The sequence below is a fragment of the Sorghum bicolor genome, chromosome 6 (genome assembly GCF_000003195.3).
Source record: "Sorghum bicolor cultivar BTx623 chromosome 6, Sorghum_bicolor_NCBIv3, whole genome shotgun sequence".
NCBI classification, from domain to species: Eukaryota; Viridiplantae; Streptophyta; class Magnoliopsida; order Poales; family Poaceae; genus Sorghum; species Sorghum bicolor.
In genome coordinates, this window is record NC_012875.2 from 36,783,223 (window position 1) to 36,855,311 (window position 72,089).

General features: G+C 41.2%; 2 protein-coding genes and 1 long non-coding RNA gene across 12 annotated transcripts; 2 read left to right on the plus strand and 1 right to left on the minus strand.

The window, feature by feature from the left end:
• LOC110436396 (dnaJ homolog subfamily C member 2-like) lies at positions 7,182 to 12,667 on the plus strand. 4 transcript variants are annotated; one of them, XM_021463454.1, is made up of 3 exons: positions 7,182 to 7,504; positions 9,032 to 9,102; positions 10,078 to 12,667. In XM_021463454.1, the coding sequence occupies exon 3, from the start codon at positions 10,139 to 10,141 to the stop codon at positions 12,098 to 12,100; it is 1,962 nt and encodes a 653-aa protein (XP_021319129.1). In that variant the 5' UTR covers positions 7,182 to 7,504; positions 9,032 to 9,102; positions 10,078 to 10,138; the 3' UTR covers positions 12,101 to 12,667. The 4 variants fall into 4 exon arrangements, with proteins under 4 accessions (XP_021319129.1, XP_021319128.1, XP_021319130.1 ...); XM_021463453.1 differs by lacking the exon at positions 9,032 to 9,102 and having other exon boundaries at positions 7,182 to 7,568; XM_021463455.1 differs by lacking the exon at positions 9,032 to 9,102 and having other exon boundaries at positions 7,182 to 7,509.
• Positions 13,106 to 18,334, plus strand: LOC110436148. 5 transcript variants are annotated; one of them, XR_002453857.1, is made up of 4 exons: positions 13,106 to 13,695; positions 14,238 to 14,431; positions 15,025 to 15,311; positions 16,193 to 18,334. It is a non-coding gene; the product is annotated as an uncharacterized LOC110436148 (long non-coding RNA). The 5 variants fall into 5 exon arrangements; XR_002453855.1 differs by lacking the exon at positions 14,238 to 14,431 and having other exon boundaries at positions 13,108 to 13,695; positions 16,193 to 17,200; positions 18,112 to 18,334; XR_002453858.1 differs by lacking the exon at positions 14,238 to 14,431 and having other exon boundaries at positions 13,115 to 13,695; positions 16,193 to 16,361; positions 16,892 to 18,334.
• LOC8070950 (TBC1 domain family member 13) lies at positions 19,779 to 24,561 on the minus strand. 3 transcript variants are annotated; one of them, XM_002447649.2, is made up of 9 exons: positions 24,127 to 24,561; positions 23,922 to 24,014; positions 22,296 to 22,400; positions 21,876 to 22,028; positions 21,252 to 21,350; positions 21,038 to 21,166; positions 20,558 to 20,737; positions 20,346 to 20,462; positions 19,779 to 20,256 (listed from the first exon to the last, which is right to left on the minus strand). In XM_002447649.2, the coding sequence occupies exons 1-9, from the start codon at positions 24,415 to 24,417 to the stop codon at positions 20,092 to 20,094; spliced, it is 1,332 nt and encodes a 443-aa protein (XP_002447694.1). In that variant the 5' UTR covers positions 24,418 to 24,561; the 3' UTR covers positions 19,779 to 20,091. The 3 variants fall into 3 exon arrangements, with proteins under 3 accessions (XP_002447694.1, XP_021319499.1, XP_021319500.1); XM_021463824.1 differs by having other exon boundaries at positions 21,876 to 22,107; positions 24,127 to 24,506; XM_021463825.1 differs by having other exon boundaries at positions 21,876 to 22,107; positions 22,296 to 22,407; positions 24,127 to 24,267.

Below are 72,089 nucleotides of genomic sequence, written 5' to 3' on the forward strand. Positions count from 1 at the left end.
CCTCACACCTCCGCCAAGTCGTGTGGCCTCGCAATTTCAAGCTTGAGAAACTCAAAAAATACGACGGCAAGGAAAACCCAGAAAACTAGATCACCCTATACGAGATCGCCGTCCGGTCAGCAGCGGGAGATGAGCACGTCATGGCCAACTACTTCCCGGTCGTCCTCGACCAGGCTGGTCACCAGTGGTTCCTGGGCCTGCCTGAGGACTCCTTCGACTCCTGGGAAGAATTACGCCAAGCTTTCATCGACAATTTTATCGCTACCTGCGAACAGCCCGGGAACAAATACGACCTCGAAAGGATACGGGACAGAAAAAACGAGCCACTACGCGATTACATCCGACGATTCTCGGATATGCGCCTCAAGATCCCGAAAATTTCACACGACGAGGCCATATCTGCTTTCATAAAAGGGCTGCGCTTTCACGAAGCACTGAGGAACAAGCTACTGCGCAAAAGGCCAACAACGATGGTCGAGCTTCTTGCCACGGCCAAAAACTACGCCGACGCTGACGACGCAGAAAAATTCATCCGGGATGACGCGAGAGGACCCGACCAGCCTCCTCGGCGAGATCATAGTCGTGGTCATTTCGACAACAGGAACCATCGTCGCCTCGACAACCGCGATCATAGGGAAGGTTGGGACAGGCGGCGCGACAACCGCGACGATTTCAGAGGAAAGCGCCCCCGCGACCACGACCACGAAGTGAATACAGTCAAGCGCCCCAACGGGCGGCGGGACTACCAAGAAGACTACAACAAGATGTTGAAGGGACCATGCCAACTGCATCCAAAGTCCAACCACACCATGGAAGAATGCCGCGTCCTCAAAAGCATCTACACACGGCGGGCTGCTCAAGACGACCCCTCCAAGAAAAACGGGAAACAAGATGGGCGCGATCACGAAGAGGAGGACGAGGACCAGGATAGGGACCCACGACACCAGTATGTCAGTCCCACTGACGTGGTCCACTCCATCTTTGGGGCTAAGGTTTCCATCGAGTCTAAACGAGAAAGAAAGCTCCTAAAGAGAGCCTGCCTCAACATAGACAGCACGGATGGTTTGATCACCGATCCGAAATTTCCTCCCTGGTCGCATAGGGAAATCTCCTTCAGCAGGAAGGACCAGTGGGCCGCTATCCCGGAGCCAGGTCGTTTCCCTCTAATCTTGGACCCTTGCATCAACAGCATCAGATTCGAGCGCGTGCTCGTGGACGGAGGAAGTTCCATTGACATCCTCTTTCGCAACAGCATGCCCGCCCTCAAGATATCTCCGGCACAGCTAAAACCCTACGACGCTCAATTCTAGGGAGTCCTGCCAGGTCAGAGTTCAGTGCCCCTCAGACAGATAACACTGCCTGTCCAGTTCGGAACATCCGACCACTTTTGAACAGAGTTCGTCAACTTCGTGGTCGCTGACTTTGACGGGACCTACCACGCGATATTGGGCCGACCATCGCTGACAAAATTCATGGCGGTCCCACACTACTCGTACTTGGTCCTTAAAATGCCCACGGAGAAGGGCGTTCTAACTGTCAGGGGCAATGTCTACACCGCATACACTTGCGAGGAGGAAAGCTTCAAGATCACCGAAGCAATTGATCTTTCAATTCGCATGGCAGAAACGGCAAACCAAGCCGCACAGCTCCCTCCCGACCAGCTCCGACTGCCTGAGCAGGCGGCCGCTAGGAAGAATTCAAAGTCCAAGGAGTACAAAGAGGTACAACTGGTTGACGGAAGCCCCGAGAAGACGGCCCTCATCGGGGCCAATCTGGACCCCAAATAGGAAGACGCGCTCGTCAGGTTTCTAAGGGACAACGTGAGCGTTTTCGCATGGAAACCCGCAGACATGCCCGGCGTCCCACGAAACCTGATCGAGCACTCCTTAAACGTCTCGAAGTCCGCAAGACCCATCAAGCAAAAGCTGCGACGGTTCGCTCGTGACAAAAAGGAGGCTATTAGGACAGAAATAACACGGCTTCTAGCAGCCGGATTTATAAAAGAAGTGTATCATCCCGATTGGCTCACCAATCCGGTTCTTGTACGCAAAAAGAATAATGAATGGAGAATGTGCGTTGATTACACTGATCTCAATAAACACTGTCCTAAAGATCCTTTCGGTCTCCCTCGCATCGACGAGGTGGTCGACTCAACGGCCGGATGCGAACTCCTCTCTTTTCTAGACTGCTACTCTGGTTATCACCAGATCTCGCTAAAGGAAGACGATCAGATCAAAACATCTTTCATTACTCCTTTTGGCGCATACTGCTACACGACCATGTCCTTTGGACTCAAGAACGCCGGAGCCACCTATCAACGGGCCATCCAGCAATGCCTCCACGACGAGATTCGCGATGACCTCGTCGAGGCTTATGTAGATGACGTCGTCGTCAAAACAAGGGATGCAAGCACCCTAATCGACAACTTAGACCGAACCTTTAAGGCACTAAACAAGTATAAGTGGAAGCTTAACCCCAAAAAGTGCATCTTCGGGGTCCCTTCTGGTCTACTACTCGGCAATGTCGTCAGCCGCGATGGCATACGACCGAATCCTTCAAAAGTAAAAGCAGTACTCGACATGCGACCACCTAAGAATGTCAAGGATATTCAGAAGCTCACCGGATGTATGGCCGCTCTCAGCCGCTTCATCTCAAGACTAGGAGAAAAAGGCCTCCCTTTCTTCAAACTCTTGAAGGCGTCGGAAAAATTCTCCTGGACAGAGGAAGCTGACGCTGCGTTCACCCAGCTCAAGACTTTCCTCACCTCTCCGCCTGTTCTCACAGTGCCTCAGCCCAATGAAGATCTACTCCTTTACATTGCAGCAACCGACAGGGTGGTCTCCACGGCAATAGTGGTCGAGCGAGACGAGCCAGGACACGTCTACAAGGTCCAAAGACCCGTTTATTTCATAAGCGAAGTCTTAAACGAGTCCAAGGCCAGATACCCACAAATACAGTAGCTCATATATGTCATTCTAATAACATCGAGGAAGCTAAAGCACTACTTCGACGGCCATCGGGTCTTGGTAACCACCAGTTTTCCCCTTGGGGATATTCTGCGCAATAAAGACGCCAACGGCAGAATCGTAAAATGGGCAATGGAATTATGCCCATTCTCCCTGGATTTTCAGAGCCGTACCATAGTCAAGTCTCAGGCCCTGGTCGATTTCATCGTAGAGTGGACGGATCTCAACGAGCCTCCCGTTTCCGACCTCTCTGACCACTGGTCAATGTTCTTCAACGGGTCCTTGAACATCAACGGCGCCGGCGCTGGGATACTTTTCGTGTCGCCTAACAAGGACAAACTGCATTACATCCTTAGGATACTTTTTTCGGCATCAAACAACGTCGCCGAGTACGAAGCATGCCTGCATGGCATACGACTAGCCGTTGAGTTGGGGGTCAAACACCTCTATGTCTATGGCGACTCCGCTTTAGTTATCAACCAGCTGAACAAGGAATGGGATGCAACCCACGAGAAGATGGATCTCTACTGCAAAGAAATTCGCAAATGGGAAACCAACTTCTACAGCATAGAGTACATCCACGTGGTCCGGGATAAGAACCAGGCAGCGGATGCATTGTCAAAGTTAGGGTCATCTCGGGCCCAGATTCCGCGAGGTGTTTTCGTCCAAGACATCCATGAGCCAAGTGTGGGCATAGACCTGGTCGAAAAGCAACCTATTGAGGCAATGCTCATAGACGACGCTACTCCGACAACCAGTAGCCATGATTGGCGCACCCCGTTCATCAGATATATATCGGACGGGTCAGGCTTTCAGGATAAAACAGAGAACGAGCGCCTCATTCGACGATCAAAGAATTACATACTGGTGGACGGCAAACTTATGCGAAAAAATGCAAGTTCTGAAGTGCTGCTCAAATGCATATCCCAAGATGATGGCATCAAGCTCCTAGACGACATACATGCCGGATCTTGCGGCAACCATGCTGCCTCCAGAATGCTGGTCGGGAAGGCTTTCCGAGCAGGTTTTTACTGGCCAACCGCGGTCACCGACGTAGAAAAACTGGTCCGGCATTGTGAGGGATGTTAGTTCTTCACCAAAAGGACCCACGTACCTGCTCATGAGATTCAAACTATCCTGTCATCCTGGCCTTTCGCCTGCTGGGGGCTCGACATGATCGGGCCATTTAAACCGGCCCCGGGCAACTTCAAGTTCGTCTTCGTATTAATCGACAAGTTCTCAAAGTGGATCGAATACATGCCACTGGTCAAAGCAACCTCCGAGAAGGCTGTGGAGTTCCCCAATCAAATCATACACAGATTCGGGATCCCAAACAGTATAATCACCGACCTGGGTACTCAGTTCACTGGCACTACATTTTGGGACTTCTGCGATGACAGAGGCATAGTCATAAAATATGTGTCAGTAGCTCACCCACGAGCAAATGTCCAAGTCGAGCGTGCAAACGGAATGATCATTGACGCCCTAAAGAAAAGGTTGTACACCGAGAACGACAGAGCACCTGGTCGATGGATGAAAGAGTTGCCGGCTGTGGTCTGGGGTCTCCGAACACAGGCTAGTCGGAACACGGGGGTGTCACCCTACTTCATGGTTTACGGCACCGAGGCAGTGCTGCCGTCTGATATAACCTTCGGGTCTCCAAGAATTGAAAACTTCGACCAGTCAACAGCCGACAACGCCAGGGAGCTCGAAATCAACTGCATGGAGGAAAAGCGTCTAAATTCATGTCTTCGAACAGCAAAGTATCTTGCAGCAATCAGACGGTACCACAACCGGAACATCAAGGACCGTTCTTTCATGGTCGGCGATCTGGTACTCAGGTGGAAAACAAGCCAGGAAGGAATGCACAAGCTATCCACGCCCTGGGAAGGACCCTTTGTGGTCGCCGAAGTCACACGTCCCACATCCTACAGATTGGCGTATCCAGACGGAACACGAGTGCCTAATTCTTGGCACATAGACAAACTGCGCCGTTTTTATCCATAAGTTCCACTAACTTTTGCTTGTAAGTTTCTTATAATTGGCAATAATAAAAGTTTTCCTTTTTCGCTATACTTTGTTTACACGCAGAGCTTTCGACGAGAACAACAATGTCCTCTGCGATGGAGATTCTTAACGACTATCAATCAAACGCAGTGATACATCACTCAGATAACTTTACGGCGCTCAAAATAATGGTCATGACAAAATCAAACTTTATTACAAACTTTACATACAAAGTTTACAATAAACACCCTGACGGGCGGTCACTAGTCTACTCCTACAGACTATCCTACTGGCCTACTGCTCGGGCTGATCACCCGTCTGGCCTTGCTGCCCGGACGAAGGGGTCGGGGCCATCGGCGCCTGGCTGGTCGAGACCGCAGGCGTTGACCACCCATCTCCGACAATAGACGCACCCGATAACTCCCTGGCCGACCTGTCTGAACCCGGCTGGTCGGGGGGAGTGGCCGTCCCGCATAGGTTGATGTCGCCGATCACCGTCGACGACAAGTCTAGCAGACCAGCCCGAAGGTCGTCCGCCTCCTGTGGGCCGACTTCCTTGGGGTACCCCCTCTCCAGCCTGGACAAGTCGACCAGGGAATAGTGGGCGCGCACCATGCTGAGGACGTGCGCGCCGGCGAACTCCCCGGCGTCCTTCACCAACTGCTGGAGCCAATCCCACGCCCGTTGCGCCTTCTCGACTGGCGTCAGCTTCGGCGCGCGGGGCTGGTCTTCTGGAAGCTCGGGGCTGATCAAGTCCAGGACCGGGGCTACTCCTTTCCAAAGCCTAATGCAGTTAGTCTTCCAGGAGTCCCGATCCTTGACCAGCTCGTCTAAGTGCTTCTTGGTATTCACCTTGAGCACTACAAATCAAGCAAGAGGTCAGTCTAAGCACAATGAAAGGAACGTTGAGCAGCCAAATAAAGGGGGGCGGCGCGGTTATTACCAGACAACTCCCGGTTCCTCTGGCCTAGCTCCTCCCCTGCTCGGCGCCCGGCCTCCAGCGCCCCGGCAAGCTCTCGGCCGAGCTGCTCTTTCTCTTGTCGGAGGCGAGCAACCTCTTCCTCCAAGTCTACAAGAACACTTTCCTGGTCAGCAGATCTAATCACACTTGTCCGTGTCTTGATTTGTAAGTGAAGGATGAGGAGGCTTTCCAAGGTCAGGAGTGATGCAAAGGCCAGATACAAATCTCAAACAGCGACAACACCTGAGTTTGAGAACCTGAAGTAGCTCGGCGTGACAACATAAAGAAGGCCATCTAGTTAAGTTTTCAGTAGTACAAGACCATAATCTACAAGTATACTTTGGTGTCTCAATAATGTCATCAGTAGCAACGATCTTTTTTATTTTATAAGTGTTTGCACACCGAATAGTAGGCTGATTGTGTGACTTTGCATGGCACAATCTTGTAATGTTGGTGCTAGACCGTTCTTTGTGTGTCCGTGCATGTTCCTGGTATATTGTCCTAGTTTTAAGCCTGTACTGCCGAACAGTAAAATGCTTGTGTGTCTGTGCAATTTGTTTATCAGGTATTTAGGTTGTGAAATTTATGTTGGGTTTTCTTTGCATGGTAATTTGAATTGTTTGAAGCTTGATCGTATTCTGTTGTGTTAGTTAAATGCTTGGATATGTACGTGTACATGCCATGCTGTTAGCAGTCTTGGATGGATCCCTGGCCAAACCGAACAGTAAATTGGAGCCTCCTGGATTGGTTCCGTTGAGGAGTAAAACCCAGGCCTAGAATGAGTGCCACCAAGTGGATCAACTGATTCGTGGCCTGGATTGAATTATCTCGGATCCCAAGCTGCCGAACAAGGCCTTAGTTGTTTGGACGACGAGCCCGATCGGTGCGTCTCGGCCCATGGGCTTCAGATGCTGTGTCCTGCGGGTTTAGACTATCTCCAACAATTGTTACCCAAAATACAATACCCATTTGTCCTTTGGGTAGCGCTATAGGTAAAAGGTTTCATATCTATTTTTAGTCTTCTCCAACAACAAGACCTAAAAGACAACACTCTCTGCAAATAGGTCTCAAGGAGAGAGGATACCCAAATTTGGGTTATGCCTCTCTTGATACCCAAAATAGGTCTTCTGTATGGGTACTCTGTTGGAGGCTATAGGTATTGTGTTGGAGACCCATTTTGAGTTTGGGTTTCCAAATGGGTCTCCCATTGGAGACAGCCCTTAGCTGGAGTAGTTGCTGTCCCCACCTCACCTCAGTTACTCCCCAGCCCGCCGCCTGTCCTTCGCCCTCGCCCTCGCCCTCGCCCTAGCGCCACCGCTGCGCCGCCCTCTAGCGCCCGCCGTGCCGTTCCTGCTGGAGTCCCGCTGCGCCGCTCCCTAGCGCTGTGCGCCATCGTCCACTCATCGCATACGCAGCGCGTTGCCTGTCCATGCCCTCGCCCTAGCGCCGGTGCTGCACCACCGCCTATCGCCTACCGCTCCCAAACGAGCACACTGCTCTCGGACAAGAGCACAGGTGCCGTGGTCTTCCTCGTCGCCTGCAACTTTCTGGAACCTCTGAAGCTGTCCCAGTGAGTTAAGCGGAGCCACTCTCTGGAACCTTTGAAACTCTATGCAACTCTCTCAAATTGCAAGGTCAAGCCACCGAATCCCCAAACAAATAAAAGCATGGCCCGTGAAACTCCAGTTCTTTTGAGACCACCGAATCCACCACTGTCAAATTTAAAAAGAGTTGAGCCTCTGTCGGTTTTATGTTCATCTGAAAAGAGTTGAATTTTGTGGCTACTGAATCCACCATTGTAAAATTTATGTTGTTCTAAAAAAAATGTTGAACTTCTGTCAATTTTATGTTGATCTGAAAATAGTTGGAGCAAAACTGAATTCACCCATATCAGTTTTGTGCTTTTTTTCTTCTGATATATGTATTTGAATTAAAGTTTGCCATTTTTGTGTAGTAGTTTTTAAGCTTGAGCTCTGAGTTTTATTTCCTGAACACTGAAATAGGTCCATTTGTCAGCCACTGAACTTAATAGTTCAAGATAATTGTGAGGTCCATTTTGCTACACAATCCCTTGGTTTGATCACAGACACACATGAAAAACTCAAAATCCTGCAGGTGACACAAGATAATAAACCCTGGTTTAAAAGGCCAGCAACACTGTTTATATCCATGTCGCCACTGCTGGATGTTCAGCCAGACAAGTTTGCACAGTCATTTATGCATGTTGTAGGTGGGACCGCCTTTCCTGAGCAGACTATCAATGAAATTTCCTTGGAGAATGCAGGAGTCTGGCAATGAAATTTACTAGAATTAGTTGTTCCCTTAACCTGTCACAGTTGGGCCCTCCATCATTCCAAAGCCCAGAAGTGCCAACAGTAGGAGCACCCAGCCGAACAGAGAGAGACGTGAGGGGAAGAAGAAGTGTGCGGCACCTGGAAAAAGGAAGCCATCCTTCCCTTCCCTTCCCTTCCCCACCACCTCTTGCCGGCTGCTAGGGTTTTATGGTTGGAGCCACAACCCCAAGAACCATCACCTCCACCCCTGAAGCCCTCTCATTGTGTGGCTGATCCTTCGCATCGCCGCCATCCCTGTCCTCTCTTCCCATTCCATGCGACCTCCCTGACCCGCATGCTGCCTCCTTTCAATGAGCCGACGCGCGGAACGGAGGGAGATCTGTCGGCCCTGGTCCTCTCAGTAAGGAAGCCCGATTAGACCTTTATTTGTTCTAATCCATGTTTGAGGCTTTGATATTTATTGTGGGGAGAAGGGGGTTAAGTCACCATCTGATTAGTGAGATTGTGTAATTTATGACGCACTCCACCATGGGCATCTGTGATACCTGATGAATTTGAATTAAAGGGGGCGTATGCAGCGGGTGGCCACCCACCCCATGTGCCTTGTTGGGCTTGTCTTGTGGTTCTTAGGATTAGCATGCCATGCTCTTCTAATCCGTTCTAGACTGTGTGCAGAGTACTCATGTCGTGTTGCATGCTGGTTCGATTGCACTTTGTTGAAGTATTTTGTGTTACATAATCTTGCAAATTGAACAAAAGGACTGGATTTGTTCATACCTCCTTTCTTGGTTACATATTCCCAGGGCTTCACTTGGTCTATCCGGGGATTGTTAAACAATTAACAGTTCTGTAGCCTTATAAGAATTGAAAAAAGGTACTGTATTTGTTCACATGTCGTATGTTACACACTCCAAATTGAGCAAAGTGATTGTTTGTTCCAATCCCCTTCCTTTGTTACATATTCTCAGTGTTTCAGTTGGTATTTTCTTTTTTCGATTACACACAGTACAACGTAGACACTCACAACGCACACACACTCACCCCTATGAATGCATGCACGCAAACCCTACCCCTATGAGCATCTTCAAAGACTAGGCTGGCAAATCCTCGAGATTGACGAAGTCACCATAAGTTCCTGGCTGTCGACAGGAACATCGCCTACCACTTAAAGCACAAACACCATTAAATCCTGGAATATTCGCTCCCATGGGAATCGACCTAGGACCTGAGGTGCTAATGAGGCTCTTGTAACCACTAGGCTACAAGCCCTTTAGCTAGTGTTTCAGTTGGTCTGTCTGCTCATTATAACAATTAAGAGTTGTATGGCCTTAAGATTTGAAAAAAGATGCTGCATTCTGTCCAAATGTTCTATGCTATGTATTACAATGAGGCACAATAGGGTTTGTGCACTTATTGTTGAACATTTACAGGTTCTGTAGCCTTGCAAACTGGAAGGGGGCTGCATTTTATGAAGTGTCCTAGGTTTCATATTCCAGTGGCAGCAAGTGGGCTTAAAAGCTATGATGGTTTACCTTAATTATTAATCCTTAATATGCAAAATACTAGTATGTAGCATTTATGCTGTTTTAGCTACCAAGTTGCCTTTGCATCGCATGCAACTTGTATTACCACTTAATCAACTTACATAGCAGATGGCATGCTAAAGATTAAACTTTACATATTGTCAACCGAGTGATGGAACTTAGCTTCTTATTTGTATGTTTGTTCATCATTTGGTTGCACTGATTACTAGTTAATTGCTGTATATTTTCTACTTCGAAAGATGTTGTTTTTCAACTTGGAACCAATTTGCTAAGTATCAGGCTAATTGACTCATTCATTTCTGCAGGTTGTATCAGTTTATCTTGACTCAGGAGCTTTATTAATTGATAATTTGAAATCATTGACATATGGAGTCCCAGAAGTGTTTTCTGATAACTTACTCCCAGGAGATTGTAGATGGAGTGCCTCTGTATGTTTCATCAAACTGCCTGCCTGTAAAAGCTTTGAAATATGAACCTGCTGGTCATTCATTCCATGCTGCGGCAATGAAGCTTCTTGGTCTTGCGGAGCATGAAGACATAGAAACTGATGATCGCAGCGTTTCATCGGATGACAAAAGCCAAGATTTTAACGCTGGTTCTCATACCTTTAGCAGCAAAGGGAAGAAGAAGTCATCTGGCAGTCAACAGCAGGATCACTATGCGTTGCTTGGGTTGGGACACTTGAGGTTCTTGGCCACTGAAGATCAGATTCGGAAAAGTTACCGTGACATGGCTCTCAAACATCATCCAGATAAGCAGGCTGCCCTGATTCTCGCAGAGACAACAGAGGAGGCAAAACAAGCAAAAAAGGATGAGATAGAGAGCCATTTCAAGGCCATTCAGGAGGCCTATGAAATCCTCATAGACCCTACAAAGAGGAGGATTTATGACTCTACAGATGAGTTTGATGATGATGTCCCGACAGACTGTGCCCCACAAGACTTCTTCAAGGTATTTGGCCCAGCCTTCATGAGAAATGGACGCTGGTCTGTTACCCAGCCGATTCCTTCTCTTGGACATGACACTACTCCTGTAGAGGAGGTTGATAAGTTCTACAATTTCTGGTACAACTTCAAGAGTTGGAGGGAATTTCCAGATGATGATGAGTATGATTTGGAGCAAGCTGAATCTCGTGAACATAAGAGATGGATGGAGAGGCAGAATGCAAAGCTACAAGAGAAGGCCAAAAAGGCGGAATATGCGCGAGTACGCACACTTGTAGACAATGCTTATAAGAAAGACCCAAGGATCCAAAGGAGGAAAGAGGAGGAGAAAGCTGAGAAACAGAGAAGAAAGGAGGCGAAATATTTGGCAAAGAAATTACAAGAAGAGGAAGCAGCAAGAGCTGGTGAAGTGGAAAGGATAAGGAAAGAAGAAGAGTCTAAGAAAGCTGCAGAAGCTGCCCTACATCAGAAGAAGCTAAAGGAGAAAGAGAAGAAGCTGCTCCGCAAAGAGAAAACTCGTTTGCGCATTCTTGCAGCACCTGTGGTTGCAGATAGCCACTTTGGTCTATCAGAGGCAAATGTTGAATCAACATGTGCTTCACTTGATATGGAACAGCTGAAGAAGCTGTGTGATGGAATGGATGGTAAGGATGCAGCTGAAAAGGCCAGGTTGCTAAGCAATGCACTTCGCAATGAAAGTTCCTCAAAGGAAGCAAAGAAAATTGAAGCAAATGGTGTGGAGCGTTCTGCTCCAAAATCCAACTCTACAGGAGGTAGAGTGACAGAAGGCAGTAGCAGCATATTGAACAGCTATGAAAAAAAAGAGAGACCATGGGGAAAGGAAGAGATTGAGATGCTTAGGAAAGCAATCCAAAAGTATCCTAAGGGAACTTCGAGGAGATGGGAGGTTGTTTCTGAATTTATTGGGACTAGCAGATCGGTTGAGGAAATTCTCAAGGCCACGAAGACTGTTCTTCTGCAAAAGCCAGACTCATCGAAAGCTTTCGACTCTTTCCTTGAGAAGCGCAAACCGACCCAATCTATTGCTTCGCCTCTTTCGACCCGAGATGAAATTAGTTCCTCAACTGAGGGAGCTGAGACTGCATTGTCAAAGGCTGCGGCACAACCTGCAAGTACCCAGACAGCCAATGGGAAAGCTGTTGCTGATCCTGTTCCGGATGGAGCACCATCCGTGTCAGATCCAGATGCCTGGACAGAGGCACAGGTCCTAGCTCTACTCCAAGCTTTGAAGGCTTTTCCCAAGGATGCAAGCCAAAGATGGGAGCGTGTGGCTGCTGCTGTCCCAGGTAAAACTGTCGTCCAGTGCAAGAAAAAGGTTGCAGCAAGGAGAGAGAATTTTCGGAGCAAGAAAAGTGGCGAGTAGACTGAGCCACTGAGGCATTGCCTCACTGGAAGTACATTTTGCAAGAGAGTCTCTGGATGGCAATATTTGTAGAATGGATTCAGCATCTTAGCTCAGTATTGCTTGGCGAACCTCTCATGCCACCAGTGATGAGGATAATTTTGTTATGGAGCTGTGAGAACTCATTTATTGTGCTAGGCCACCAGGGTTGTTTTACTTTGGTCAGCCTTAGGAGGATGCCATTGAAGCTCACCTACTGTTGATGTTGATGGACTGATGATTGGCCTTTTGAAGCAGTGGTTCGTGTGGGATTTTGTTCCGGCTGGCTCCTGGGTTGTCTGCATTGCTGGAAGCCATTGATACCTTGCATTAGTGTACTGGTTCGGTAAAAATGTGGAGAACCATATATGTTTTTATTCATTAATATAGTAACTATAAGATAGGCATATCTGTTACATCGCAAGACCTGTTATCGAATCGAGCATTATTTTTCCTGGCCCCACGTTGTGGTGGCTAGCTATGTTTAGCATTTTCAATGCTACTACTTTATCCATAGAAAGAGTTGCCGTCGGGCTCATGCTGGTCAAATTTTCTTTCTTAAGTTTAATTTGGTTTGTAAAATAAATTAATAATATTTATCTCTAAATAAGTTTATTACAAAAATATATTCAACTATCTATCTATTGGTACTAATTATGTTTCATAAATATTAATATTTTTTTAATATATTTGATCACAGTTTGAGATATTCGTGAGAATGACACTTCTTATAGGAGAGTACTTAACACAGATGCTAATGCACAATTGCTAATGCTCAGGAGCCGTTTTTAGTCTCCAGCGTGTGCATATGGATGAGAGTACTTAACACAGATGCTAATGCACAATTGCTAATGTTAAAGATGCAACCAAATTTTATATGTCGAGCTCTGCCAAGTAAGCGCTACGTCGTTAGCCACGTATTTGCTGGTCTCTTATCTCGGCGCAATGATCTTATTTCAAGCTATATATCTCTCCTACTAAAAATATGTCACCAGGATCCGTCTACCACTCCATGGTGCAGCCGTGGTGAAGCCTGCCCCTCTCTCGTTGCCCAATCCCGATCTCCGCATCATCGATCTGGTGGTGCTTATCCTCCCCAATCAGGAGTCTCTTGCCTCCCCAACCCCAATGAGCAGCTCGTGCCTGTCCTCATCCCCACGCACCCCGTTCCCTCCTCTGCTCCTAGTCCAGCACACCAACAGAACCGCATCACCTGGCGAGGGTGCTACGTGCGTCGCCGCCGCCGGTTGAACGGGATGGCCGACCATCTCCCGTTGCAACGCCCTGCGCCGCCGCTGCCCGCGCACTCCCTGTGCCGCCGCCGACGCCCACGTGCGCCCCTTCCCCAGCCAGTGAGCCACCTTTGTGTGCGCCACCACTGCCTGTGCACGCCCTGTGCCGCCGACGATGCCCACGTGCGGCCCTGATCCAGCCAGCGAGCCACCGCACCTCCCGTCGAGCCGCCGGGCGACGGCGCATCTGCCTCCTCCGCTCCGCCTCTACTGCCCTGCCTCCAATGGTAGAACTTGAACAGGAGAAGAAGGAGAGGCAGTCGGGTTCCTCTCCAAGGTCCTCCTGTAAGTGCTCTCTTGCTCCTAATCTTGTAATGTGTTCTCTGTAGATTGACATTTTGAGGTTGGAGCCTTATCAGAGGCATGAGGTCCACGCCAAATCTCTTTTTATCTGAATACCTCTTGTGTGAGCTTGCCTAAAGAACAAGTGTTCATTGTAGTTAAAGGAAAACGGCTTCATAAGCTGGCAAGTCCAGCAGCCACTCATGACCGGTTTAATCAGCAGGGCCATGTAATTTTACAATAGTGTTGTATCAAAGAATCAATGCTAAACATTTCTTAATCCTTGTAATTTGAAGATCAGCTAATCAGCAGGGCCATCTGAATACCTCTTATTTAATTTGAAGATCATGTAATTTGATCTCATGAAATGATGTCTTGAAACTGGTGGTCTAACAGATTCTGATGTGTTTCAGAATACATTAGTCTATAGGCATTAGCTAAAAGGGCAAAGTTGCTTTGTTCCTGCTTGCTTTAGTTTTTTAGTTGATCAAAGTTGATACTTGTCCTCTTTAAACAGACCATTTGATTTTTTTTTGCTCACCCAGGTTTCCAATCTGATTCAGATATCTTTAGCCAAACTTAGCGTATAGGCCTCAAAGCATAGTACTATTTTGGGTTTAGCACCCTCTGTTTTGCTGGTGTGGAAGGAAAGCGGGGATTGTTGCCCTCTTGGTGTTGATGCAGTGATGCTATGTTCAGTAGAGGAAGCACAATGAAGCTATTGTGGATTTCGTTCAGAGTAAGCTAAGAAGTTATAAATATCACATCTGAGCATTGTATTTTCACCATGAGGGTCTCTCAATGGAAGACTCTCTTTTGCAACAAGAATAGCATAACATGGAGAGGATATTTGGATCTGTTGCTAGAATCTCATGAAAAATTATTGCAAATTAATTACTGAATCTGAATATCAGGTAAGTAGTGCAGTAGTGCACCACTAGAAATAATATATTTGATAAGTAGTGCAGTAGTAGCAACCTCGACAAAATTAAACTTGCCTTCAAAAATGTTTTTGTGGATACTTGCTGGAATGCCCCTCAAAGATTAACTGAAGAAGTTTATCAATTCAGTAATCAATGTCATAAAGGCATAAACTTGCAAAGTTTTTGAGGCCAAGAATTGGTTCCGATATTTTGTCCATGAAATGAAACCGGTTTGAAAAAGGTTTAAAAAAGGAAATGAAAATCAATCTTCCAGACCTCCAGGACTGCAGGATCCATCCTTTATTTCTTTTCCTTTGTATATCTACCCATCTAGTGTTTTCTTTCTTTCCTTATTTTTTTCTTTCTTGTTTCCTTCTGCTCCTATTTGATCACGGTGGATCGCTTGCAGCGGCAGCGGCATGCAGCATGTACGCATCATTGTAAAGGAGGCAAATGCGTCAGTACCTCGCACTATGAGCATCAACTTGTTCATGCGGGAGCACTGGGTACGAGAAGAGCCTTCACTTCAACTGTATCTGCCTTCCCAATGGGGATTGGGGCTTCCTTGACATGTCAATCCCATTGTGCTCGGTAATCACCATCTGGGACTCAGAGAATGAAGGAGCAGATCGGGGAAAAGCCAGACGACATTGCATTACAACGGCTTGAAGGCAGTATCGTTTCAATCCTGTGCAGGTATTATTCGTATCAAATCACGATGATGCATTCTTTATGTTATTCTATTTTTAGCATTCTTGTACTATGTTAATTGCAATGTCTGTGGATGATAAGTTTGCGGTAAATTTTTTTTGGGAGCTCATGGTATGGTGTGTATCAGTGAGTTCAGTTTTATATATTCGTGCATTAAGAGGAATGTAGCAAGCATCCTCTGATAAATGAACTATTTCTGCACTCAGCAATTTTAGAATATTTAGTTGTGACAAATTTCATGGAATCATCTGAAATCTTCTGGTATTCTTATCGGTCCACATTTTGATTGGTTTGGGGACCATAAAAGCACTACGAAGTTCAATGGATGGGAAGGTTTTTGCAAGAAGTTGTTGTCCTCCTTGACGACACTGTCCCGTTTTCTTGGAGCCATAGTCCCATAATGTTAACTGTAGTGATGAGCCATAGTTGAGTAAAGCTGAATATATGAGATTTATAGATAATTCGGAAAATTATTAGCGATATATCGCATCTCTTTTCTATGCTCTCAATCAAATAGAAATGATCGAAGTTTTAAGTTTTTCTATTTAGTGACAGGTAATTACACACGTTTGGTTGTGGCTATGTCCATGAAAATCTTCACAAAAAAATGATTCCATCAGTGCATATGAAGAGGGAGAGATGGTTGGCGTGATGGAGATTTGAGAGGGAGTGGAGGTTCATGGTCTGTGGTATTGGTCATGAATCTCAATGGGAAAGAAGACAAGCACATAGAGTAGGGATTGGGGTTGACATAAGCTTCATTTTTTAGTATTCTTGATTCACTACAACTTACATCTATTTATTTTTTTTGTAATTATGGGAGTCAGTAATAACTACCATCCTAAAGCCTGCTCCTGCCTCTCCAGACAGGTCCCTAGCTCTTTCTCCATGGTCCTTCCTTTCTCGGCACTTCAACCCCGCTTCCTCGCCCCTGCCCTACGCCAGTCACCAGCGTGGGTAAGCTTCAAGTGACAACTGAAGCAACGCTGCCGCCATCCTATATGCCAGGTCTTCAAGTGCCCACAAGGCCACAAGGTATGCCATGTCTTCTCTTTCCTTCCTATTGTGTGAAACTGAACCTTCTCTTCAAAGTCTCCTGCTCCCCTTTGGTGATCATATCAAGTTGGAATGATAAGTTTCCTTGATGCGAAACTGAAATAGAGCAGCAGGCCACAACACCTGATTTAGGACAACGTCGTGTTGTCTGCTATCAAGTACGTTGGTTCCACAATGTATTTTTTATCCTATTCCTCATCAATCAAAAATATTTCTATGGCCAAACGTATGCTTCTGAGTAGAGGCTGATTTAATGAATGGTGTCGAGCAATTGATTGAGCTAATGGACTTGGATTGCTCATGTAGTGATCGCTAGTGTAAATGGGTCATCCTGGCATATTATCCTTTGTGTTAGCCTTCTTGCTGACTACTTATTTATTTTTTTACAATAAACAAAAGCGGATACAATGATGGTCAGAGAAAAAGGTTTTCTTTACACTAAGAGAGATTTCATCGTGTGGAGCAAAATGTTTTAACCCAGCAAAGATACGAATGGTTCTTTTTAACAGGTACTAGAGGTGCATAGCTGCTCCGACGATCATGATGTTCTTGGCTACGAGTAATAAGAAGGATGAAAGCCAATATGTGATGTATTTCAGGCAAACTTTTGGACTTAACTTGCAGTACATGGCCATAGTGAATGTACCTATTTAAATAGAAATTCGTTTATGAAAAATACATTGTAGATGACATAGATACGTAACTAACTGATTTAACTATTCATATATATTGTTGATAGTAAATCTTGCCATGGACAATCAAGTGGATATCTTATTCTACCTTCGTGGAATAGTCCTAATACCACATATATTTATACGGTGAGCTTAGCATACTTTGTTTTAAAGTTTTGTAACAAAATTTTCAAGGCACACAGTTTTAACCATGTGACAGGCACTAATATTTATATATATACTTGAACATGTGTATAAGATGGTATGAAGATACGATAGAACTTATTTGTAGATTTATTGGCACACGAAAGAATTAGATATTAGAGATTTTTTTCCTGCTAATATAAAATATTATTTTAGTTATATCATGGAAAGATTTATATAGTAGAGTTTGTGAACAGATGATGTTACACTCTGTCTGTGTTAATTTCATGAACTTTACTTTTTAGATTAAATATCACTTTAACGTTGGTATTTAATTTCACAGTGTTGTTATATTATCATGTGATTCATATGTTTTTATAGTAGAACTTTAGTTGTCCCGTAGCAACGCACGTGCATGAACCTAGTATTCTCTTAGTTTTAAATTATAAGATATTTTGACTTTTGTAGATATGTTGCTTTTGCTATGTATTTAGACATAGCTATATCTAAGTGCATAATGAAAGCTATAAATTTAAAAAGGTCAAAACATCTTATAATTTAGAACGAAGAGAGTAGTTCACAATCAAATTTTTTAAGTAAAAATTACATATTACAATCAGACAACACAAAATCTAGCAAATTTTATATATCCAAGAGATCGTAATTCTTGCTTTCTTCTCAATTCATTTTAAATTTGAAAATCTACGAAAAAACATGAATATTTATGTTAACATTTTGATTGGGATATTTTATTTAGAATTACACAGTACAACACAGACATTTATAACACAAGTATACTTATCCAAATAAATATATGTAAACCCTATCTTTATGAGCACCTTCGAAATATTTTATTAGTCGGAATAGAGCCAGTCTAGTAGTAATCTAATACCCTAGTTCTCCACTCCGTGTAGGCGCAAACAATCTGCTGGCTGTGCAGGTATCAAAGAAACAAGGAAGGACTTGGCTATGCGCCAAAAAGAGGCAAGAAAGCCTTTGCTCCTCACAAGATCTTTGTGAGAAACAATAATAGGCATTGCAACAAGTGCAAGGACATTTGGTATATTCAAGTCCTTCACTGTTCAAGTGTCATTGCAATACTTGTCATTATTACAATAAATCCTTGCATTCCCTCTATTGATTGCTCCGCACAAGAACTTGCCGTTGAGCTCTCGCCGTAACTTTTTGGGCCTCATGGGAGCTTTATCAACAGTAACCTGCCGAGCCAGAAACTAACCATTATATTCTTTAGTGGCATCTCCGATGTACCATCCGAGAGTTCTAGGGTGTGTTAGCGCTCGACTTCTTCACAAAAACACCCTCTCTATACTACTCTCCTGGGAACGTTAGAGCTCAACTATGCACAAAACATCCTCTCGGGTTTACTCTCCGGTGCACCTCTCTAGTGCTATTTAGGTGAGCTATTTTTAATTTGCGACCTCCTGGCATTGCAGTGTTCCAAAAGCTCTAGTACCACTGTACCACCTCCCCAGTGCATAGCGGGAGATAAGGTATGCACTCTTGAAAAGTGGTTAGGAGGAACACTGTTCCATAGTTTCGGTGACCAGCACGCTGTTGATAATCGGAGATCTCCGGTGAATGCAAAAACAATCCATTTAGGCCTTGTTTAGTTCCAAAAATTTTTAGGAAATCGACACCGTAGCACTTTCGTTTGTATTTAACAAATATTGTCTAATCATAGACTAACTAGGCTTAAAAGATTCGTCTCGTTAATTCCGACTAAACTGTGCAATTAGTTTTTATTTTTGTCTATATTTAATACTTCATGCATACATCTAAAGATTCGATGTGACGGGGAATGTGAAAAATTTTGCAAAATTTTCTAGGAACTAAACAAGGCCTTAGCTCCTTTTTTTCAAACCTTTTCAAATTACTATCTCCAAAAGATCTCCCATAAAATGCCATTAACTCCGAGTTTACATTTTACAATCATTTTTAAAGATTTTCACTTGAACCCATATACTCAATCCAAATGCATATGCAAAATTAGATCTCACCAAGTGGTGGCACTAGATAACCGCATCTACAACTTAATTTGCCCCTCTTAATGGTATGATTATTTATCCTATCAAATTCGGTCATTGGCACTTCACTAATCACCTTATAGCTGGTCAATGACCGACCTATGCATAGTGAGTGGCTTTAGAATGATGTTTGCTCGTTACGGCGGAAGCAACAATTGGGGAACACATTGTGGTGACTAGTGAGTGGCTTTAGAATGATGTTTGCTCGTTTGGGACCAAGTTTGGTGAGCGTAGAATGGTATTTGCTCGTTTGGGACCAAGTTTGGTTAGCTCATTCTCTCTACACACAGGAGTTATTTCACTTATGGGCACCAAATTATTCTCACGCAGAAAATAAGCAATGTGTATAGCTATGTGACTGAAGAGATAAGACAGGGTGTAGCTTGCGTTGGACAAACTGTGGCTTGACGTTCGTGAAGGGTGTTTTTTTTATCTTTTTTTTTCTGAGGGCTGCTGTATGCTTCTGTGCCCTGTGGTCACGGACTTCTAGTAAAGAAAAATTCAAAATCGTGCGCTACATGTACTTCATTAAGCGATTGGAGAAAACAAATCACGTCCCGTACGTAAGCGCGGCAAGGTACCGGCGGTTCACGTCGAGGAAGTCACAAACACAAGTCACCGGCTTTAGTCAAGTTGAGAGGTGCTACATGCGTGTATGACACTCGTTCATGACATTCACAAACAGCGAATTCGCACGAGCATCCAGCATAGAGCCGGAAACTACATGAGAACCAACTGGTACTTTAGAGATTCATTTAAAGAGTTCCTAATGCACCTTTCTTTCTCTGGATAATACAGTCTAGCACAAAACCCGTATGCGACAACAAAATATGCAAGGAATCCAATTGATCAGAAGGGAAGCGGCCCTCGCAGCTTGTTAGCAATGTGTAGAAGGTGGTCGATGTTTGTGGGTGGGTAGTTCTGGAGGAGCTTCAGGTTCGCAGTGAAATCGCCAGCCAAGAGCCGCCTTCGGACAAGAATTAGCATCGCGCAGCAGATCCGCAACAATGTAGCCTGCAACCCGAACAAAAGGGTTGATTCCAATTCTGGCGTGCATTGAAACACAACTTATGACATAAGATCAAAAATTGTGGTTCCCTAACCTGAGGTCCCTCTGGATCGCCCAATAGTGTGTCCCACAGGCTGAGGCAGTCACGGAACTTAAACTCCTGCGTTAGCAGCAAGGTGATCCATCTGAATGCGTAGAACTGTGGATTAACCTGGGATGCCAGATAAGCATGAGACTGGAAGCACAAGTACCTGTAACCACATGCTGATATCATCAACTAAAAGAAAGAGCTCTTTGTATAAATACCTTGGTTACAACTTCTAAATGCCGCCAGAGTTCCTCGTCATGTCTTCTCAGAAGCTGTGATAGTGTAGCAATTGTGGAGCGTATACCAACCACACTGTTGTCAAGTTGCTTGCAAAAGTTATCTCGGAACCCACTAAGCAGCTCGACAAAACAGAAAAAGGCATCTGGCTCTGCTAAAGCCTGTTCACAGGTAAAACATGAGACTATTATGGTCATCTATGCGCTATACTAAAGCAGAAAAAGTACAAGGCACAAGGAACAATGCTATTTGAGAGTTGTTCGGTCACATGAACTGAAATTATATTTTTCTTCATATATTCCAGAAAAAATATAAACATCTGGGGGCAGTGCTGCATCAGGATTAGTTTCACACTCCAACAGGCATATCATTAATCATTATTTACCCATACATGCTACATTCACAGAAATTTAATGTCAAAATGTTTGTACTATCAGAATAATCAGAATAAGTGGACTTACAGCATGACTTTGGTCAGGATCATTCTTGAAAACATAATAGAGAGGTGCCAAAACCTCATTCATTCCTTGTACATATCGTATACCCGGATTCAATTTTGCAAATATTGTAAGTATACGCTTTAGTGACTCCTGGAAACAAAACATATTGCATTAGGAAAACTGAACAATGTTACTGACAACAAAAAAGTGATCCCATGTGAGAGAACACACCTACCTGATTAGACAACGAATCTGAAGAGTCCCCATTGAAAAATTGCATCTCAGGATGAGTACGCTTAACATCTCTATCGATCTGCTCTACAATCTCAGACTCCTGAAGTATTGGATAGTCAGTATTTTCAGTAGTGCAAGCTGCAGAAGAGATATTCACAACAAAATTTGACTAACCAACAATGAAACCAAAGGGAAATCTCTCAAGAATCAACAGACAAGCAGTATCAAACTGCAATATCAAATCAAACTAAATTACAGCCATAGCGAAAATACAAAGAAAACCAGCAAGCAATTCATGTATCAATTAAGTTCATGAGGATTCAATTAGCATGTTGCTAATGCTTTATGGCCAACTCCCCAAATATAGAAATTCACAACGAATATTTTTACGTTTATAATAAAGATGGGAAAGGTTAGTTAGATTTTAGAAACAAGATGCAGGACTATAGCAAATAAAAATTTAGAATCATCATGGAGTTGGTTCACATTGCAAGAGGTGTTCTATTCCATATCAGTGCTTGTAATTTCATATAGACCTTTGGAAAGGAAACAAATGTACATAACATACTTCCGAGCATAGAAAAATATGCTCATATGAGCAATTATTAATTTTAGGTAAATTTACCTGGAAGTATTGGTTCCAAACACTAGTTTTCCCAAGGCTTAGGGGATGCTCATCACGAACGATTTCCGCCCTTGGTAGCACACCAGTCCCTTCAGCATTATGTTCCTCTCTTTTAGAAACTGACATTTCCTCCATTCTTCGAGTAACTTCTGACTGACCAGAACATAAATGTATTACTACAGAGTTGGATAAAGGAGCAAAGAGCTGCCTCAAAATAAACAAATGAATGAATCTGCAACAATGAACAAGAATGTTAATAATTGGTTGCTTTGTCCACAAGTGTAATAGTTTACTGCCCATGAAATGAAAGCTTCATCCATTCCTGATGAATGAGGCTCGGTATATTCTTAGAAACATGATACATGCACGCATCAGGAATGCAAAATAACTCTTGTAACACTACATGCATCAAGCACTTACAGGATTAACCAGAAGTTCATCTTGGAAAGCACAGTATTGGGACCTCTTTTTCTCCAGTTCATATGGCCATAGAGCACGATCAGTTGGCAAATATCCCAAGAGAAGCTGCTAACTATCAAAAAAGTCAAATAAATTTGTAGTGTACAGAACAAGGAGAAAATTTGTAGAGACATAACTTACCCACCACCCTACAAGACCAGGCAAATGTGCCATCTAGTATACCTAAATACTAGCAGTTTGTTCTGCAATTTCGTTGGCCTTGTTTAGTTACACCCAAAATTTTAAAACTTTTCAAGATTCCCCGTCACATCGAATCTTGCATCACGTGCATGGAGCATTAAATATAGATAAAAAAAATAACTAATTGCAGAGTTTGCCTATAGTTTGCGAGACGAATCTTTTGAGCCTAGTTAGTCCATGGTTGGACAATAATTGCCAAATACAAACGAAAGTGTTATAGTATCCAAAAACTTTTCACCCAGGGAACTAAACAACTGAATCACAAACAGAAGTTATCCATCATAGAAATCATAGTCATTACATCAGAGCAACTCTAGTAGGGCCTCTACTCAAGCCCCAATAGCTAAATATGGGTGCCCAGTCTAAAAATATTACTCCAGCAGGGCCCCTACTCCAGACCCCATATTTGGCTGGGCACTCATATTTCTCCCCTAGACCCCATTCCTGTTGGCCCAACAGGGCAGCCTCCATCCTCTATCGCGTGTCCTAGCCCCAGCGCATGCTCCCTCTCTCTCTACCCTTGCATGTGCATGACATCCTACAATAACCGGCTCAATGCTCTAATTGTGTCCATGTCCAAAGGAAGAAGAAAGAGGAAGAATAAAAAGACACTGACGAGTGGGTCCCTTCTATCATTCTCTCTGGAATATGTTTGGGGGCCCAAATTTGGGTGCTACTGTTGGAGTTGAAGCAAAAAAGTTGAGCCCCAAGAAGTAGGGGGAGCACCCAAATTAAAAGTAGGGGCCTAGTTTTGGGGGCTACTGCTGGAGTTGCTCTCAGAGTTTCAAACGAAGCCATGCAATCAAATACGGTTCAACACAAGTAACAAAAAAGACATGACAAACTGACAAAAGTCCAGGCTCTCATTTATTCCAGCCAACAACATTGGATTGAACTAGACATTACAGACACAAAAAAAAAGATATTATATTCTCAGAATTGCTTAGCTAAAATATGTGGCTGCAGTTTCTACAGAACCAGTAGACCTCAAAATATCATGATGTACACAGAACTAAAAATCAAATGAAATTATTGATCAACCCAGCTAATCAGAAGCGCTTGAATAATATCAAACCAAGTGCAAGCACACACAAAATAAACCTTGAAAAACACAAACTGTTCAAAATCAGAGGAAACTTGCACATTGAGGTGTGATTTATCCCATCCATATTGAGCTGAATTAAAGCATCCAAAACCATACTGTCATCCAGATAGACTACTTATACCCATAACTTCCTGAATGGTCGAAACTAGTACAGGGATCATCAACATGATAGTCAACATAGGCAATGCCATTTCTCTAGCTAGATGAAAGAGAAGCATTCGATCAGGGTATAAATGCAGTTACGCAGTGAATTGAGAAGATCATGGGGGTGATCATCGGACCTTCCAGACGATGGGCCGAATACCAGCGGCATCGGGGACGCCCTGGCATGCGAGCCTCCGGAGCTCTGCCAGATCCACCACCTTCCTGTCCAGCTGCAGCGCGGCAAGATGCAAGAATACAAACAACCCAACTGAGCTCAAACTGCTGCCCAACTCAACACCCAGTAAAAATTCCATCCCGATTCCCGAGAGCAGCAATACTCACCGTGACTTTGAACTCAGCGACGAGGTGGGAGCGCGACGGGGCGCCCGCGCCCTTGCCTTCGTCGTCTTCGTCGTCTGAAGCATCGCCGTCGCGTCGGGCGTTGGGAGGAGGGATTGGAGTCGGATCCCGCGGCGGCTGGGGAGGGAGCACGGGAGACGGCGGCGGCTGAGGTGGGGAGGGTGCCGTGCGGGGAGGGGAGCTGTGGCGCGGGGACGGGGGAGGCGCGGACCAGATCGGGTTGTTGAGCCAGTCCGGGACGGATTTGCGCCTGGGCGTAGCGCCGTCGGCCATGTCACCGGCGGCGGCACCGCTAGCTGGCGGGGTTTAGGAGTGGGACTCCGGAGATGGGGATGGGATGGGGGCGGGGGCGGGGGCGGTCGGGCTCTGTCTCGGGAAGTCGGGATCGAGGCCGACGGGTGGGGTGGACCTGGACCGGCCGGTGCCAAGCGGCCGTGGGTTTCCCCTCTTTTGTGTTCGGCCTCACTGAAGCTTGTGTACTGATAAATTATATAATTAGTTATATTTTTTATTTATATTTAAACTGAGGCTTTGTGTACAGATAAATTATATAATTAGTTATATTTTTTATTTATATTTAATGGTCTATATATGTGTCATAAAATTTAATGTGATAAAAAATCTTATAAAGTTTTTGGTTTCTGTGGTAAGCTAAACAAGACATGTGAATGTTCACCATGACCAAACGATCAATTTTCGGACAAACATTATTTTAAAAAATATCTATTACTTTTTCTTTTTGTAACCACTCTGCAGAAATATAGAATATTAGTCAACCACGCGCACGCGCAGCACCCCACATTCATGGGCAAAAAGTTAGACCCAGTGGATGAAAATATTGTACCCAACCCAAAAACCCATGAGTTTTCTAAACCGATATATAAAAACATTTTACTTATCATATACCTATGCAAATATAGAAAGTTACTTTAAAAGAAGTGCACAAATAGAACTAAAAAAGACAGAAAAAGTAAGTCAAGAGAGATAAAAATGATAAGTAAAAGTTGCCTTGTATTTTTGGGGCACCATACCCACATGCGCTACGTAGTACTGCTTTGGCAACTTGGATATCATGCATGATGCATGCATATGCATCACCTAGGCCCACTATTGGCCCGCCCAAATGCCCTCACGGCTACATGTTTGCACATGGGTCCGTTTTTCCTCTCTTAACCACCTCCTTCAACTTTTCAAACCGTGCATTTTACCTCCTTAGAGCAGTTTCGAAGGCGGTTTTGCTGTAGTGAATAATGGTTTTGCAACAGTGACGGTGGCTTTGTCTTTTTCTATTTAAATTATTTTGGCTGAATCTTTAAAAAATCATAGTAAATCATAGAAAAATTATAAAATATAAAATCTAATTGGACTCCACATAAGTAGATCTACACAATGAACATATAATATGGTATGCTTTGGTACAAAGTTTTTGCTATAAAGGTTTTGTCTTTTTCTTTTTTATTTATTTTGGCTAAATATTTGAAAAATCATAGTAAATTACAGAAAAATCATAAAATATAAATCTAATTGTGTTAGAGTCCAAATGAGCATATCTACACAGTAAATATATAATAGGGTATGCTTTAGTATATTTTTTATTGTAGCTTTAGATCTATGCTTTTGTGTAATTAATTGAAATAATTCATAGCTGCAGCTTCTATAATTATTTTGTTGCACTAAACCATACATATATTATATGTTCATTGTGTATATATACTCATGTGGAGTCTAAGAGAATTAGATTTTCTATTTTATGATTTACTATGATTTTTTAAAGATTCAACCAAATAAATAAAAAAGAAAAAGACAAAACCATTATAGCAAAAACTTCATACCATATTATATGTTTACTATGTAGATCTACTTTTGTCGAGTACAAAAAATTAGATTTTACATTTTATGATTTTTCTGCGATTTACTATAATTTTTCAAAAATTTAGTCAAAATAATTAAAGAAGGCAAAATCATCATTACTGTAGCAAAAACATCATTGAGTGTAGTAAAACTGCCTTTAGAACCGCTTCAGGGAGGTAAAATGTATGGTTTAAAAAGTTGAGGGAGATGGTTTATATGGTTTTAGAGTTGAGGGAGGAAAAGTGAGAAAATGGGGGAGGAAAAATAGACTTTTTCCTTTGCACATTCCCCATGGTAGTGGGCCTTGGTGCACATAACGAGCACATAAGGCTTCCGGGGCTACAATATAAGTAGCACTCCACCCATTAGTCCCACATCACCAGCAGATTGGATACTGGATGCCTACATACACTATAAAGAAGGGTGGATAACAATGAGCAGACAGTCCTTTATTGGACTGTGTTTTATCAGGAAAGGTAACCTGTGGGTCCCTGTTACCTGCTCGGGCACGGGTATGGGTGCATATTTGTACCCACCTACGAGTATGGGTTTCTTATTGGGCATAAGTTTTCTTTGCGGGCATGGTTGGGTATGGGTGCATATTTGTACCTATCTGCGGGTATGGGTTTTTTTAACGGGCATAAGTTTTCTTTGCGGGCGTGGGTATGGGTTAGTTGTATCTAGCGGGTAAAAACAAATATTTAATTTAAAATACTATAAGTTTTGAATAGTGTATCTGTTTTAATTTTGTCTGCACCGATAAGTTCTGCGACGAGATGAACAAAACTAGACCTTACTTGCATATGTTTCGAAGAAATTTTTTCTATTATCAATTTATATATTAACTTACATCATATAACTTATGCCATGAAATTTATAACATATAACTTATGCGAAAAACTTAAAATCTCAGAGTTAAACATAACTTATGTATAGAAAGTTATTAAACACAAAGGAACGAATTAACTTATAACTTGTATCAAAACTGCAAACATAAAAGTTATTAACACAGAAAAGAACAAATTAACTTATAATTTATTCCAATCTAGAAATACAAAAGTTATGAAACAAATTAACATATTAGTAGAATTATCCTTTAAGTTACATGTTATGAGTTATTCCTCTAAGCTATAATCTATAAATTATATGTTATTCTATAATACACATAAATTACTAATAAAATAAAATTCTTGAAATATAAGTTGGGTCTAGTTTTGTTTGTCTCATTATGTAGAACACAATGGTGCAAGCAGAAATAAAAATAGATACACTACTCAGAAGTTATAATATTTTAAAATAAATGTTGTACTTTTTTAACTTGACATCAGCGCAGAGGAGGGAGCTGAGCTACTGGCATGTATTATGTAGAAGTGAAAAGCACACGCTACTGGATCGTTCGCTCGAAATAAATGCATTAAATGACCATAGAAGTGGATTCAGGCTTTTCATTAGGGGGAACTAAACACACCTTTAGTTCTCTATAGAATGCAAAATGCAAAATGTTAACTACTTTGAAATGATAAAATATAAAATATTATGATTTTCAGAGTTATATTTAATTTCATCCCAAATGCAGAATTTATTGTCCTCATTATAGCCTCTTGTGGCTTTTTTAGGCTTTCAAAATAAAGAATGACAACCATTTTACCAAAAAATTTATATTATATTTAGTGTTATTATGCATAATAATGGAACAAAACCTAGAATTGTTTAGATGAAAGAGGAACTAAACACCCCCTATTTGTGTTTTTAAATATTCTCTCCTATCTAAAATATAAGTTGAAGGTATTTTTTTAAATACATAGCTTTCACGATATATAGTAAAATAATATATTTAGAAAATCCAAAATGTCTTATATAATTTAGAATGGACTTGTGGCTTTGCTCGTGCCCTTAAGGTAGTGTAATATGCTAAGATTATTAGTACAATTTTAATAATCTGCTTGCTTTAGTTTGTATATAGTAACAATCCATGGTCTGCAAAATAAGAGCATCTCCAATAGTTTGTCATCCGGGTTTCTCATCCTTAATTTTTTGAAAAATAAGAAAAAATCCTCTCCCACAAGGTATGCACGCGGCCTAGGAGCACACATCTAGAGTTTCCTGGCCCATCTAGTAAGCAGGATGAAAGATAGGATTCTAGGTGAGAAAAATGCAAGAGAGAAAGATCTGGTGGAAGGGCTTAAATGCATACATAAACAAATTCAAGGTTTATGATACAAAACATAAGATTGGTAGTAGGAAAAAGTGCTGAAAAAAACTTTTAGGATAGAAACATAAGAAACTTTTAGAGATGACTTCTTTTTTCCTCTCCATACTAATTTAAGAGTTGGCAAACACCATATTTGGGGAAACAAAATATGAAAAACTCTTGTAGATGCTCTAATACTTGTAGGAGGACATGTTCAATGCAAGTATAAGAGCAAATCTAGCAGGGGCATATAAATGAGGTCCCTACTTTGGATTTGGGTGCTCTCCTACTTTTGTTGGCTTAACAAATTTATTTCACTCTAGCAGCAACACCTAAATAAAGACCCACAAATCCATATTAGTAGACAATGACATGAGGGACTCACAAATCATTGAGTCAAACCATTCTTCCCCATCCCTCACATGCAGATCCTGTCGGTGCGGTGGAGTTAGGCACCTGCACGGCTAGGTGAAAGGTTTTTGTTTGGTTTTGGTAATTGAATGACAACCTATGTGGACTAAAATATGTTTAAGTGACATACACAGGTTTAGTGATGTGAACTAGGGTTCTCGATATTATGAGAGCTTCTGGTAACTATCGATTTGGTGAAGTTGAGTCATAATTCGATCTGGCTTCCAAACAACACATTCTAAACCCCGCAATCGCAGCACCACGTCTTCTCAAGTTATTGAACTTACCAAGAAGGCTAATCCTTGCTTGTGAATCGAATAACACAAGCAAGAACAAGAATTTACAAATGAATAATTAATCTCACAAAATTGGGGTCTCACAAACCGATGGCGGTGAAACTGTTATAAACAAAATAATCTAAGCAAAACCCAACCCTAACTTAGGTGGCGGCTAATGATTATATAGACTAAAAATGTCCAAGGACCTCTCTTAATAAGGTTTCCTAACACGTTACAAGGCCTAACGACCTAAAAGACGATGACACAGCGTCGGGACAGATTTTGGATGTCAACTTGTTTCGACAATACCCATTGACTACGATGGAATTTAGGCCTCAAACTAAAGCCATTGGTTAGCTTATGAAATTATATCTCCATCCATATATGTGGATCATCAAAAATAGAGTCTAAATGTGTCTTGGACATCCATTTTACTACAGACTAGTCCTGAAGGCCAAGGCAGACTCGAACTCGAGTTGAACTAGGCCTCTATCTTTGCTCGTGTGCTCTTGTTGGTCCTCCACACCTCTAAGCCCTCCTATATGAGTCTCCTAGTCCTCTTCTTGATCTCTAAGCATAACATAATTATTATGTAGCAATCTATTCTTAAAATCATATAGACTTGCTTAGGAATGAACTCACCTGTAAATTTAATTATCGCGCATGTGCTCTTATGATTAGACCTTGAATGTTCAGTGCAGGATCATTATCTATATGTGAAGGAATGATGTCCACGTCATCCTCCTCCTTTTGAATTGGAGTCATCCTCGACTCTAGCTCATCTTCTTCTCCAAAGTGTGGCTTCAAATCTAAAATTTTAAAGGTGGGACTAATCCCAAACTCGGGAGGCAACTCAAGTTTATATGTATTACCATTAATCTTCTCAAGAATTTTAATTGAACCATCAGCTCTAGGCATACCTTGGTGGTAGAATGTGTTGCCCTATTGTAAACAAACTCTACATGAGGCAAACATTCTTCCCATAACTTCAATTTTTTCTTCAAAATAGCTCTCAACATGGCACCCAGTGAGTTCACTATCTCCATTTGTCCATTAGTTTGTGGGTAACACGTAGTAAATAACAGTTTTGTACCCAACTAACATAGAGTTTGCCAAAAGTGACCCAAAAGTTTAGCGTCATGATCTAAAACAATATGCAAACAAATCTCTTTGAAAAATAGGTCAGCCATATGAACAACATCATCACTTTTATGATATGGTATAAAGTGTGCCATCTTAGAAAATTGATCTACCACCATAAAAATGCTATCCCTCCCCCTCTTAATTCAAGGCAATCCTAAAACAAAATCCATTGAAATATCTGCACAAAGAAAGGGAAGTGCATATACAAACCATGTGGATTCAAGCGAGACTTAGCTTTTTGACATGTAGTGCAGCGTGCCATGAAGCGCTCAACATCTCTCTGCATCCTTAGCCAAAAGAAATGTGTGGCCAACTAAAAGGTCCTAATATGGCTAGAGGAGGGGGGGTGAATAGCCTAATAAAAATCTCTACAAACTCACTAGAGTAAAGAGTTAATAATAACAAAGCAAATATTTTTCTCTAGATCTAATAGAGGGTTTGCAAGCCACCTATTCCAACAATTCTAGTTAGTAAGATCACTAGGCACACAAGAGCTATGCCACTACAAGCTATGCTAGTGAACTAAGCTACACAAGGAAAAGCTAGCAAGTAAAGCTAATTACACTACTTTGTGAGAATATAAATAGAGGATGTGATCTTTATACCGCCATGTAAGAGATGAACCAATCACCAAGATATGAACCAATCAATTACTGAGAGAATGCCAATTTATCACAGTTGAGACACACGATTTTTCTCCCAAGGTTCAGCTTGTCGGCACACTAGTCCCCATTGTGTTGATCAACACTTGGTGGTTTAGCGGCTAAGAGATGTAACATGAACCTCGTCCACACAACTGGACACTGCAAGAACCTACCCACAAGTGAGGTAGCTCAATGACATGCACAATCCACTAGATTTGTCTTTGGCACTTCACCAGGAAAGGCACAACACCCCTCACAAGATCACTAGAGGTGTCCAAGAACAATCACCAACTTTTGCCACAACTCCACCGCTGCTCCAAGCCATCTAGATGGCGGCAACCACCAAGAGTAACAAGAACTCCGCAGCCACAATGATCCTCATGTGCCACTAGATGCAATATCACACACAAATGCACTTGGAATCACTCCCAATCTCACAAAGATGGTGACTCTATGAGGGAGATGAGTGGGAGGTGTTTGCTTAAGCTCACAAGGATGTCAAGTATGTCAAAGTGCCAAGAGTGAGCCCTAAGCCAACCAAACACTACTAAGCCCCCTAAAAGAATAGAGTTGTTGGCTCTCTGTTCTCACAGAAAATGAGGCCACCGGACACTCTGATCCGATAGACTAGATGTAGAACCTAGCATCTTGTGCATGGATGCCTGCCACATGTCCTCTACCTTTGATGTTGTGTGTTAGATCTCAATGGTTATGTTCACACTAGACAACCAACCAGACTCAGCACCCAGCGCCCGATCCCTACTCAGAGAGGTTCTAGAACATGATTTTTGTCACCGAACATGTTCGATGCCTAGTGAATGGACTCGTGCCAGTGTTAGGTGCTCCTTCAGCTCACATGTTCACACCACATCACATAGACCACATAGTGAATAGTGTCCACCTAGCATCCGGTCGCCTGCATCTTATGTTCCTAGAAAGTGACCGGAGATGTAGGTACCTACATCCGATGTTCCTAGAAAGTTATGAGAGCGCTTGCCAATCTGACCGGATGCAACCCCTATGTCTGGTGCTCCAGACACCAGCGTCCGGTGAGAAACACTCCCACAACTTCCCCACCTTTTCAAATCCACCTTCGGCACAGTGGGAAATAAGCATTTCTTTTCACAAAATGTCAAATCATTTTATGTCTTTGACAAACCCCTCTCTACCCCTCAAACTCCACCTCTTTTGCAAATATGCCAAAACCACCATTTGTAAACCATCATGTGCATGTGTGTTAGCATGTTCACAATTATTTTCTTCAAAGGAGTTAAATTAGCTCGCTAGGTTCTAAGTACATGCACATAAAAAATGTCACCTAGTGGCACTTGATAGACCATTTAGCCAAAGATTTCCTTTCTTTATAGTACGACTATCTATCCTAAGTGTGATCATACCCTCTATGGTTTCTTGATCACCAAAATCAAAACCCTAAGCAATACCTTTGCCTTGATCTCCATAGGGCTTTGTTTTTCTCTTTCTTATTTCCATGTTGAGCACTTTATCATCTTGTGGTCATCACCACCATCACCATGATCATCTAGCTCCACCACTTGGCATGGGACTTATCATTTCATGTCTACACACTTAGCACAATGATTACTCCCTAGATTTCATCAATTATCAAAACCAAACTTAGGCTTTCACCAACACATCCTTTGTCTTCTTAGCACCGAAATGTCCCATCAACCCTCCTCCTTGTGCTTTATGCAACAACAAAAGACAAACGGAACCAACTAGAATGCATAGACGGTTAGTTCTAAACACAAATCAATCATTGATCACAAACTTGCTCCATGTATGTCCCTCTTTACAATTTAGCAACACATCTTTAAAATCAGGATCAAGCGCATATTGTTCTTTTATATTCAAGTCAAAAAATTCTATAATTAAGTTGGGACAAAAAAGTATATTGTCTAGACAAAGCATCAACAATCACATTATCCTTATCTTTCTTGTGTTTGATAACATATGGAAAGGATTCAATAAATTCAACCCACTTAGAATGTCTACAATTCAGATTATTTTGTGAACGAAGATTCTTAAGTGATTCATGGTTCGAATGGATAACAAATTCTTTAAGCCACAAATAATAATGCTATGTCTCTAAAGAATGTACAAGTGCATACAATTCCATATCATACGTAGAGTAATTCAAAGTAGAGCCATGCATTTTTTTGCTATAGTATGCAATGGGTTTATCATCTTGCATCAAAACACCTCCAATGCCAACTTGTAACATCCTAGATTTTTACGTAAACCAAAAATACGAGCTTTTTAAAATTTTTCTTGTTATCATGTGAAGCATATAGTTTTTAGGTCTAACTCGATCCTAACCCGCTAACAAATTGTGGCATACATGTAGATTTGTTTGTAGGCGAGTGCTCTTGTTCGCGAGTCGTCTTAAGATGGGTCTTGTTTAGGGTTTTTGAGTTTCTTTTGGAGTGCACAAATCCATAGCAAAGTCTTTCTAAATCGCTGTTGAGCCTATCTCAAAGGCGAAGCGAATCCCTTCTCAACCTTTTCGTTGGAGTATGTCTCAAACTCCTTTGATCCTTTTTGAACTCTTTTCCAAAATTCCCTTCTCAAACCTTTTCTCTTGTTGATCTCATCTCAAACCTCCACTGGTAAATCATGTTAAATTCGTGACAACTCATCTCAATTTCTTTTCCCTTTCTCTCCCAATCATTTTAGCAAATGGGAAAGACCTTCATCTCATTTGCTCCCAAAAAGGAAATGGAAAACCTTTTCTCCTTCTCTCTTAGGCCAAACTTCCCTCTTATTTTTTCTTTCTCTCCTTTCTCCCCCACGTGCAGGCCCATCCAAGCCTCCTAGCGCCCTCTCCTCGGCCCAGTAGCGCGGACAGCAGCACCGGCCAGCCCAGCTCCTCTTCCCTTCCCATGCCACCTGCCCAAGGCCCAGCCGCACGCCCCCACTCTTGGCAACCCTAGCCAGCCCTACCCAGGCGCCGCTGCCGCATCCTGAAGGCCGAGCCGAACGCCTGCACCCGCGCGCACCTGCCCCTGCCTCGGCGTCCGTACAAGCACCACAGGATCTGCTGCCGCGTGTCTCAGCTGGCACATCGATGGCGCGGACGTTGAGATGGCCTCGGAACCCTAGCCTGTGACCCTATAAAGCTTGCCACAGCCGTCGCTCTCCTCCATTCCCAGACCGCGTTGCCACCGGCCTCGCGCTGCTGCTGCTGTCCATCGAGCCGAGCACCTTGAAGCCCCTGCCCCGACGCGGCGACGCCGGAGCTGCGACGTCGATCTTCGACGGCACCTTGTCGACAACGCCATCGCCCAGGGCTTCACCACCGAGCTCATCCTCCACCTCGCCGTGCAGCCGAGCCACCACGACGATGCCGTGCTCGTGCCCCGTCGCCCCCGCATCGTCCTCGCTAAGTCGAGCCACTGTCGACCCCGGCCACGCCCCGGAGCTCTGCAACACCACCGAGCCCTGGCCGAACCCCAATGACCACGACCACGACCATGAAGATGCTAGTGCTCATCTCCAACACTTTCTGGAGATTTGCAGCACTTTCACTATCAAGGACGTCCCTAGAGATGCTATACTACTTCGCCTCTTCCCATTCTCACTCTTGGGGAGAGCAAAGCAGTGGTTCTACGCCAACAAGGAGAATAATACTATATGGACACTATGTTCCACCAATTTCCTAGGGAAGTTCTTTCCCATAGGCAAGACCAATGCTCTTTGTGGGAAGATATCAAGTTTTCAGCAACAACATGATGAGACAGTCCCAGAAGCCTGGGAGCACTTTCAAGACTACATACTTGAGTGTCCTCATCATGGGATGGAGAATTGGCTGCTCATGCAGACATTCTATCGTGGGCTTAGTAACAGCACTCGTGAAACCATGGATGCTGCTGCTGGAGGTGCATTCTTATCACTTACCATTACTCTATCCACTGCTCTTATGGAAAAGATGGCCTCCAATCAAGGTTGGAGTGAAGAGAGAATGCAAACCCGCAAGAGAGGTGGAGGAATGCACCAGCTTAAGGAGATAGACATGCTGGCCGCCAAGATGGACCTACTAATGAAAAGGCTCGATGAGAGAGCTGTTGAGAAGAAGGAAGTCATGGACGTTAATGATTCCGGCATGACTTATGTAGAGTGTGGAGAAACTGGGCATACAAGTACCAACTGGCCAGAGCTAACAAACGACATGAACTACATCTCATCATCATCATCAACAACAAATACTACCATTCTCAGCAAAACCAAGGCTGGAACCAGCAACAGTGGCCTAACTACTCAGGTAACTACTCAGGTAACAACCAAGGTAATAGTTCCTACAATAATACCAATCAACCACCTTTAAGAGAGTTAGTGCTTAATCAGGGCAAGTTAATGGATAGTCTGTCTAAGAGGTTAGCATCTATTGATAAATTTTTAGAATAAGTTAATATTAGAATGGAAAATTTTTCCAATGCTATTAAGAATCAACTTAGCTTTAATAAGATGCTAGAATCTCAATTACAACAGCTTGCTCACTTTGCTTCCGCAAACGACCAATGTAAGATTCTGGGACAACCGGGAGAATTAGAAACTACAAATCTTGTAGACATATTTAATGCAGGAAGCTATTGGAGTGATCCTCCTATAGGAACATGGAATGATTTGACTCTGCCATAGAAGAAAGGTGATCCAGGGAGACCGATTGTTCTGATCTCCATTGGTAGTGCAAATTTCAATGAGGCACTCTATGACTTTGGTGCAAGCGTCAACATCATGCCTAAGGTAATATATGAAAAACTATTCAATTGCCCTTTATCATACACAACCATGTGTTTGTATCTTGCAGTGCGAGTAGGCAACTCGTACATACCTACAGACTTCATGGTAGTTAACACTGGTACTAATGAAAGGTCACCCATTATTCTAGGACGACCATTCTTGAACACTACCGGAGCCATTATCAACTCCAACACTGCCAAGTTCATTTTCAATATTAAGGGAAAGAGAGAAGTATTTTCTTTTAAGGATAGGGTATTCCCTGCATAAAAGGAAACTAACAATGGTAGGAACAAGAGCAAAACCCAGAACAAGACCAAGACTAAGAACAAGGGCATTAAGAAGGCCTAGAAGATGGAGACAGCAAGGATGTATACCGCAGTATACAAGGAGTATGATTGCCTACTTAAGTCTTTGCATCTAACCAAGAAGGATGACCTATGTGTCCCGACCATTCAATGCTCCATTAACAGATGTTCTTTCTACAACACTGTCTATGACTCTGGATCGGGCGTCAACTTAATGGCTAAGGTAACCTATGAATTTCTATATGGGACTATGCCTATGGATTCCACCTATGCACAACTACAGATGGCGGAGCAGCCCTTTCACTTCGTGGAAGGGATAGTAAAAAACATCCTCGTCCAGATTGACGACCACTACATCCCCACTGACTTTCTAGTCATGGACATGGGTGAAGATGATATGATCCACCCATCATCCTAGGAAGACCATTCCTCAACACCACTAAGGCCATTATTTACATTAGAATAGGGAAGATCCATTTCAAGTTCCCTTTGGAAAAGGTACACCACCTTTTCAATAGTAATTATATAATTGATGAGGAGCCCAAGAAGAATAAGTCAAGGAGAAGGCAGCGTACCCGTCACCAGAAGAAGAAGATCATTTTAGATGGATGGGCCGACTATGAAGGATGTGTCAAGATTTGAAGATCTATACCCCGACAAGGAGAACGCCATCAAAGGGGTAGAGGAGATACCAGCAGAAGAAGAGATAGTGATTCTAGAAGCTCTTTCCTCCAAGACACCATCACCTACAAGGCAGATATGGAAACCAAAGGTACATTTAGAATCAAATCCTGCACAAGACACAACACTAGTGGAACTATCTGATGCACCCCTCAATCATTGAGCAAACAATAAGGTCCTGTTCGGAGGACTTAAAATCACCGAACGCCGCTCCAAGAGGTAACTTGGTATTTATCTGCATTTTCCATCAACATATTTACTTTTCTTAATTGCATTACTAGTTGCATCTTTACTTTATTATTTTGGCATTAGAAAAAGAAAATAAAAATATGTCTTGCATTGCATCTAGAAAAATGCTAAGCCCCATGTATTTAATGTGTGATGCAACAGCTCACACACTCATCTACTGTGGTGGCATAAAAATAAATCTCAGCATATTTATTTTCCTATCTGCATACCATAAATATAAAAAGTATAAAAATATATTTATCTTGCTAAAAGGTAAATGAGTATAAGAAAGTTCTAGACTCCCAAAGCTTAGAGGTTTATACTAACACTTAATTAGTTCCACAATCTTTGTTGTCTATTTGAGCTTCACAGGCTTCAATGGATCAAGAAGAACCGACAGGCAGAAGGCCATCCTGTCCCATGTCAGAGTGTTGTTCACTTCAGTCAAGTGTTGTTTCTAATAGCAAGTACCCATGACACTCTAGGAGGATCAGTACGCCTTCACTGCCCATCATCAACCTTAGTAGACCATGTCAACGTCCAGCTTGGGGGAGAGCATCCCCCGTATACCGAGCTAAGTATTCCTCGCTCGTCTATTTATTTCTAGTGCATTATGATAAGATAAAACTAAAAAGATGAATAACCATAGAAACCCAAAAAATTATTTATTTATTTTTCATAATTAGTTTTGTTAGCTAAGGAGGGCTCTTGATGAATCTATTGCTAAAATGAACCCCTAGAACAAACTCTTATATGGAGATGATGAATAGTTGCTCTGCCATAATCCCTTGCAAGTACCTAGTTTTCAATCTTGTACTCTCCCAAGTTTTGGACACAACTGTTTAGACTTAAGATTTGCTCTGAGCCTAAAACTTATGGGTAACGAATGCTTGATCTAAATCTAGGTAGTTGACGGATATGATATGGGAAGGTTTTGAGCTGCTATCAATCTTACTCCTAGAGATATTAGAGTTCTGGAGAATTTAATTTGAAAATCTTAAATTGCTACATGATGAGTTCCTTTATGATGAGAGTTCAAAATTCCTACCATAGCCAAATACTCATGCTTATTAGTTTGGAAAGCCATCCACTTATATATATCATCCTATAAGCATTGAGGGTAGTTAAGTTGTGTTGACCCTAAGGAATCAGTAATGCAGTTAAAGTCAATATTATGTGCTCTCCATCCGTTGATCTTTGCTACTTCTATCCTCAGAAGTATGCAACCACTTACATCCACTTTGCCACGTTCACTCTATGTTACTTCTGTCCTTGGAAGTACTACCCACACACATATACGCACTACACCTTGTGCTGTTTCTATCCTAGAGACACACACCTATGCTGCTCCTACTCTAGGAGTACACATTCATGCATCCACATATACATATTCCTCATCCACTCAGAAAATGTTCCACTCCTATACTGGGAGTGAACACCTAAAAATATTTGTTTCCATTATGTCTTTTTCTACTTATCCAATAAAGCTCTAGTTATTTCTGTTGATACTCCCTACTGCTATTAGTGCATTAAAAGGATTGGCTGTAAAAAAAGAGACAAAAGAATAGAAAGAGGATAAAAGTCCCAAAAGAAAAGAAAAAGTAGCCAAGTCCTTATTTTCAGATTAGGGATGTATGGTTATCCTCAAGGAGCAATTGTAGAACTAGATCTTCACCATCAGGCATCACCCCTCATTATCACCATCATTCTTATCACTCATTTCATTCGCTGCACTGTAACACCCCAAAATTTGCAATTTTCCAAAATAGGATGGAATGTTAAATTGTGTATTTTGTGCCCATGAAATATAGGAAAAATAATATTTTTTTTTAAATTAAAATTTACTATAGGAGTTAACAACTTGTTTGAGCATACATGCCTCTGCATTTGATTTATTGTGATGAGTGGTTTTGGCTAAAGTTTAAAAAGAATTCAAATTTGGTTTTGAAAATGTTTTGAAATAGGTTTGTTTTAAAAGAGAAGGGAAGCAGAAAATAAAAAGGAGAAGAACTCTCCCCTTTGGATTTGGCCCGAAGACCCCGTCAGCTCCCCCCCCCCCCGCGGCCTGCTCCCTTCCTCCCCCTTCTTTTCTCTCCTGCACGGCCCAGGAGTTCCCCGGCCCACTGCCGAACCAGCCCAGCAACTGTGCGCCACGCCCCTCCCCTCTCCTCTTCCACCGATGAGCGGGCCCCGCGACCGTAAGTCACCGCCAGGTGGGACCCCCTGGTCAGCCGCGTCCCCTACCTCTGGCCGTGGGGAAACCGGACTCTGTCCGAGCAAATCCGCCCCGGACTCCTCACGCTTGGCTTGAAGCGCACGGCTGGGGGCCTCTTAAATAGCGCCCTCGACCTCGCCGAACTCCCCTACCCCCAATCTTAGCGCGATTCTCAGCCCTAGCCAAGCCGCAGCGCTGCCAAGATCCACGCCGAGCTCAATTCTCCATTACGTCGTGTTTTTGCCCCCGTGAGCTCCGTACCGAGCCTCGTTTCTCTCTTACGAAGTCGCCGAGACTCTTTGTTCGTGATTTCATGCTTTCTGTGCACGGCTAACCCTCGCCGAACCTTGCAGGGGCTCGTTGTCTGCCTTCCTCCATCGCGAGCGCGCTCGAGCCTCTTCCCGACATCGGCTTTGCCCTAGGTGAGTTCTCCTTGAGCTCCACTACTCCCCGGTGCTATCGGTTTGCTTTCTAGTGCCCTAAATCGCTCAAACCATGGACACCGGCCGACTCCGGCAATGGCGCCGCCGTGGGCACCCTCAGCTCCGGCCGGCTGTCCCTTTTCCCAACCCCCGATCTAATCTCGGCCATCCAAATGAAATCCAACGGCTCCAGATGGAAGATACCCCTTCAGCCACGCCTTTTGCAAAAGAACCCCCCTGGTTTCCAGAATACGTTTTCTAACTCTGAAAGCATATTCGCGTCCGCTCAGATTCAAAATACGCTTTCTCAAAATTATAGATTTGCCATTGATCCTATTTTACTCATAAAAACTCTGTTTGAACTCCATTTTGCTCCGTTCCAATTGCGTTAGATTCGTAATCACAAGATCTACATGTTAGTCTCACTGTTTTACAAGTTTACAACTTTTTATTTTCGTGATTCTATTTAATTAATTACTTTTCTAAAGAAAATCTTAGAAAATCATAACTTCTTCGTTATAGCTCCGATTTTTGTGATCTTTACGTCTATGTGATCGTAGTGCGATGTAGATTTGTTTTATAAACTTTTCATCTTTATTTTCTACTGTTGGTGTATTGTTCTAATTATTGGTTTGTTTGCTTTGTATGGTTGCCTCTGGATGATTGTTGATGATGTGATGACTCAGTTTAGACGGTGAGCTTTTACGTGGTGTTCAAGAAGCAGTTTGTGGAAGGTTTGGAACTAAAAGAAGGATCTGAGTTTCAAGGCAAGTATAGCATGGGATCGTCCTTGTTTTCCTAATAACTATAATCACACATAATTCATATTGCATGTGTCTCCTTGTTAAGGATTTCCTAGCATTGATCTTATACCTTGTCACCTATGGTTTTGCATTGGGTAGCTTATGCTAATGCTCCACTAAACCATGATCTTGTAATTTGATTAATGGAATATGCAATAAACATTAAAAGAGGACTTTTTAGCAACTTTGGTAAAGAGGGCTGGAGCATTGGGCTATCCTATGGTGCTCTAGTTTCTCTCCATAAGGACTTATCTGTATATGACCATCCGGGACATACAGTACAACTGTGAGGGCTACATGGGTCTAGCTTTAGCTCAGTATGAGGACCTTTTCTAGCTTGTTAGAGGTTACCCATGTGGCGCAAATGGGGAATAACAGACCGTGGATTCCTGCGGGTGAATCACATGGACTGACTAATGAAACCAAGCGGCCCTAACTTGTTAGACGAACATTTAAAAGGCTTCATAGTGAACCCTACCGGCCTCCCTAGGAAGGGGGTTTAGAGACTCATGACCTCGGGCAAAAGGGTAAGTCACGACTCATAGTGAAAGTGTACAACCTCTGCAGAGTGTAAAACTGATATATCAGCCGTGCTCACGGTCACGAGCGGCCTTGGACCAATACAGAATAAATGATCACTAATGACAAATCTTTAATGTTATTGTTGTTAATATGTTGTTTACGCTATTCTTTATTCACTTTACCTGATCATGAGTTTACTTCGGGACTTGACAACTTGATGCTACTCATATGCTAAAATTGGGACAACTAAAAGCTACATGTAGTTCAACCAGTGTCTAGCCTTTGAGCCTCATGAACCATATGTTATTCTTGCTGAGTACGAGATGTACTTATGCATGCCTTTATATTTTATTTGGATAAAAATCCCGGATGGGTACCAGATTGCTAGTTTTGGAGAAGAGTTTAGGCTTGTGCTCAACCAGTCAGTTGTCCCTGTGGAATTTGGAGCTTTCGCCTGAAGAACGGAGTGTCTTTCCGCTGTTTGCTATCTAAGGTTATATCTTTTATACTAAGTTCGTTATATATAAGCATTGTCTATTGATATTACCCCTATTTGTGGCTATGTGTGAGATTTGACTTCCTGGGCTCACATATGGTGTGTATCTGGTTTTGTTCTTGAAACCGGGTGCTACATGCACTCATATGCACATATGACTTGATTGTATAACTAGCTTCTCTGGATCCATGGTTTAACTATGTAATATATGCAAGTAGGTTTGAATTGTCTCCCCCCACCTATAAGCTCCACATAGGCCTATTAGAAGTAGGGTGAGAGAGAAGGCAACTTCAGTATGCTTTAGTCCTACATACTATGAGAGAAGAGAGAAGGCATACCTTACACTTGCCTTGAGAGGAATCCAAAAATACAACAAATGAGAGACTTGAAAGGGTCATACAAGGAATCTCTAAGTTTTATTTGAAAATCTTGCAAAAACTTCAGAGTAATAGTTGATCAAAGGGCAAGAAACATAATACTTGATTTAACTGTACTGTCTTTCAACTACTCAAGATCTAAGAGAAGGCTATAAGCCCCATGGTAAAAGTTAATCTGGGTAAGTCTTAAGACACAGATGTACTTGTGAGGCGTAAGAGCATTGTAGGCGTAAGAGCATTGTAGCAACTCCTGATCTATCACTGAGTCTATCTTTGCTCAGGGACGAGCAAAAGGTAAGCTTGTGGGAGTTTGTTGACGGTAGATAATAAACCATCAACATAACATGAGAAAGGACTAAAACAAGTTTATCATCTAGCTATAGAGGTTTACACTAACAAAATTGCATGAGTTTTTGGTGATTGTCTTTTTTGTATAGGGGGTTATCAGAATAAGAACAAAAGGAGGTCCACATGTTGGATTTACATAGAGAGAAGATCACGTCGGTAACTCAGGAATACTCTAGAAGACACGAGAAGGCAACCTTGCAAAGTGGGGCCCACCTAGCAGCCAGCCAGGGGCACCCGCTGTTGACGGTCCTTAAGTACTAAAATTAATAATCAAATAAACATGGAAAAGGATCAATATGAAACAAACATCTAGAATTAGGGTTTTATCTGATAGAATTCCACGAGCTTTGGTGTTTATCTATTTCTGCATGGGGTTATCAGAGAATATGGAGAGAAGGCCCACATGTCATGTTTACAACGACATAATTATGTGCCGCACAATTTTCCTCAATCTAGAAGAGTCCAGATGCCACGGGAACGAGCGAGAAGGGAATCGGGCTCGGGGGCAGGGCGCCCGCCCACCCCCCTTGGGCGCCCGCCCTGGCCAGGAGTTGGATCGGGACTCTGCTTCGGGGCTGAACTCCACCGACCTAAAGGATCAATCTAAACCATACAATCAATGTCGGTTTGATCTGACGGCCCAAATTCACTTGAAGGGACTATAAAACCAAGGCCTCTCCCCCCCTAGAGGAGAGAGGAGAAGAGAAGAAATTATTATTCAGAGGTAGCCATCAAAGTTAGGGTTTAGAGCTTCTCTCCCACAGAGAATTAGAATTAGCTACTCCCTAATCCTTCAAGTTTAGAGGTTTGATTAGATAGCAATTAGAGAAGTAGAGCACTACGCTCTGGATTTGGATCTTCGGTAATAAAGATTGGTATTATTCATATCTTTCTCTAATTCTTTACTCTAATTGCATTATGTCTCTAATTATTATGTTCTTAGTTTGCTCTAGTTCTATATTTGATATAGTTCTAATTGATAATGAGTTTATGTATAAGTTTGCAAAGCGCTTAGCTCTTGACACGAGGGAGTTAGGTGATAGATCACATGTGAGCGTGGTGCTTAGATGTTATTTATCTGCAAATGTATCCTATTTGCCGGGTCGTGTGGTAGTTGGCGATAGTGACAGCTTCGTTGATTCTTATATAGTCCACCCTCCGTTGATAGGACAGGCAGGACCGGTATTGTGGAGTAAGTCGTGCGATGCTCTGATTTACTTTATCAATGTTCCTTATACATGAATGAAGAGTCTTTTATGCTATATATGATCTTGTAGATAACTAGAGTAGATTATGACTTAGTAGTTAGTAGATAACTTAGAATCCATTCTCTAGCTAATCCGACATCACCTACATATATGAGGAGTAGTCTATTTTCTAATCGCTGTGTTATTTATCCCTTGAACTTATAATTCATTATCATTATCTTTATAGTTTACCCCCTGCTAAAGTAAGTGACTGTGTGACGAGTTTCTCATTAGTAATCATGTTCTTGCAAGTTTATCTCTAGTCTATGCCTTGATAGATTTTGCCCTTAATTTAATCTCCTTAGTCTCTCGAGCAAAATTATAAATAACGATACCTGGAATACTTATCCTGGTGAAATGCTACAATGAGGTGTTTTATCTGTGCGCTTGCGGATAGAATAGATTATTTTCTAGAGAGCCTTTACATTTATAAATACCTTTGTACACTGTGGCACCATGCTGGGGATGACAACCTAGTATCTAAGTGGTGTTAGCTTGTGTCAACAAGCATTTCTGGCGCTGTTGCCGGGGAGTCTCATGAATAAGTCATAAAGGGGAACAAAAGGGTAATACTTAGGAAAGCCAGAAAATCAGTCAAGGTTATTCATATAAAATATTAGACTAGACTATAGAGAAATAATTGCATAAAAACAGCTACTAAGTGAGAAATCATAACAAGGCACCTCTGCTTTGGCAGGTTCACCCTGTTGTTTTTCTATGTTTATATTTTTATACAGGGTATATCAGGATTGACTTTGGGTACATTCAACTCTTCATCATCAGAACCAAAGCAATCAAGAGAAGAAGAAGCTAGCTACCAATTGCTGAAGCTATGGCACAGAAGAACCTACAATAATTCTCTGCTCCAAGCCTTGAGAACATTCCAACTGGTCCAAGATTTGCAGTAGAAGAAGGAATACCTGAGTTTGAGCTCAAGTCAAGCCTCATCAATTTGGTGCAAGCTACACAATTCAGTGGAAAGGCACATGAAGATGCTAGTGCACACTTGCAGAATTTCTTAGAGATTGGAAGCACAATCCACATCAACAGAGTTGACAAAGACGTCATACTACTTCGCCTTTTTCCATTCTCACTAGAAGGAAAAGCGAGGAAGTGGTTCTACACTCATCAAGATAACATCAATAACTGGACGAACTTGTCAGATGCCTTTCTATCAAAGTTTTTCCCTATAGACAAAACAACTGCCTTAAGAGGAAATATTGTCAGTTTCCAACAACAGAAGACAGAAGCCATTTCAGAAGCATGGGAGCGTTTTCAAGGATACATTTCAGATTGTCCTCACCAGGGAATGGCCACATGGTTACTTATCTTCTACCATGGATTAACCCAGAAGGCTCGTGAGTGCCTAGATGCATCTGCGAAAGGATCATTCTTGGAGCTTACAACTGGAAAAGCAGAGATACTTTTGGATAAGATAGCAGAAAACCAAAGCTGGTTCCAAGATAAAGCTCAACAATGTCATCAAACTGAAGAAATACCAGAAGAAGTAAATGCATTATCAACTAAGATGGAAAATTTGCTCCATTGGATTGACCAGAGGGCCAAGTTCAAAGAAGATCGAAGGGCCATTGAGATAGCATACAAATATCAACCAACTTCGAGTCAACCCAATAGCAAAGGTATGAATTCAGGTAATACTTTCAAGCAACTTTCATTAAAAGAGATAATTGCTCAACAAACCAAAATTAATGATGAAGTTAAACAAAGGCTAGATACAAATGAATCATCTCTAAAAGGTATACACAATAAAATGGATTTTCTACTAACTGCCTTTGATGAGCAAAACACTCTTAATAAAAGGACAGAGCTTAAATTAATAAAGATAGCTGCTACACTGCCTGTTGCTACTAACATTGAGCAGGTAAAGAATATAACTACTAGAGGAGGCAAAGCTACCAGAGATCCCCCATACCCAAAAGAGAAACAAAGAACATCAGCACCAGTGCAACCAGCAGTGATAGAAGAAGAAAGCCCAGTTGAAGCAGAAGATCTGCTACAACCACCAAGAACTGGAGAAATGAGGAAAGATTTTTACGACACCAACTATTTGCCATTTCCCAGAAGAAACAGAGGACTACAGTCGAATGAGCAGTTTGGTAAGTTTGTAGAGGTCATTCAGAAATTATATGTCAACATACCTCTGCTCGATGCCATACAGGTACCTACATATGCAAAGTACATCAGAGATATTCTTATCAAGAAGAGACCACTGCCCACCACTGAGGTTATCAAGCTGACAGAAGAATGTAGTGTGGCCATCCTCAATATACCACCAAGGAAGAAGGAAGATCCCGGATGTCCCACTATTGACTGCTCGATCGGAAACCAACACTTCAACAATGCACTTTGTGATCTCGGAGCAAGTGTCAGTGTGATGCCAGTATCAGTCTACAAAAAGCTTGAGCATGCGACCCTAGAACCAACATCAATGTGCCTACAACTAGCGGATCAATCGGTTCGACACCCGTTGGGCATCGCCGAGAACATTCCAGTCAAGATCAGGGATTTCCTTGTGCCAGTAGACTTCGTAGTACTGGACATGAGTCCTGACTCAAAAGTGTCCATCATCCTTGGAAGGCCATTTCTGAGCACTGCCAATGCCCACATTGATGTCGGGAAGGGAGAAATCAAGTTCAACATAAACGGACAAGAAGAACACTTCACATTCAAACCCAGACCAGAGAGAGACTCTACAGTGAAGGAAGTTCATGAAGAACCACTGGAGACACCATCTCCGGAGAAAGGTAATTCAGAAGATTAAAAGATTTGGAGGTCCATCTTGGGGGACCTAAAAATCCCAAACCCTCACCGGGAGGTAAATCGGTATTTATCCGCATTATTAATTTTCTCATATTTAAATTCCTGCATAATTAATTCTTGCATTAGTCATAGCATTATTATAATAATCAAAAAAGCCCCATATAAATAATATTCATGGTGTGTAACAACCCATATTTATTAATTATTGTGGAGGCACAAAAATATTTTCCATAATCATTTTAAATAAATTTCAATTCTCATAGATTTTCCTGTATTATAATTAATTATATTAATCTTCTAGAAGCATGACCCACACTCCTTGGGTCCCACATGTCATACACTTCACCTCACATACATCCCATCACATAATTTCATCCACCAATATGTTTCCACTCACCTGACATCTTTCCACCGTCCAACCACCACCAACACAATATTATTCTGCGTGAGATCAAAGCAAGGAAGCAAGTGGAGGAGGCACACCCAGGATGGACACCAGGGGTGGGCGACCGCCCACCTACCTAGGGCGCCCGCCCTGTCCCCTGCTCAGCCTATAAATGGCCACCTCCAGCTCCCCTTCTCTTCACACACACATTTCAGAAAACCTTGCAAGCTCGGTTTCCAGAGAATAGCTCTGAGTGTGAGAAGGTTGGGAGTTCTTTTGAGAGAGTGACTATCACCTAGCAAGTAGTGATCCCGTTGTCTAAGCGGAAGTAAAAGTTGTTTAGGGGGAGAGGCTCTACCAAAATAGAAATTTGTCTTGAACGATTAACCCCTGGACTACTGACATTCCGGACAGCTGACCACTAACATTTTCTCTCACATTTTCCACTAGTTGTGTTTTTGCCAACTTTTGTTTACAGGATGTTTAAGAAGGTGAAGAACGCAGGGAAGGCTCTCAAGAACATTGGTACAATGAGTTCATCCCGACACTCCTCACACCCATCAGAGATGAGCGTTGACCCGACACCCACACAAGCTCTGTCATCTTCATCTGGTCAGCAAGTCAAGGTCCTTCTTAAGATAGGAGACCTAGGACTAAAGACCCAAAGAGAGAAGGAAGTCTATCAGCAATTGAAGAACAAAGATTTCATTCACACCCCTACTCTTGATCCAATCTTACTACAAGAAACAGGTATGGACACTGAATTTGACTTAATTTTTCAGATGATAGGTTGGACAAATTTTTGGAATATAACTGAGCTGGGTTCTCGTCTTCTCACCCTCGAATTTCTTGGCACCTTACAATACTATGAGGGGGGAATTGTTTTTCGGATGTTCAAACAGGAGATTATGTTGTCTTGGAGAGAGCTGAGTGACCATCTTGGTTTCTCTTCAAGATGCATCCTGAACATTGACTCCGATTTACCCAACTTTGAGAGACACCAGTTTTGGCGGGAAATATCTAGAGATAATTTTTATAGTCAAGCCCGAACCAGTGACATGAAACACCCCACTCTTAGGATGTTCCACAAATGGCTTGGGTACAATCTTTCCTATCGTGATGATATTAGGAAAGTAAGAGTAGGAGATTTGCAACTTTTATATGCTGCTATTAATAAAGTACCCACTTCACCTATTACACTTTTAGTTTCTCATTGGCTTAGTGTACCCAGTCTTCAGGGACCAGTAGGATGTACTTCACTTATCACTCGTCTAGCCTCTAATCTTCACTTGCTAGAAAACTCATCGTTGGACTTCATAGATGGGTTAAGAATTTATCATGGCTATGACACGTTTAGACAGGCTCGGATGTTAAAGAAAGAGGGGAATGTAATGTACATGCTATATGATGATAAAGGCAAGATTCGGTTACCTAACCCGAACCTTGGCCTCTACGTTGTTCAAAATTATTTGATTGAGATTGCAGCAACACCAGTGAACCAGAGAGCTCCACAGTGAGTGGCATCTGAAAGGATAACCACCCATCGAGAACGCACCTAGTATGGAGCTGATCCCGGACCGGAAGAAGCAACGCACCTGCATTATAGCGACTACAATCCCCGAGTCCTTCGAGACCCATGGGTTCGACATGCGCAACCACAAGAGCCAACAGAGGAGACATGACCGGAGAGCCAAGATCACCCCAGTGGACAAACCCGCCTTTTCAAACGGGACGATACTCCGACGCCTCCTACGCTTTCACGAATGACTACTATCAAGAGGCCGGTGCTTTCTTCACCCGTACCGACAATACCCTCCTCGACATCCAGAACACGCAAGCAGAACATGGACGACTCCTAGAAGAGCAACAAAAATGGAACCAGGACCATGCCGCTGCAGTACAAGAGCTGAGACAAGATACAACAACAATGAACGACAACATCACAACCATGATGCGGTTCTGGAACATCGGGTAAGACCGACATCAACATCCAGCTTGTGGGAGTTCCTCCCCAATTTATCAAGTAAGTTTTTATTTGCTCTTCTTATTTATTCTTTTCTATTTTAGTATTTCATCTTAAAAAGAAAAAAACTTAGAAAACCAAATAAATATATTTCTTGCTTTAATTTACTGCATTCTATAAACATGAAAACAAAATAAAAAGAGTGTGTAGATAAGTGTGCTTTATTTTCCTGCTAAGTTTAATCTCTAGAAAGTTAAAAATACCAAAAAGATGCATGACGGAAATGATGAACAGTTGCTCTGTTTGCTTACTTTCAAGTACCTAGCTTTTATATTAGAGTTCTTCCAGGAATTACTAAAACTGAAATTACTATCTTTGGGAAGCATAAAACTAAAGTCTAGGTAAGCGAAAGGCATGATATAAAGTTGAGCTACTGTTTATCTTGTTCCTACTACACTAAGTTCTGGAGATTTATTTTGGAAACTTGCAAATCACATGATGAGTTCCTAGCATAACAAAACTACCTACCACAGCCATACTTGCTATAACATCTTTTACTATATTTACATTGAGTTTGATCGAGCTGTGTAGACCATTAGGAGCTTTTCATGTGGTTAAATTTAGATATTCACTTGCACACATCCACTACACCATTCATCACCAATCATTAAAATTGCTAAAAATATTATCACTCACTGTCCCAAGTATTGTTATTCTCTCTTTCCAAAAAGATTCAATGCAGAAGAGGCATGGGTTATGCAAAAATAAGCGAGGAAATAAAAAGGGGCAAGTGCCCGAAACCTCGATAAAGAAAGAAAAAAAAGAGTGAGACGAGAGGTAAAAATGGACAAGTGTCCGGAGTAGAATTAGGGGTACAAAGATGCCCACTTGAGCGGAAAAAATAGACAAGTGTCCGACAGTAGAATTAGGGGTATCTACTACCCACCTGAAAAAGAAAAAAAGATAGCCCATGTTCTCCCAAAGCAAAGATCAAAGAGGAGGAGAGAAAGTAATATGAGGAGCAATGAGAAGTAAGCTTTATCATTACTTATACATTTTTACCATCACTATCATTTACTCCACCACACATGCACATCTTGATTTAATTATATGCTGAGTTCCTTTGGATCCATGGCTCGATTAGACAACATATCTATGAGCTATTTTTCACTCCTATGAGCCCCACTTAAATATTCCATTAGCTATAGGTAAGTGACATTTTGGTAAGGATCCACAAATACCACATATAGAGAGACTTGAGAGAATTATTGCTGGGAACTCTGAGTTTTATTTTGAAAAATTATGAAAAACTCTGGAATAAAGGTGAAGTATAGACAGGAGGAATAGTGCTTAACTTAATTATTTTGTCTTTCGATTACTTAAGAATTAAGTGCAGGTACTAAGCTCCATAACACTTCACTCTAATCTGGAAGAATTTTTATGTAAAAGCATGTGTGCCTGTCAGGAAAGAAAACATCGAAGCAACTTCAAATCCATCTGAGTTTAGCTATTTGCTCAGGGACGAGCAAAGGGTAAGCTTGGGGGAGTTTTTTGACGGTCCTTAAGTACTAAAATTAATAATCAAATAAACATGGAAAAGGATCAATATGAAACAAACATCTAGAATTAGGGTTTTATCTGACAGAATTCCACGAGCTTTGGTGTTTATCTATTTCTGCAGGGGGTTATCAGAGAATATGGAGAGAAGGCCCACATGTCATGTTTACAACGACATAATTATGTGCCGCACAATTTTCCTCAATCTAGAAGAGTCCAGAAGCCACGGGAACTAGCGAGAAGGGAATCGGGCTCGGGGGCAGGGCGCCCGCCCACCCCCCTTGGGCGCCCGCCCTGGCCAGGAGTTGGATCGGGACTCTGCTTCGGGGCTGAACTCGACCGACCTAAAGGATCAATCTAAACCATACAATCAATGTCGATTTGATCTGACGGCCCAAATTCACTTGAAGGGACTATAAAACCAAGGCCTCTCCCCCCTGGAGGAGAGAGGAGAAGAGAAGAAATCATTATTCAGAGGTAGCCATCAAAGTTAGGGTTTAGAGCTTCTCTCCCACGGAGAATTAGAATTAGCTACTCCCTAATCCTTCAAGTTTAGAGGTTTGATTAAATAGCAATTAGAGAAGTAGAGCACTACGCTCTGGATTCGGATCTTCGGTAATAAAGATTGGTATTATTCATATCTTTCTCTAATTCTTTGTTCTAATTGCATTATGTCTCTAATTATTATGTTCTTAGTTTGCTCTAGTTCTATATTTGATATAGTTCTAATTGATAATGAGTTTATGTATAAGTTTGCAAAGCGCTTAGCTCTTGACACGAGGGAGTTAGGTGATAGATCACATGTGAGCATGGTGCTTAGATGTTATTTATCTGCAAATGTATCCTATTGGCCGGGTCGTGTGGTAGTTCGCGATAGTGACAGCTTCGTTGATTCTTATATAGTCCACCCTCCGTTGATAGGACAGGCAGAACCGGTATTGTGGAGTAAGTCGTGCGTTGCTCTGATTTACTTTATCAATGTTCCTTATACATGAATGAAGAGTCTTTTATGCTATATATGATCTTGTAGATAACTAGAGTAGATTATGACTTAGTAGTTAGTAGATAACTTAGAATCCATTCTCTAGCTAATCCGACATCACCTACATATATGAGGAGTAATCTATTTTCTAATCGCTGTGTTATTTATCCCTTGAACTTATAATTCATTATCATTATCTTTATGGTTTACCCCCTGCTAAAGTAAGTGACCGTGTGACGAGTTTCTCATTATTAATCATGTTCTTGCAAGTTTATCTCTAGTCTATGCCTTGATAGATTTTGCCCTTAATTTAATCTCCTTAGTTCTCTCGAGCAAAATTATAAATAACGATACCTGGAATACTTATCCTGGTGAAATGCTACAATGAGGTGTTTTATCTGTGCGCTTGTGGATAGAATAGATTATTTTCTAGAGAGCCTTTACATTTATAAATACCTTTGCACACTCTGGCACCATGCTGGGGATGACAACCTAGTATCTAAGTGGTGTTAGCTAGTGTCAACACCCGCCCTAGGGGTAGGGGCGGCCGCTCGGCCCTCTCCACCAATGAGGGGCAACCTCATGGATCCTACCTCCACCTCCTTTGAGGAGTAATTTTGACCATCTATCAAGGTCAGTTTGATCCAAGGGCTGTGGTGCTTCCTAGAGGGCTATAAAAGCAGAGACAGGCCCCCTGGAGGGTGGAATTCATTCTATCATTTCATCAGGAGAATTCAGAGAAGTCTTAGAGCCACCATCTAAATTAGAGCTCCATAGTTCTTTCGCATAGCTACATAGGAATAGATCTAGAAGGAGTCAAGCCTAGCTTAGAGTTCGGATCTATCTTTGTTCGTGGTAATTTCTTATTCTTCATTGTAGTATTCATATTAGTTATTGCTACTATGAATATGACTTTGATCCATTTGATTATATCAGAATTGAGTTTATTCTATTTGCTTATGTTCTCAATTATATTGTTCTTTGTTTACTTTGATTATATCTTTAGCTTAGTTAGATTAGAATTATGTTTATACATAGGATCGTATAACGCTTGCTCATTGGGCTAATGGGTGAGTGGTAGATATTGTGTAGGCATGGTGCCTAGACCGTATTTATCTACGATTACCCCTTATAGTCTGGATCGTGAGGCAGATCGTGGGAGTGAGAGTCTTGTTGAGTCCTTCGTAGTCCTCCTCCTGAGTATAAGGACCGTAGAACACCACTAGTATAGGGAAGTGATTGCTCTGTTCATGATCTTCCTTGGTAATATCACTATGCATAAGTATAACCTTTTCCTACGATGATGCTAGGTGTAATTTCACTAATCATTATATGCTTTGACATTGTAGGTAGAATATTTAGGATTTATTCATGTAGATCATCCTAGTCCATGCTAGTGTTATAGACTTCGAGTACTCTAATGAGATGATTATCATATTTATATGTGGCTATGTGCTCTCATTTATCTTTTTTCACTTATCATTGATATTCATATTATTTATCTTATGTGACACTTACCCTGTATGAGAGATAGAGAAAGATATAGTTAAGCTCTCCATGATCATATGCAGTGCTCATTGGTCATTATCCAATGTATTCCCTTCCCAGTGGTAAAAATATAAATAACGATACCTAGATTACTCCCGGTTAAAATGCTATATCGGTATTATCTGTGCGCTTGCGGAACCTTTATTTATCATCTAGAAAAGCATGCGCTAAGAAATACCAATAGACAAACCATCTTTATTAGGGACCCTCTCATTAGAGTTTCTGCCATAGGGACGTAAAATGAACGCATGTTGACGGTTGAACCATCCAATTCAAACATGCAATTAACCATGAAAAAGGATAAATAATGAAATACAACACAGTGATAGGTGTTTAAGTGGCAAAATTTCATAGGTTTTGGTGAATCTGTGTTCTGTAGGGTGTTATCTAGAAAATAATGGAATAAATAGAGAACATCAGTGCAAAAAGCATATTCCACGACAGCATGGGAAGAAGATTCTAGGAGGCACAAAAAGCCATACCCTCAAAGGTGGGACACACCTAGAAGAGGCCCAGGTCGACCGACCTGGCCCCTAGGGTGGCTAACCTGGCCCTACCCCACTTCATAGCCGCCTCCTCTCACAATGCTCCACTAACCTAGGGTTTCAACCTCCACCATCCTTTTTAAGGATCCAAGGGTTACAGTTCATCCCACCGGCCTATATAAGCAGATGCACCCACTCCTGAAAGGGGAGAAGCCAAGAGGAATTTAGTTGAAGTCAAGGAGAAACCTCTCCACCAGAGATAGATTAGCTACACAAAGTTTAGTATAGGCTAGCTAGCTATGTTTAAGTAGAGTTTGGGTTCTCGCTCAAGGATTCTGGATCGACAGTTGTTTGGAGTCTGGTATATCTTTTGTATCTCTCTCCATTTGTTATGACTTTGTTCTACATCAATACTATATTCCTATTTATTATGTTCTTAGTTTCTTCTAGTAGAGTACTTGATATGGTTATGATTGATTACAGGTTTATGTATATGTTCATAAAGTGCTATCTAGTACTCAAGTGGGTTAAGTGGTAGCCGGTATGTAAGCATGGTGCTTAGATATTGTATGCCTACGAATGCACCTTATATGTCAGACCATGTGGTAATTCATGGGCATGACAATAATCATGTTGAGTCCTATGTAGTCCACTCCCCATATATAGGCCTAGTAGAATGTGGTTGCCTAGGGTTGACTTGTTATGATCCTAGACCTCCCTAGAGTAATGTTCCTTATACATAGATCAAGAGTCCTTTATGGTATATATGATTGCATTCTTGCTAGTGTAGATGATAGACTTAATGAATTAGTAATTACTTAGGGATACAACCTCTTAATTAATCTCCTATCGGGTTTACTAATCTTACGTAGTAACTAAGTCTTTTCTCTGGGGTTATCAAGATTTATGCCTATAATGATTATTTATCACCTCTTATCAACCATTAGCTTACCCGTGTTTACATATGTCCTATGTGATTGAGTTATATCATAAGTAATCCACAATGATTTGTTATTTCTTTGCTACTTCATTCTAATAGTTTTGCCCTGTAGTAAAATATAAATAACGATACCTGGAATACTCCAAGTAAGTGCTACAATGGTAGGATTAATCTATGCACTTGCGAATTCATTGTTTTATATTATCTTTTAGTCACATGAGATGATTGGTGAATTGATAATATATGTCTAACTCCATTGCTAGGAATGACAACCTGATTTCAAGTTGGATGTGTAGAGTTTGCTAGTGACTATTATTATTAACAAGTGCTACCTTAATTTATACCAACTAGCATTTCAGCGTTGTTACTAGGGATGAATTTAAAACTCTATTCTTAGATCGATGTTAAGCAATGTCAACAAGCATTTCTGGTACTGTTATCGAGGAAAAGCAACATAAAGCTAGAATTAACAGATCTTGCAAATACTTATCGATAGAATTCATAACTTGGTAGCTCTATCTTTTTAGGTTTATCCTTGTTTTTCTTTGTTTTGTATCTTATGCAGGGTATTTTAGGATTGACCACACTCCAATCAGAATCAAATCAATCAAATAGGAAGCTCACATCACTTCTTGAGAGTTATGGCTAACAAAGCTTTATGAGAATTATCTGTTCCAAACACTGAGTATATTCACACTAGACCAACATTTGACACCAATGATTTAGAATTTGAGCTCACCTCATCAACATGGTACAAGGTAACCATTTAGTGGAAAGGCACATGAAGATGCAATTGCACATCTGCAAAATTTCCTGGAGATTACAAGCACCATTGTCATCAAGAACATTGATCAAGACATCATACTACTCCGTTTATTCCTATTCTCACTCTTGGGGAGAGCGAAGTAGTGTTTTATACCTATAAAGAAGACATCAACATATGGGAGAAGTGTTTAAAGGCCTTTGTAGAGAAATTCTTCCTAGTAGGCAGGACCAGTGCCTTAAGAGGAAAAATTACCAATTTTCAACAACAAAAGGGAGAAACCATTCCGGATGCATGGGGGCATTACCAACAATATTACCTTCATTATTAGAGCGTGATGGCACTAATTGATGAAGGGTAAATGACTGGTGGTCCTTCCTCTTGCATCTTGAGTTGTTTATAGACATCTTGTCTCCTCTGTTGCACTCATTCTTTTGCCATCTTTTGCTTCTTTAATCTATTGACTCTTTTCACTCCAGTCATTATCATGCCTACAATAGATTAGTGGACAATACATACCCGAAGCAATATACAAGTAATGACAAGGGCATTGTTGTAACACAGCTAAGGGTCACTTTCCATGCTACAAAAAGGAATTTGCTTGAGCATACTTAGCATAGTGCATTTATTATTCACAATTACTTCTTTCTAAGGGTTTGAATTTATTTTCCCATCTTATGTTTTGATTCTCAAATATAGGTATTGTGAATCAGCACAAACTTATAGAAATAAAGTAATAGTGAATTTAGAGATTGCAAACCAGTGTGTGGAGCGATGAGGAAGGACTCTGTTGGACCAGCTAGGGGAGTTTGCGTTCCTTCTCGACCTCAGAGGTGAGAGTGCAGAACGTTGCATGCTCTTCTCTTATCAATCCTTCTTTCTTCTTGGCTACGAGTGAGTTGTATCTTCCTTGTGCAAAATTATTGTATCTCTTCATCTCTAGTGTGAGTTCATCTCAGGACTTTCCCAATCTAAATTTGGAAGTTTTCCTGCAAGGGTTAGTCTAACAAAATATTCCAATATCTACTACAGCATACTATCGGCTCAAAAATCAACCTAGACACCACGTCTCATTTGATTTAGGAAGGCATTTTAATCATGCATAATTAAAAGCCTTTGAAAGTAAGATCACCACACCTAAATTAAGTTCCATACTTCATTTTAAGAGATGAATGAAACTACTCCAAACCTAAACATATACTATAGCAAATAAAGGTAACATAAAAGCACTATAGAGATTTACTCAAACAGTGATGAAAGAGTATTATTATTGTTTAGCATAATGAGCATATCTTAAAGGTAGAGGCAACCAAGATAGTATAGCAATGTTGCAAAAGATGTATCTATGTAAGCATATTCCCCAAGCTTGACTTTTGCAAAAGTCAAGATTGAATGAAAGTAATTGAATGTTGCATAATGATTGGTTGGACATACCTTGCATTTGCCACTCCTTCGATCTTATTGCTCTAATCTTGGAGGGTTAGTGACAAGAATACCCGAAGGAATATTTTCATAATTATAATTCTATGCTCAATTAACAAGGGTAGCATAGTAGAAGAACACTCATGTCATGGTCTAAACAGTGCTTGTTTTAGGACACTAAGCTTATCCTTGGGAAACCTTCAAGATGTGGCTTGGCGAAGTGGTTTCCCTTCCAACACCACTCTAAGTGTATTATTCACCACAACGAGATCTACAATATTTATGGTAAACATATGTGTCTACAACCACCCTCTTAATGATTTTATGAATAGGTAGAATAAGGGGGTTGAGGATCTCGTGTGTGATAATATTAGAGACTAATTGATCCAGGAGGTTTCTCATATGAGCATGGGTCTAATAGGGTGTTTAATGAAATAATTCACATGCTCGACAATATGATCTCTCTTTTCAAACTCCAAGGGTGTCTCTTCATGGTTATCTATAGGCAATAAGTTTGCCTCTACTATTTCATGCCTATGACACTTATTAGATATTTTATTTTCTAAGATTTCCCATGAATTGATGTCCCTAAGGTTGGTCTCGTCTAAAGCTTTTTCTAAACTTGGGTGAGTTATGTTTATTAAAGAAATTGATTTAAGCTCAACATTTGAATTTAGACCAAGTTTAGATGCTAGTGCTAAAATTTCATCTTCTTCCATCCATTCTTTGACAATAGCATATATATTTCTAATATGTTCTATGCATTTCTGCTATTGTCGTTGCTCTTCTTGGGTATTCCTATAATTTTCATGACTCCTATTCTTAGGATGTCTTGATGGATTTCTAGGGTCATTATGAAGTTTAGTAGAAGGAGCATAAAAAGATTTATTGGGGTCAAGGATGGGTTTATAGATGGGTTCAAAGACATTTAATATGGGCATAGAAGGGGAGAAGATAGAATTTACTTCTAAGTGGCTTGGCTCTCCTTCTATGGCATCACTTGGCATGCCATCCTTGAATACTTTCCAATGTCTTTTTAGGAAGGAAAGGAAGTTGATGATGTTTTTCCCAAGATACTCTTCTAAAAAGATCTGACTTGCATTGATTTAGGAGCATCTTAGCTAATTGGAAGTCTAAATCATCGAAGTGGAATTTAAAAGGTTTAGGATTGATAGCTAAATCTTAAGGAATGAGATGATTGTGTTTTAGCTACCAAGACTTCCGTGTCTAGTTTTGATAATAAATCCTTTTCTTCTTTTGGGGAGTTTAGAAATAGCCAGAGCAACTCTTTCGAGCACAATTTCTTGCTTTCTAAAAAGATAAGAAAGGACTCTCGAGAAGATAAATCAAGGGATTCCTTGTAACTCTTGGTGAGACCCAAATGTTGAATAAACATGGGGCCTAGCAAACCAAGGTCAGGATTAATGATCCCATGATATATTTGAGAAGGGTTTATTATATTATGTAGACATGGGTATAGCTTATAGATATTATGATAAGGTTTATGCTCTAAGCTTTTGCACATGCCATAAAGATAGGTGTGGAATTTAAATAAATATCCATAAGGATAAACACAAAAATAATGAAGAGACTGGGATAAAAATAGGAAAAAAATAAAAGTATAATACAAGATTAAGCTAAACTAAGTTAAAATCAGCAAACCGTTCTCCGGCAACGGCGCCAAAAATGTTTGTTGACACTTCTAACATTATTACTAAAAGTAGAGATAAACCCTATCCCCGGCTACGGCGCCAAAAGTGCTTGTTGGTATAAATTAACTACACTCCATTAAATAATTTTTAAGTAGGATTATCCGCAAGCGCAAGTGTCACATTTTACCTGGAGGTTTTAAATATCGTATCCACAGGGAACAGCTGTGATGAAGACCAAGTAAATAGAATTAACCCTACAATTAGGCTAGATCATATCAAGAAAAAGGAAATAGCTAATGCACTCTGGTTCTGACTCTGGTAAACTTTGTATAATATCGTCTTATCAGGCAAGTAACCCGAATAGGAGAAGAAAGAGAGTAATCTCCTACCAGGCTCCTATTAGCCTATTGTTGATATTTGGGAACGCAATAAGGAATTGATCCGCAAGCGCACGGATATCGGTGAGCACTTCACCCGGGAGGTTATCCAGAGTATCGTATTTATTTTTTACCACTAGGAGAAAGAGTGCATCTGACTAATCCGGTCTATTACTACTAACCCTTTAGGCTACAAAGAATGTTTCTCGATGTGAGTGATAAATAGAGAAGACTACAACCGTAATCTCTTTCTAACCTTGGTAAGGATGATCTACTGTTTTGTTGGGGAGGCTAACGGAATCTAGACACCATAGAGGATGTTCAACCCGCACCTATAAACCCTATCCTTCCTGCTAACGAGATATGGTCTGCAAAGGTAACTCAGAAGTGTCACGTTCCTCGCTACTACCATGGTCTAGCTAGTTAGGGAATATCTATGAGTATCCTAGCCCAAACACCACGTCTACACTAGAGATGATTACTCTAAACTCTACGCGAAGAGATTAAAGTAAACTCATAAACCAAAAGAACAATAAAACAAGAACTTATTAGAATTTAGAAGTCGAAATACTAAAGAATCCTAGGAGCAAGCTTTGGGTTAGGAGAACTTGATCCCGCAGGTACAAGCTCGGAGTAGACACCGACAAGCTGGGCTTCCTCCGATCTACACCTCCACTCTATCTCTCTCAATCTAGTAGAAACTAGAAGATCTATTTCTACTCACATTGGTTGCTAAGCCTAAAAATAAATTTTATTTAGAGGAGAGGTATTCCTTTGAGGGCTCCTCTCAACTCTATGATGAACTTGTCTCCTCCAGGGGCTAGGGGGTCTGGTTTTATAGTCCCCTCAAGTGAACGTGAACCGTTGGATCAAACCGACATTGATTGGACAGTTATCCTTGATCCTTTAGGTCGGTGGAGCGTCGTCCGCGAAAAGAGTCCTGAACCAAGTCCAGGAGGGGGCGGGCGCCCAGGCCAACTGGGCGGGCGCCCAGTGCCTGGCCCCGTTCGGCCTCCGCTTCCTTCCCGTAGCTTCTGGAGTCTTCTAGATGGTAGAAAATTGCGAGGTGTGTTGATATCTCTATGTAATCCCGACATGTGGGCCTTTCTTTCTTATTTCCTGATAACCCCCTGCAGAAACAGATAAACAACAAAACTCGTGGAATTCTGTCAGATCAAACCCTAATTCTAGGTGTTGTTTGCATATTGGTCCTTTCTCTTGTTTATTTGATAATTAAAATTGATACTTAAGAACCGTCAACAAATACCCCCATACTTAGGCTTTTACTCGTCCTCGAGAAAAGGATGGTTAAGAACAATATCTGGGGTAAAACATTTTAAAACATTCTCTTCATAACTGCAGGGTGTTAAAATCCACTATGTACTATAGTCAGGGAAGTATATGGTTAAGAGTAAAGATCATTTCTTCTTAATCCTGTCACTTGGAGTTTTTGTATATTTTTGAAAAGAGAGTTAGTATTCCTTTTATCCTCATAGGTTCTCTCAAATCACTCATTATCTTTTTATATCTCACTGAGGCTGTTTTAATTTGCAAAAATTCTCAAGCATACTTACTTTGCATTTATGGCTTGATCAAAACCGGATCCGAGGAGAAGAAGGTCATACTCTTAGATCAAAGACTTTGGAAATTAAAAACTTGTCAACTCTTCCTGGCATATTGCTTATTAGAGGGACCATGGGCTATCTTTTTTTTAAAGTGGATACCGAGGTACCCCTAATTCTACTGCCGGACACTTGTCCATTTTTTCTGCGAGGTTATCGAGCACTTGCTCCTTTTTATTTCCTCGAAATATCTTTATTTTTGCATAGCCCATGCCTCTAATGCAATAATACTTCGGAAGAGTGAATCTTTCTGAATAATGTCTTGATCTTAGGAGCATGATAAATCTCTCAACAAGGGTCTAACTCATTTTGAACAAACTCAATACAGAGTAGATAGCTTTTATAATCATAATTAGTATTTTCAGTTTTATCAGCTGAGGATGGTAGCTAGAATTTTAAAGACTTTGAAATAAATTCTCCAAGCAACAATGATATCAAGAATAAGAAACTCATACTCTTCCATTCCACAATGACTTAAGTAACACAGGGTTTTTAAAATGATTTTTTTTTTCAATAATTGCAGGTTTTCAAGAAATATTACAGAGTGAGATTAATCATGATTAGGAACATTTTAATCTTTTTAATTTATCATGTCAGAAACAATATTCTGCATAATCCAAGATATATGTATGTGTAAAGTGTGCAGAGTGTGTACCTGAATCGTGGAGTGGTGTAGTCGAAGTGTGTTTGGCATGTCGAGGGATCTCCCCCATACTTGTTTTCTGCTTTCTTGCACAAAAATAAAGTAGAGACACACAAGACATAATAATAATAATAATAATAATAATAATAATAATACTCTTTATTAATCTTGAGGCATTTATTACAAATAACTAGTAGCAAACTGACGATAATAGTAGCAAACTGATGATAATAGTAGCAAACTGATGATAATAGTAAACCTAAACCGAATTTAAAGATAGATAACTAAGATGCATTGCCTCAAGATCTAATCTAGATAACTTAGCAGCGCTCTAATTCCTTGATCTTCTTATTGGCACTAGCAAGATCCTGCGTAAGGCCTAGTATAACGGTGTTGTGGTTAGAGAGCTGCCTAGTGAGGGAATTAACTGAGGACTGGAGGTCTATGATGACTCTGTCTAGCCTGCGAACGTCCTCATCAATATCTAGTATGGTCTTGCGACGCTTGGGAGGTGTCTCAAAAGCATTGAGAGCATGCTTCGGGGCTGCCTTTGGAGGGATGAAATAGACTTTGGCTGCTCTAATCCCTTCGAAGTAAGGCCTTTCCTCCTTCGTAGTGTAGCGAATGCTGCTGATCTCGCCGCTCCGGTTGGTCTTGACTCCAACGACCCTCTCATTGGGTCTAGGTGGAAGGATCCTCATGCCGGTTGGCACCTTGATGGTGGTCTTCGTCTTGGATGATGATCCCTTGAGAAGTAGGGGTTGTGGCGGTGCGGTGAGAACTGGTTGAGCATGATAGGATTGGGCGGAGCTGCGTTGGTGTAATGGCATGGCTTCTAGCTGTCGCTCTGTGTTGGCCGGGACGAGAGCACGTGCGTCGTGGTCTTCCGCAGGCTCCATGTTGAGGTTGAAGGGGACGACTTCCCAATCATCGTGGAACTTCTCGGCCATTGGAGCAGTGAGGGACTAAACAAGCTCTAATTGAAGAAGAAGAGAAGGCTTGGATAGATTGGTGTTTGAAAATTGATGTCAGGGGTCTGTTTATATAGGGGTCAAAAAGTGCCTCTAGGGATTGTTCGGGTTGGTCCCGTCGATGTGCGTGAGAAACTTTCCATCTGAGGGATTATTCGGATTATCATAAGTGTATTTTCCATAACAGAAAAAATCGGGACCGAGGGGGAACAGGAGCTGGGCGCCCGCCTAGTTGATCAGGGCACCCGCCCTCTCCCTGGCTCCTCTGTGGGCCCGCTTCTTCGAGCGTGTTTCTAGATGCAAACCTAATTAGGAAAATATATGTATGACCCAAAAACGTCAGATTAAAAAGGTCGGGCTCTAATTCTCCATAGGAAGGTAAAAATGAATTACGTCTATTTCTTCTAATTCTTTATTGGGCTCTAAAAATAATTTAAGACGTTGACCATTTACCTTGAATAACGTACCTTCGTCATTTTGAAGTGTGATAGCTCTGTGGGATGATGAATTGATTACCTTGAATGGTCCTTCCCATTTACTCCGGAGTTTTCCATGCCCGAAAAGCTTCACCCTGAAATTAAAAAGTAATACCTTATCTCCGGGTGCGAACTCCTTCTTGATCCTCTTGTCATGCCACCTTTTGACTCTTTCTTTATAGATCTTCGAATTGTGATATGCTTTCTCTCGCCATTCTTCCAATTCTGATAGTTGCATTCTTCTATGTTTTCTAGCGACATCTAGGTCCATATTTCATCTCTTTGTGGCCCAGTGTGCTTTGAACTCTAGTTCAACAGGTAGGTGGCAAGTCTTTCCGTACACCAATTGGTATAGGGACATTCCAATTGGGGTCTTGTATGCTGTCCGGTATGCCCAGAGTGCATCGGGTAACTTGTCTTTCCATGCCGTTCCCATTTCATTTACTGTCTTCTGAAGAATATTCTTGATTTGCTTGTTGGAAGTCTCTGCTTGGCCACTTGTCTGAGGATGATAGGGGGTAGCGATGTTGTGACGGATTCCATGTTTTGATAGATATTGCTTGAAGCGTTTGTCGATGAAGTGTGCTCCTCCATTACTTATCACTATACTGGGGACTCCAAATCTTGGAAATATAATTTCTTCAAACATCCTCTTTGAACTGATGTTGTCGGCATGCTTGCAAGGTAGTGCCTTTACCCACTTGGAGACGTAGTCAACTGCCACCAAGATGTACTCACACTTCTTTGATGGGGGAAATGGACCCATGTAGTCTATTCCCCAAACATCAAAGAGCTCAATCTGAAGGTTGTTGGTGAGTGGCATGGATCCCTTGTGTTTATGTTTCCGTGCCTTTGACATGGCCCACATCTTTTGATATATTGCTTCGTGTCTTCATACATTGTAGGCCAGTAGAATCCACACTGCCAGATCTTTGAATGTGTATGGAATGCTCCATAATGACCTCCATATGGTGATGAATGACATCTGTCGATGATCTTCCATCCTTCCTCAGTGGTCACACATCTCCTGAGTAAGCCAACAGAGCATACCCGGAAGAGGTATGGCTCATCCTATATATGCGAACGACTTTCTTGAATAAGCTTCTTCTTGTTTGCTCCTGGTGGTACATACCCTGAAACCATAAAATTAACAATATCTGCATACCAGGGGTCAGACCTGTTAATCCCGTAGAGCATGTCGTCCCGGAGTGAATCATTGATGGGGGTTTCCTGTGGACTCTTAAAATACATTCTAGACAAGTGATCAGCAACAGAATTTTCTACTCCCTTTTTATCTTTTATTTCTAAGTCAAATTCTTGGAGTAATAAGATCCATCTAATCAGGTGAGGTTTAGCATCTTTTTTAGTGAGTAAATATTTTAGTGCAGCATGATCAGTGTAAACAATTATTTTAGCTCCAACTAAATAAGATCTAAATTTATCAATGGCAAAGATAACAGCCAGAAGCTCTTTTTCAGTGGTTGCATAATTAAGTTGAGCTCCTGTCAAAGTTTTACTGGCATAAGCAATTGCATGATGCTTCTTATTTTTAGTTTGTCCCAAAACTGCCCCACAGCATAATCACTAGCATCACACATAATTTCAAAAGGCAACGACCAATCAGGTGGTTGAATGATTGGTGCAGAGATGAGTGCTTTCTTTAATAAATTGAAAGATGTTAGACATGCATCATCAAATTCGAAAGGAGCATCCTTGGCTAGCAAAAGAGTAAGTGGTCTAGCAATGAATGAAAAATCTTTTATAAATCTGCGATAAAAACCAGCATGGCCAAGAAAGCTTTGAATTCCTTTAATATTCACAGGTGGAGGTAGTTGTTCAATTATTTCAATTTTAGCTTTGTCTACCTCAATACCTCTTTCAGACACTAGTGTCCCAGCACTATTCCTTCCCTAACCATGAAATGACATTTTCCCAATTAAGGACTAAGTGCTTTTCTTCACATCTTTGCAAAACCTTGTCTAAGTTTTCAAGACAACTGTCAAAAGTTTTTCCATAAACAGAGAAATCATCCATGAAAACTTCCATAATCTCTTCAATCATATCAGAAAATATAGACATCATGCATCTTTGAAAAGAAGCTGGTGCATTACATAACCCAGAAGACATTCTACGGTAAGCATAAGTTCAATATGGGCATGTAAAAGTGGTTTTGCTTTGATCATCAGGATGGATTGGGATCTGATGATACCCTGAATATCCATCTAAGAAACAAAAGAACGAATGGTTTGCTAATCGCTCTAGCATCTCATCTATGAAAGGTAAAGGAAAATGATCCTTCCTTGTGGCTTTGTTCAGTTTCCTATAGTCTATGCACATCCGCCATCCTGTGACGGTGCGTTGCGGAATTAGCTCGTTCTTTTCATTCATAATAACAGTCATGCCTCCCTTTTTAGGCACAACTTGAACTGGGCTCACCCACTCACTGTGCGGCATAGGATATATAATCCCTGCATGCAGCAACTTTATGACTTCCTTTTTAACTACCTCTCTCATCGTGTTGTTAAGTCTACGTTGGGGTTCTCGAGAAGGTGAAACAGAAGGATTTGTTGGAATACGATGGGTACAAATCATAGGACTGATTCCTGTAAGATCTTGGAGTGAGTAGCCAAAAACTGAGTGATGTTTCTCAAGAATGGTCATTAATCGCAGAGTTTGCTCCTGAGTGAGTTTATCACTAATGATCACAGGAAACTCTGGATTATTGTTTAGGAAAGCATAGGTAAGACCGGGTGGTAAAGTTTTAAGCTCTATGGGAGGTCTAGGTGTTTCTGCAAACTCATCTAAGGGTTCAGGTTCAGAAGGTTCAGCTTCTTCTATGAAGAAAGGAGTTTCGTCTTCTAAGTCTGGTTCATCTAAAAGCTCTAGAGATGCAGCCTTTACCTCCTCCATAGGATCAGGCAAAAGATATGACTCAGCCTTATCATTTAAGGAGTGTGAAATTGTTATGGGAAATTTAAAGGTTTTTCCAAAAGAAATATGTAGCTTTCCAGTATGACATTCATAAAGGAGTCTTCTAAAAGGTTGTCCTATCAACAGGTCGAAGTCCCATGTATCAAAGATATAGAAGTTCAAATGAACCATGGAGCCTTCTACCGTAAGAGGTAGGACATTAATAATTCTAAGACTGGGGACTAATCGTCCCGAAGATTCCTTTATGACTTTTTTTGTGGGGGTTAAGACAAGATTTTTAAATAGTTTAAGTGCAAAAGATTCAGACATGATGTTGATCCTCACAACAGGATTATAGAGAGCATTAAATTGATCAGAATCATAAGCACAGCGTATAGTTATAGAGGGTGTATCCAAACGGATTACATCAGAGGAAAGCTCTGATTCCTCCAACCACTCGCTACTCATGACTGAGATAAGCTCTCTCAATTGATATTCACTTGGTAAATAAATGCTAAACTGGCCATTTTGGGGTTTGTCAATAGAATGGTAGTTTGAAATGTTTCCAAAATCAGCAAAACGATCAGATTCTATATCCAGCATGAAATCAGGTGGTGGAATTTCTTCCTTTTGTGGCTCAGAACTTTGGATAGCTAAAGTAGATGAAGAATTTGGCAGAGTGTCTACTTCGGCTTCGTGAGTTTCATTGTGAAGGGTATTATCCATCTCAGCTTCTAGGATTCTATCTAGGATCACTCTAGCTTCATCAGTAGGGATGCGAAAGAAAGAACCTCTAGACATTGTATGTAGCATTTGTTTATGATCTTTCTGAAGACCTCAAAAAAAGTGAAATAAAAGAACAGGGTCTTCAAGATTAAGGTTTGGACCAAATTCTAAAAGATCAGAAAAACGTTTCTAGGATTTTCCCAAAGTTTCATTATCTTTTTGTTTAAAAGATGGGACTTCGAGTCTAAGGTCGCCGATACGGTCGAGGGAATAAAAATCTAGACAAAAGTTGGCTCATAAAACTCCCCATTCACCTCGTTGTTGACTTACCTTCTGACTGTACCATTGTCTAGCTTTTCCCCTTAAAGAAAAAGAAAAAAGCTTCCAACGTAAAGTTTTATCAGAAATGCCTTCAATGCGAAGACAATCCCATGTTTGCTCAAAATCTCTAATATGAAGGTAAGGGTTTTCATCTTCCTTTCCCGAAAAAGATAGGTTTTGAATCATGGCAATCAACCTGGAACTTAACCTATACTGGGATGTTTGGATAGGCTGTGATGACTCCCATGGTAAAAGGTCAGTTTCCGAAGGTGTTGCAAATTGGTAGATTGATTTAGAATCTTGGTTTTCCATAAGGTAAGAGTAAAAAAATAAATACAGAATATAAAAGATAAGAAAAGATAAAAGCATAGATACAAGCTAGTAGTAAGACTCAAGGTTATCTCAGCAAACCGTCTTTGTCCCCGGCAATGGCGCCAGAAATGCTTGTTGATATTTGGGAACGCAATAAGGAATTGATCCACAAGCGCACGGATATCGGTGAGCACTTCACCTGGGAGGTTATCTAGAGTATCGTATTTATTTTTTACCACTAGGAGAAAGAGTGCATCTGACTAACCCGATCTATTACTACTAACCCTTTAGGCTACAAAGAATGTTTCTCGATGTGAGTGATAAATAGAGAAGACTACAACCGTAATCTCTTTCTAACCTTGGTAAGGATGATCTACTGTTCTATTGGAGAGGCTAACGGAATCTAGACAGCACAGAGGATGTTCAACCCGCACCTATAAACCCTATCCTTCCTGCTAACGAGATATGGTCTGTAATGGTAACTTGGAAATGCCACGTTCCTCGCTACTACCATGGTCTAGCTAGTCAGGGAATAACTATGAGTATCCTAGCCCAAACACCACGTCTACGCTAGAGATGATTACTCTAAACTCTATGCGAAGAGATTAAAGTAAACTCATAAACCAAAAGAACAATAAAACAAGAACTTACTAGAATTTAGAAGTCGAAATACTGAAGAATCCTAGGAGCAAGCTTCGGGTTAGGAGAACTTGGTCCCGCAGGTACAAGCTTGGAGTAGACACCGACAGGCCGGGCTTCCTCCGATCTACACCTCCACTCTATCTCTCTCAATCTAGTAGAAACTAGAAGATCTATTTCTACTCACATTGGTTGCTAAGCCTAAAAAGAAATTATATTTAGAGGAGAGGTATTCCTTCGAGGGCTCCTCTCAACTCTATGATGAACTTGTCTCCTCCAGGGGCTAGGGAGTCTGGTTTTATAGTCCCCTCAAGTGAACGTGGGCCGTTGGATCAAACCGACATTGATTGAACGGTTATCCTTGATCTTTTAGGTCGGTGGAGCGTTGTCCGCGAAAAGAGTCCCGAACCAAGTCCAGGAGGGGGCAGGCGCCCAGGTCAACTGGGCGGGCGCCCAGTGCCTGGCCCCGTTCGGCCTCTGCTTCCTTCCCGTGGCTTCTGGAGTCTTCTAGATGGTAGAAAATTGCGCGGTGCGTTGATATCTCTATGTAATCCCGACATGTGGGCCTTTCTTCCTTATTTCCTGAGAACCCTCTGCAGAAACAGATAAACAACAAAACTCGTGGAATTCTGTCAGATCAAACCCTAATTCTAGGTGTTGTTTGCATATTGGTCTTTTCTCTTGTTTATTTGATAATTAAAATTGATACTTAAGAACCGTCAACACCTATCAGTTCTATCAACGGGAAATGGACTAGAGAGGAATCAACATTGCTGTCACCTACGCGAACTACCACTATCTGGCTGATCAAGGGACATCCACAAGTAAACCTAGCCTAGGCACCACACCTATACTATGAAATACTACTTCAACCAAGTAATTACCAAGATCAAAGCACTCAATATGACTTGTGAACCAAAGAACGAATAAGAATAAGTTGCTTACTTAAATCAGAATGGTAAGTATAAAAGTACCTCAGAACGCAGCTCCAGGCGAGGGAACTGGATCCAGATGAATACAGCCACAAAGAAGCGCCGACATGTCAGAACTCCTCCAGAATCTCTACTCCTCTACTCAATCTCTCGAATCTCTAAATAAGACTAGATCTAGAAGAACTAGTCTCTCCTAATTGCTACATCTAGATGAACTAGATCCAGATGAACTAGAACTATATCAACTAAAGGGATCCTAACCCTAATTATGTAGAGAATATGAAGCATTGGGGTGTAGAATGCCTCTAGGAGGGAGCCTTGGGCGTCATTATATAGGCCGAGGTGGAGTAGGGGGCAAGGAAACGCCACGTCAGCGATCCGCATCTTCATCTTGTGTGCACCATCGGATCAAACCGACTTAAAATCGATGGAGGGATACTTTGCTTGGCTTCCAAGGAGGCGTAGGAGGAAGACTCCAGAAGGCGGCGGCCATCGGGCGAAAGAGGGCGCCAACCAGCCCTAGGGTGGGGCCGGCCGGCCCCACCTTTTCTCCTCTGCGGGTCTCGTTCCTTCGGGTGTCTTCTAGACCCTTCCTGACCCTGATGATGATCTTTTCTATCGCAGATAAGTTTCATGGTAAATTATGCACAAGAATCCCTCTTTTCAGCTTTCCTGTAATTCACCCTAGAAAATACAGAATATGCAAAACTCATAGAAATTGTGAGATAAAACCCTAGACTAGTGTGTTTTCCTGTGTTCCCTTGTGTCTAAAGTTCTAATAAATATTGACATTATTGACCGTCAACACCATACATTACCATTCAAGTGAATGGCACTCATACTATTGTATGTTGTATGAGCGACAAAATAGAAATATGATGCATAACCCTCGAGTCAGTACTTATATAGCCACCTTAGAGTCCTTAACTGGGCATAAAGGATATGACCACTGGCACACTTATAATTTTCCAGAATTTATTCTTAACACCTTGGTATTTAGTGGTAAGGAATTAGTTTGTAAACCATTTTAATTTGTTTTAAAATACACTAATGAACAGTAATCCGCTAAACCTTGCTCTCATGTCAGCTATAATAGAACCTCACAAATTATAAGAGATTAAGTCTAATAGCAACCATTTCCACAGTCGAACTATCGAAATTAAGCCCATATAATCTCGGTAGTTCATGAAATCTCAAAGGATTTCAAACTTTTCCTTATACACAGCCAAGATCGTAATAAGTTCAATGGTTACCATCCATAAGTTACATAAGCATTTGTAACATTCCAGAATTACATCGGAGTTCAAATATAGTTGTTACAAACTGTCGACACTTCTTAACACAATTACTAAAAATAGACTCTTAAACCTATCCCTAGCAACGGCGTCAAAATTACTTAACATCACTTAAGCTAGGTTGTCATCCCTAATATGATGTAGAAGTGCTGGTATTAAATCTATATGCTTTTCTAGGAATAAATAAATAAAGGATCCGCAAGCGCACAGATAATACCGATGTAGCATTTTAACCAGAAGTATTCCAGGTATCGTTATTTTTATTTTTTACCACTGGGAAGGGACTTGCAATGGATAATGAGCAATGAGCACTGTATGTATTGATGGAGACCTTTACCATGTCTTTATCTATCTCTCATGCAGGGTAAGTGTCACATAAGATAAATATATGAATATGAATAATAAGTGATAGATAAATAAGAATTCATAGCCATATGATAAACATGATAATCATCTTAATTTAGATTACTCTAAGTCTATAACACTAGCATGGTATTAGAACGATCTACAAGAATAAATCCTAAGTATTCTAACTATATTGTCAAAGCATACAATAATTAGTGCAAATACACCTAGCATCATCACTAGAAAAGGTTATATCTATGCATAGTGATATTAGCAAGAAAAATCATGATCATAGCAATCACTTCCGTGTAATAATGATGCTCCACAATCCTTATAATCGGGAGAAGGAATACAAAGGACTCAACAGGACTGTCACTCACGCGATCTACCTTCGGACTATCTACAACTTCTATATAAAACAATGTAGAACCTTACTGACGACCAAAATAGGACAGCAAACTTCTAAAATACATAACTGTAGTTATACTAGTCCGTATGATATTTGTAAAAATGAAAAGGCTAGCAAAAACACTATAACTTTTGTTCAGATCATATATTCAAAATCATTTATTAAGATAGCCAAAAACAGATTATATATAAAACTATCTGGATTCTTATCACTGAAAAATAGTCATATTAGAACAACCATATCTCTCAAGCATACAAGGGCTATGAGGCTGATATTAGAGTCAAAAGAATGTTATTGTAGTCCTCTACAACAATCTAAACAATTCCAAACATCGCCCAAACAGCAACCAAACGCTTAACCGGCAACAATAACTTATCTTCACAATTTCACTGTGCATAAACCACTCATACAAAAAGTATGAAACTATGTCAGAGTATACAAAAAACATGTTCTACAATGTGTTATAACATTTTCATTTCAAGGAATCTAATATACTCAAAACAATCCAACAATATAACCAAACTTTTCGGACAGCAGAAAACTAGCAGCTGAATAAAACATACATAACTGGAGATATATGTATCCATGCTTTATGATCTTCACTATTCTAAAAAGTCTATGAAATTATCCACAAATTTTATATAGATCATTTCACCAGATTATGAACTTAAAATATCGTAAAACTAAATACATCTAATACTGTCCAGAATTTTGACAGCACAACAGCATCAACAAACAACTGTTATATCTCCCAAACTATGAGCGTTATAAATGTGATATCTATGCAAAAAGAAATTTATTGAAGGGTATGTAACACCCTAAAATTTTCTCCTTTCAAAGTAGATGTAAATTTAAGTAATTTTGTATTTTTGTGATCATAAAAATATAGGAAAAATAATATTTTTTATTAAATTAAAATTTATCATAAGGTTCAGCAACATTGTTGCGCTTACATGCTGGTGCATTTGATTTGATGTAATGTTTGCTTTGTTGCTTCTTTGTGTGCTGAGAGTGAGCAAAATCTTTAAAAGGCATTTAGTAGATCAGTCTTCCTTCTACTATACGTCTTTATCTTTTTCTACAATCAAATTCTTTATTTCTCAGCTTAGGCTTTCATTCAGAGCTTCTAAAAATCTTTTTGTTGTAACCCAAATCACTTTTCTTGGTTCCTGGTCCATCAAGCAATCTCTATAAACTTCTCGGAAATTTTTCTGGCCTTTTCCGTAGAGCATAATCTAAATTTTAGATGCTCCAAATTATCTTATCATGAGCTCCAAATACTTTATTTGGGTTCTTTATGTTCCATAATGTCTCCGAGAATTTTTCCTGAATTTTCAGAGCTTTCGGAGTATTTTCGTGGCGTAAATAGTAATTTGACAAAAATAATTAATTCCGAAAATAATAAATCCTTCATTTTACCTCAATGCTCAGCCCATGATCTCAAAGGCCAATATATTTATTTACTATTGGGCTTAAATAATTAATCAGGTCTATTAGTAAAGTTGGAGGATGCAACATTGATTAGTACCATATCACGTGTTAATGTGAAGGTGGGAAGTTTTTCTCCTTATATATATATATGTACCAACCCTTTGGGTTAAGTACATCAAAACTACTGTAAGAGAAGCCCCTAGCTTGGGAATCCTAAAGTAGTAAATAATATTTTTTTTTCTCATTTCCTTGCCACGTTGCTGCCGGCCAACACCTGCCCTCTATTCCCCAGAGCTAATCTCGTTCCTCTGTTTCAGATCCAACGGTCACGTTTGGCCCATACCCCTTCGATTGAATTTTTGCTAAAGAGCCCCCGGAGGATCTGAAGTTCAACCCGCAGTCCAAAACACCCTTGAGGAATACGCCAACTGCATTTTAAAAACGTATTTCATCTCGGTATGGTTTCAAATACGTTTTCAGTATTTACTAAATTGCCACTGGATTTGTTTAGCTCATAAAATCTTCGTTTTAATTCCGATTTGACCCGTTCAAATTGCGTTGGATTCGTATTAATGAGCTCTACATGTTAGTAGACTTAATTCAGCAGTTTGAAACTTTTTAATTTCGTAACCCTATTTAATTAATTTTTTCTATAGAAAATCTTAGAAAATTCATAACTTCTACGTTTTAGCTCCGATTTTCGTGATCTTTACGTCTGTGAAATCATAGCGATACGTAGAATCATTTTATAAACTTTTTATACTATTTTTTGACTGTTGGTGTGCTGTTCTAATTATAGCCTTTTTTCCATCATGTATGTTTGGTCCCGATTGTGTATGTGTTGATGATTGGTGACTGAGAATAGACGGTGATAATCTGCGGTGATCAATAGTGCTATAGCAAGCAAGATCAGTACTTGGACAATTAGCAAGATTAACAAGAGTAATTGGATTAAGGCAAGTATATCATTTGGATTTTATTTCTGTGACCTTGATCTTGTGACTTGATTAATGTTTAAGCAACAAACGATAAAAATGACTTTTTAGCAACTTGATGATTTGTCTGTGCGTGATCACTGTTGACGGTCCTTAAGTATCAAATTTAATTGTAACACCCTCAAAATTTGTTCTTTTTGAAA

Bases quoted from the DNA above. Each gene is read 5' to 3' on its own strand.
- LOC110436396 (XM_021463453.1), top strand. From the start codon at position 10,139: ATGGAGTCCCAGAAGTGTTTTCTGATAACTTACTCCCAGGAGATTGTA.
- LOC8070950 (XM_002447649.2), bottom strand. From the start codon at position 24,417: ATGGCCGACGGCGCTACGCCCAGGCGCAAATCCGTCCCGGACTGGCTC. The intron at 24,015-24,126 runs GTGAGTATTGCT...GCCGCGCTGCAG, and splicing joins TCGCTGAGTTCAAAGTCACG to CTGGACAGGAAGGTGGTGGA. The intron at 21,167-21,251 runs GTAGGTGTGTTC...TTTTGTTTCCAG, and splicing joins CAGATTCGTTGTCTAATCAG to GAGTCACTAAAGCGTATACT.